Source organism: Schistocerca nitens, chromosome 4, assembly GCF_023898315.1.
Source record: "Schistocerca nitens isolate TAMUIC-IGC-003100 chromosome 4, iqSchNite1.1, whole genome shotgun sequence".
Classification (NCBI taxonomy): domain Eukaryota; kingdom Metazoa; phylum Arthropoda; class Insecta; order Orthoptera; family Acrididae; genus Schistocerca; species Schistocerca nitens.
Window position 1 is genome coordinate 220,064,736 of NC_064617.1, and position 72,089 is coordinate 220,136,824.

The following is a 72,089-nucleotide window of genomic DNA, read 5'->3' on the forward strand; positions in this document are numbered from 1 at the left end:
TAAGGACATCAAAAACATCCATGCCCGAGGCAAGATTCGAACCTGCGACCGTAGCGGTCTTGCGGTTCCAGACTGCAGCGCCTTTAACCGCACGGCCACTTCGGCCAGCAACACAAAGTGTGCACCAGTTGTATAATTAGTGGTGCTAAACGCTAACAAATATAGACTGCCTTCGTCAGTTGAAAATTGTAGTGAATTAAATACTGTGGTTGCACAAAAATAGGAAACGCTGTGAGAAATGGTTGAAATGGCTCTGAGCACTATGGGACTTAACATCTGAAGTCAGTTCCCTAGAACTTAGAACTACTTAAACCTAACTAACCTAAGGCCATTACACGCATCTCTGCCCGAGGCAGGATTCGAACCTGCGACCGTAGTGGTTGCGCGGTTCCAGACTGTAGCGCCTAGAACCGCTCGGCCACTTCGGCCGGCTGTGAGAAATGTAAATACATAAAACTGCAACCACTCACTTTTTTGAATAATTATTTATTTTTAAATGAACCGGTTTTCGAACCTTTTCAGGTACATCTTGAGATAGTTTCTGGAAGTTACATCATTATTTCTAGCGTAATGGGAATAATCGAAAGAAATATCATGCTAGAAATAGTGATGTAACTTCCAGAAACCATCTGAAGATGAAACTGAAGAGGTTCGAAAACCTGTTAATGGAATAATAAATGATTGTTCAAAAAAGTGACTTGTAGCAGTTTTATGTACTTACATTCAATTAACAGTCACGGGTTCTAAAATATACGCAATGGATAAGCCTTAACTGTGCGAAATGCACGCTTATACATAAAACCAGATGCTAGCCAAACGGCCGGTCGTTGTGGCCGGGCGGTTCTAGGCGCTTCAGTCCGGAACCGCGCTGCTGCTACGGGCGTAGGTTCGAATCCTGCCTCGGGCATGGATGTGTATAATGTCGTTACGTTAGTTAGGTTTAAGTAGTTCTAAGTCTTGGGGACTGATGACCTCGGATGTTAAGCCCCACAGTGCTTAGAGCCATTTGAACCATTTATTTTGAGCTAGACAAACCTACAACTTGACCTGTTGCATCTGACCGCGAACGGCACCTGCGTAATGTGCTCAATACATCGCATGCCTCAGTCGTGGTGAGAACAGTGTTGTGTTTAGTTGTAAGTTCATTATATCGTACCTAAGGGAATTCGAACGTGGGCGAATTGTTGGTGCTCATATGATGTGTGCTTTCGTAATCAAGGTAGTCGAATTATCTAGTGTTTCAAGAGGTTTATCCCGTACACAGACAAAGCTGGAAAACGTCATCCGCTAAGTGAAAACGCGGACGGCTGTGTGTGTTGAGTGATGGCGACAGACAGTCATTGAAGAGCATTGTGCCGAAAAATTAGAGTACGCTGCAGAAGTTACTATAGAACTGAATGTCTCACTCTCGGAAACTGTAAATATCAAAACAACAAGGAGGGAGTCCATTAGCTGGGAATTCCAAAACCACTAATCAGTAATTAAATGCTTGTAATAGGGAGAATGGTGCCGCAGCCTGGACTATGGAGCAATGGAAGAAAGTAATTTGGTGGGATGAGTCCTGTTTCCAGCTTCTAGCCGAGTTTGTGTCCAGGAGGAATCGTGGTGAGGGTTCGGTGATGCTATTGCAGCGATCACCGTATTAGGCATTGTAATGTTTTTTGTTAATCAAATATTTTTGGTTTTTCCATATTTTTTGTTTAACCCCTGCAACAGGCTGGAGGAAGACTAGGGATATCCTCACAGTACCACGCACAGTATAGCACTTTGTTTTTATACCAACCTTCGGGTTGTGAACAACTTTTTAATTGTAACTTAGGCAATATTCATATATATCCTTTTTTTAAGCAAACTTAAAACAAGGCAGACACAGAAAAGATAAAAAATATGCAGAAATATATAATAAGTAGCGCGAAATATTAACAGATACAATCTGTAAAGTTTTTTTAATTACCGCTACCTGTCACAAACATCGTTAACTATCGTATTACTTATTTATTTAGCGACATGTTTCGAGGGTTAAACCTTATCTGCAGGCTAAATGGCATTACAAAAACAACTTTACAATAAGGTCATACTGATGTTACATAGTCTTTTCGTAAATGCTGTGGTCATCTTTGTTCTTCTGGCGTGGCAGTCTCGTTGTGATTCGCTGAGGTGTTTCCGTTTCCGTGGCTCTCTTGGTCACTGTTCACAAATTGTCACTAACATAGCAGTAACTTGGAAACACGATCACAAACAGTTCTGTAGAGCAGTGACCAAGAGAGCCAGGGAAATGGAAACACCGCAACGCTTCACAACGAGACAACCACGCCAGGAGAGCAAAGATGATCACAGCATTTACGAAAAGACTATGTAACATCAGTATGACTTTATTGTAAAGTTGTTTTTGTAATGCCACTTAGCCTGAAGATTAGGTTTAACCCTCGAAACATGTTGCTAAGTAAATAAGTAATACAATAGTTCATGAAGTTTGTGACTGGTAGCGGTAATTAAAAAAAATAAAAACCTTCACATCTTTCTTGAGATTGTCACGGTCGAAAAATAGTCAAAATGGCTACAAATACAAACTGTGTTCCTCAGGAGAAAAACAGCGTACTAAATAATTCTACGGATAATCCCTACTTTTCGGCATTATAAGTTATAGTTTGGAAACATATTCTTAGTTTGGCATTTGTTCTTTTCAGTTGTTTCATGTAAATACAAGTAAATAACCATAAAACAGTCCTTTGGCTTGCCGTCCAATGTTATTCGAAATCTTATCTCCTCAAACGTGGTAGGAGCAATGATACTCCATTGCCGTCTTTCTCGGCGTATTCCAATGATGAATTCTTATCGGCTGGTAACCCGAGAAGAATTCATCAATGATATTCCATTTCGATAGGTTCCACTATAAATTGAAAATCATAATAATTTTACATTCCACACGCTCTGCTACTTTCTTTAAAAGAAATCTTATTGCTGATGACATTACAAAGAGAATGATCAGCGAGACGTCGTCAAAATTTCCTAATTATAATGATCATGGAGCGGAAAAATTCGGATTGTTTCAAAAATACTTGGGTTTGTTTGCCACCTGGTAGATTTTGTGAAAGTAGTACAAAATATTGGGAATCACTTAGTGTCAATACTAGTGCTTTTCTAAGTAAACGTCTTTTTTTAAAAAAGTTAGAAAAATGGGAAATTCGCTCGCTCTTTCTTTTTAAGTACCGTCATCGTCTGTTCGAATACGAGCTGTTGAGAGGATATTGTATGGAATGGAAGTGACAATCTAAACGCGCAGCGGCGTGGAGTGGTGAAAGTCGAAGGTATATAGCGTGGCTATTTTTAACTACTTAACAGCTGTGTCCTACATACTTTTCACATTCGCACTCTCATGCCGTCAGTTTAGCGCTGCAGCCGAATGTGTGTAAATATTATTGCTTCACAAAGAGTTGTAGAAAGATAAGCCTTAAGCTTTGGAGTGGCTATGCCATACTACCATACTGGTCTGGCACGCACTACACACGCTTCTCAATCACCTGGATTTGATATCTGCTAACTAACTTATTAGGTGTGTTGAGAATATTTTCACTCGCCACGTACCTACCCAGATCTAAAATGCATTCAATATAGACAGGTAAAAAGACTATTTATGAGTAATACAAGGATCAAGTATTTCTCAGAGTGTTGGCGAAATTATTTCACCTGACCCGACCGAGAATGTACGATACAATATAAGCTAATAGCTAGAGAAACTCTTGATGCAAATTAGCTTTCAGTGTTGGCTGTTTTTACATCCATTTTATTTTTATTTTATATGCTAGGACGCTTTTGGATGTGTAGTCATTTTCAAGAAAGTACATACATATCAAAAACACATAACTGGAATACAAAGTACAAAACAATCAGGATTATAGTCATCAGAATAAAAAGATCAAATATAAAATTAAACTGTTAATCACATATGTGTTGGGTTACAAACATTAATGGAAAGTGCGTCATTGAACTTAAGTACGATAAATTAAATGAAAATTAAACACTATGTAAGTGCAGATAGAAACGGCAAGTAGGCATTAGTTGAAAACGTCAGACAATGGCTCAAATGGTTCAAATGGCTCTGAGTACTATGGGACTTAACATCTGAGCCATCAGTCCCCTAGACCTTAGTACTACTTAAACCTAACTAACCTAAGGACATCACACACATCCATGCCCGAGGCAGGATTCGAACCTGCGACCGTATCGGTCGCGCGGTTCCAGACTGAAGCGCCTAGAACCGCTCGGCCACAGCGTCCGGCCCGTCAGACAATAAAAGTCTTACCACAGTACTGGACTTGAGAGATGTAGTCATGATATATGGTTCTGTACAAACAGCCACACACAGCCATTCCATTTACTAGTGTCAGGGAGCACTGACTGACAACGTCACCTGTGTGGACAGGTACACTCCCTGTGTGGCCTACGATATATAAGGGGGACCCGCCAAAGCTCGCTGTCTGATACAGGTGAAACTTCGAAGGTTGGAAGAAGGTTGAAAATAAAGGGGACACTTATTTTGACTTAGTTTGCCAACAGTAAATAGTTCTAGAGAAAATGACGGTCAAAGTTTCGACGCCACTTCATCAGTCCGCTCGTACAGTGCTTCACTAAGTGAGTTGTTAGATAGGTGGCTAAAAGCAGTTTCGAGTTTTTGGGCCCCATGTTCAAATTCAATCTTACACCATTTCTCTTCTGTTGTCCGGAAGCATGTGATGCCAATATTTTTTGTGAAATCGTGAAATACAATGGAATTGGCAACAAAAAACTAGACTTTCAAATGTTATTAAAAATAATTTTCATCGGCACAATTGACACGGATTAATGCTTTCCAGAAAGTTGTTACCAACATTTTTTGTTTGTCTCCAAGTAGTCAGTGGCAATTCGGTTCTCTAGTTCCACACGACGTAAACCAATTGATGGAATGGCAGCAGAATGTGTAAGCAAGAGCCACAAAATCTGGAAAGCTCACAAAAGAAACCTGTCTTCAGTTTTTGGACAATATTTTGGGACCTTACGTAAAAACAGAGTCGTTTCTCTACATTATGAGATCGTAGTGTGGGTAAAGCGATCCCTCCATACACAAAGGGCTGCTTCTCGATGAAAAGTTATATGTGAACTCTGCGATGTATACTTTAACCGACAGATGAAGAATTGCATTCGCCGATTACAGAAGGACCCTAATTTCATCGTACAGAAAAGTGAAATCGAAAGGACAAGCGATGCAATTAAAATACTCGCCTTGATTCGTAATCAGTTGCAGGCTCCATCTTTGGAGAAAATACTTTGATATGCGTTATTTGGCGTGAAATTATCGCCCGATCGTCAGCTGTTTAGCTACGTTAAATAGGGTGTTTTCTAATTATATTAACACTAAAAAATGTGATTGTGGCGTTTGTATCTTCGCACGTTGTTGGTGGTACTCCGAATTTTTATATTTGGAATATTTTTGTAATAGACGTCATCCTTGGGAAATCACTGGTTCTCTTGTAGCGTAGAAGCGACAATCAAAACAAAATTGAAATGCTACAATTTACACGTTTTTAATTTTACAATCACTGTTAATTATATAAAATTTATCATTATGCAACCTATTTCTAATGAAATTTGATATACCTCTTCCTTTTGCCGGCCGAAGTGGCCGTGCGGTTAAAGGCGCTGCAGTCTGGAACCGCAAGACCGCTACGGTCGCAGGTTCGAATCCTGCCTCGGGCATGGATATTTGTGACGTCCTTAGGTTAGTTAGGTTTAACTAGTTCTAAGTTCTAGGGGACTAATGACCTCAGCAGTTGAGTCCCATAGTGCTCAGAGCCATTTGAACCATTTGAACTTCCTTTTGTCAATAATTCCAGTGCATTTCACGATGTAACAAAAATATTGATATCATATATTTCCACAACAAAAGTAAAAAAAGTAAGATTGTACTTGAACACGAGACGCAAAGATTCAAAGTTGTGCTTTTAGCCACTGTTCTACTACCTCATTGAGCGGACTGTTGATGTGGCGTCGGAACCTAGACCATTTTCTCGGAAACTATTGACTGTTGGCACCTAAACCAAAATAAGTGTTTCCTTTGTTTTCACTCTTCTTTCACCCTGCCAAGTGGCGAGAGCGACGTATGGCTGGTTCCCCTTTTAAGACATTAACATGAATGTGAGGAAGCGAGGGAAAGACTATTTTCTTTTTATTCCGTGTACAAGCACTGTAACTGACGCTACAGAGATAAAAATGGTTACAATGATATTATTTTTGTAACAGTTGTTACATATAGTTTAGAATAATAAAGGAACGCGACACAATAAACATTATAGAATCAAAATAAGCTTCATACTCTCAGTCACTATTATTCTACTTTACTTCGACGCAATACAGAAGGTATGCCAAATATTTAGACCTGCTCCATTGACATAAGGTATAACCCGAATAAAATAATAATTGCAGTCTTTTTTACCGATCTCCCAACTCGGACGATACAATAGCTGAAAGATTCAAAGAAAACTTACGTTTTATTTCAAACACTTACCCGACTCATAGAATCATAGTTGGTGGTGACTTTAATTTACACTCGATATGTTGGCCAAAGTACATGTTTAAATCCGGAGTTACGCATAAAACATTATCCGAAATCGTGCTAAACGCATTGTCAGAAAATTATTTCGAGCAGTTAGTTCGTGAGCCCACGAGGATGCGGAACGGTTGTGAAAACACATTTGACCTGTTAGTAACAAAAAATCCTGAACTAATAAGGAGCATCAAAAGGGATACAGGGATTAGTGAACACAGGGTTGTCGTAGCGAGATTGAATATTGTGACCCCCAAATCCTTTAAAAATAAATAAATAATATACCTATCCAAAAAAACAGATAAAAATTCACTTGACGCCTTCCTGGGAGACAATCCCTACTCCTTCCAAATCAACAATTCAAGTGTAGACCAGATGTGGCTTGAATTCAAAGAAACAGTATCGACAGCAATTGAGAGATTTATACCAAATAAATTAACAAACGACGAAGCTGATCCGCCTTGGTACACAAAACGGGTGAAAACACTGTTGCAGAAACAAGGAGAAAAGCATGGAAAATTTAAACGAACGCAAAATATTCAAGATTGGCGATCTTTACAGAAGCTCGAAATTTAGAGCGGACTTTAATGCGAGATGCCTGTAATAGTTTCCATAACGAAACTTTTGTCTCGAGACTTGGCAGAAAAACCAAAGAGATTCTGGTCGTATGTGAAGTATGTTAGCGGCAGGAAATAATCAATGCCTTCTCTGCGCGATAGCAATGGAAATACTATCGACGACAGTACTGCGAAAGCAGATTAATTAAACACAGCCTTTCTTAATTCCTTCATCAAAGAAGACGAAGTAAATATTCCACAGTTCGAGTCAGGTACAGCTGCGGACATGAATAACTTAGAAGTAGATGTCCTCGAAGTAGTGAAGTAACTTAAATCACTTAATAACAGCAAGTCTTCCGGCCCTTACTGTATACCAATCAAGTTCGTTTCAGAGTATGCTGATGCATTAGCTCCATACTTAACAATCATATACAACCGTTCTCTCGACGAAAGATCCATATACAAAAACTGGAAAGTTGCACAGGTCAGTATTCTAGAAAGATAGTAGGAGCAATCCACTAAATCATTAACGTCGATATGCAGCAGGATTCTGGAACATGTATTGTCTTCGAACATCATGAATTAAATCGAAGAGAACAGTCTACTGACACACAGACAACACGGATTTAGAAAAAAAATCGTTCTTGTGAAACACAACTAGCTCTTTACAAAGACCTAGTGTTGAATGCAATGGACAAGGAATTTCAAATTAATTCTGTATTTCCAGGTATCCAGAAGGCTATTGATACAGTACCACACAAACGGCTTGGGATGAAATTGTGTGCTTGTGGAATATCGTCTCAGATATGTGACTGGATTCGGCATTTCCTGTCAGAGAGCTCACATTAACCGACGGAAAGTCAAAGAGTAAAATAGAAATGATTTTGGCGTGCCCCAAGATAGAAATTAGGGCCTCTTCAGTTCGTTATCTATATATACGGTTTGGGACAATCTGAGCAGCCGTCTTAGGTTGTTTTGCAGATGATGCTGTCGTTTATCGTCTAGTAAACTCATCAGAAGGGCAAAACAAACTGCAAAACGATTTAGAAAAGATATCTGAATCGCGCAAACATTGGCAATTGACCCTAAATAATGGAGAGTACGCGGTCATCCATATGGGGTCAAAAGGAATCCGTTAAACTTCGGTTACACGATAAATCAGTCTAATTTAAAGGTCGAAAATACAACTAAATGTTTAGGAATTACAATTACGAACAATTTAAACTGGAAAGAGCACATAGAAAATGTTGGGGGGAAGGTGGACCAGAGACTGCGTTTTATTGGCAGAACATTTGGAAGATGTAACCGATGTACTAAAGAGACTGCCAACACTACGCTTGTCCTTCCTGTTTTGGAGTACTGCTGCGCAGTGTGGGATCCTTACCATATAAGATTGAAGGAGTACATCGAGAAAGTTCAAAGAAGAGCAGCATATTTTGTATTATTACGAAACAGGGGAGGCAGTGTTATGGACATGATACAGGATTTGGGATGCACACCATTAAAACAAAGGCTGTAAGTAGGCTGTTTATGTTTTCTTATTGGCAACGTTACGTAGCGCTCTGTATGAAAATTACTGGCTGTGCTGTGTGCAGTCTGTGGCTAGTTTGCATTGTTGTCTGCCATTGTAGTGTTGGGCAGCTGGATGTTAACAGCGCGTAGCGTAGCGCAGTTGGAGGTGAGCCGCCAGCAGTGGTGGATGTGGGGAGAGAGATGGCGGAGTTTTGAAATTTGTAATACTGGATATCATGAAGTGCTATATATATTATGACTATTAAGGTAAATACATTGTTTGTTCTCTATCAAAATCTTTCATTTGCTAACTATGCCTATCAGTAGTTAGTGCCTTCAGTAGTTTGAATCTTTTATTTAGCTGGCAGTAGTGGCGCTCGCTGTATTGCAGTAGTTCGAGTAACGAAGATTTTTGGTGAGGTAAGTGATTTGTGAAAGGTATAGGTTAATGTTAGTCAGGGCCATTCTTTTGTAGGGATTTTTGAAAGTCAGATTGCGTTGCGCTAAAAATATTGTGTGTCAGTTTAAGCATAGTCTTGTATAATTGTTCAAAGGGGACGTTTCAAGGCGTTTTTCGTTGCGACTTAATATTCTAATGAAATTTTAATCACCAACTTTCTCCTCCGAATGCGAAAATATGTTCTTTGCCCCCACCTAAATAGGGAGAAACTATCGTCATACTAAAACACGCCAAATCAGAGCTCGCAGGGAAAGATATATGTGTTGTTTTTCTCCGCACGCTGTTAGAGAGTGGAATAGTAGAGAATTATTGTGAAGGTGGTTCGATGAACCCACTCCGAGTCACTTAAGTATTATTATCCATGTAGATGTAGATGTAGAGAAAGTGTAACGGTCAGGAAACAGAGACCACTTAACCAGATCACCAACTTATTTGTGGTGTGTAGATACTGAACAGTACCTTACCGTTACAGTTCTGCACAACCAATGTTTATATTAATCAAATGTAAAAATTTGTGGCGGTATATCTGTAAATACTATAAATAAAAGTCCCCATCACATCTTTTTATCTATATTTGAAGGCTAATCTCGGGAACTACTGTAGGGATTTTATTAAAAGCCAGACTTATTCACCAGGAATATTTATGTTTATAATTTATAATTATAGTGATGATGAGATGTAGTATGTGTATTGTTAGCTGTTCCGTATTTAAAAGTCGTCTGGAGTTGCATCTCGTGGCAATGATGGAAGATACGAGCTGATCAGCTACAGAGGAGACGCTTTCTAGCAGGAAAGGGAGAAACGTAAACAGCCATCGCAGCTCCAGAGAGCAGCGAGGCTTGACCAGGATCTATATATGTCTTCTACACATACTCCACCTCAGAAAATAATGACACTCCCAGAAGACATGATGAGATGTCAATGTAACTTCATACAAGCACAAACTATCGGCGGGTATGTAAATGATTGGAGTTGCAATTCCCTGTGACAGGTAGAACCTCATGAAAGTGTACAACTATTACTCGTGTTTAGTGTTGTTGCAAGGACTCGTAAGGTAAATAATGTGCGTGCAGAGCGTCAGACGTTGAGTGATCACTGTGAAGGATATGGAGATGCCCGATAATCGTATGAGACAGCGTTATCAGCATATTAAATATATATCTGACTGATGCTAAATGTTATTATTTTTACATTAAGAAAAGTATTATCTTCTCAATAACCTTCCAATCAAGAGCTACCCCCTAAATTTTTATTCATGAAATAGTGAATTTACTCATGGCAGTTTTGTTGCCTATGTCTCTGTTCACTTTCAGAACTCAAATTAATAATCAGGTTAACTAATTTAACAAGATTGAACCTTAAACTGCGGGTGTACCCAAGAACCACCACAATAAAATAAAAACAGTGAACATTTTGAGGGAGTATGTATGAGAAAAGTGGCGTATTTAATTTATAAAATAATGAAAAATTTTATTAATCCTACAACTAGCTACACAAACACAAATCAGAAAAGGAATGGTGTCGGATTGGCAAAGCATACACTAGTGTGGAAGCCATACAAATTCTCCACTGAACTAATCCCTTTTACAACACAAACTGATTTTGTTTACGTAACTCCACTGTGAGCTCCAGCTCTATTCAAATGGAATCAACTATGACTAAGTAGACCACAAATTCTGGGTTACCCGAAAACAGGGAGTTGTCTCGTTTAACAGCGCTACGCCAGTGCAGCAGTATTTTACCCTTTCACCTTCATTCAGGCGGCAGTAGAAAACGGTGCACTGTGGACGAGTAGCAGTGCGCTGCAGCAGCTGTAATGTTCTGACGCGCCCACGAAAATTTGCAAACTACCCGTACAAGCACTGTGATTATCAGAACTCGGGAAATTTCCGAATCGGAGCCCTGAAATCCTATCATATTTCAGTGTGAGGTGCGCCCATTCGCTGGTCTGGCCAACCAATTTGACTCACAGGCAAGATGTTGCATGCTGGAATTTCAACCACTAGACGGACGACTCAGGACGAATAAGTACACCCTCGCGCCACACCAAGTGTGCGAGGTGACACGCAGTTACACTGCCGGTACAGTTGGAAACTGGCTCGTAGTCCACCACAAGTATCAGACCACAAGTCTCACCCTGACGTTCTCCACCAGGGAAGGACCAGAAGACGAAGAAGGCAAAGAAACACAATCACTTTCCATCAAGCCTCGGTATGTGATCAGAATTAGCAAAAACGAAACTGCCCCCACATTGCACAAGCCGATCGAACTATCGTGTACTCATTAAATCTCCCCTCTTGACTGTTCTGTCGGCCTGGTAGGCAATCCAGACACGGTACCGGGGCTTCCGCGCTGGGGAACAAGCATGCACTTTGCATTTCCTGAGAGGAGCCAACCAGCGACTCCAGATCTCTATTGTCTGAAAAAATAAGATTTTAGACTGGGGGGCGTCGTTCTCACGGTAAGCATGACCATGTTTTGGCAAAAATCATCTACATAAGACTACTGTTCCTCATTTACAGAGAGATCTAATCTTTCCGGGCCGACCGTTTTCAGTTTCTGAAAGAAGTCTGGTAAGCTTCCCAGACAGTCGTGCTCACGAAATATATGTTTTTGCTGCTTGATAAAAGAACCTGGCGATTACTGTTGTCAGAGGGGCTACAGCTTTGCCTCCATTAAACCCGTGCAACAGCCGCTCTGTACACATCGTCTCACATTCTAATGTGAAATGCTCGGAGTTTTATGACCTTCCGACCGTTTTCAGAAAGGCTCAGTTTACAGCAGTCTTTCTTAAATGGCTTCCTCCACCCACTTTCCGCCAACTGCCCACCTTGGTGATGGACAGCCAACTGGCCCAGGTAAAATGTTTCGTGAACCGCCGCCCTTCTCTCTGACCCTAAGCAGAAGGAGAAGAGGGCTACATCCAGAAGTCTTTCTGTAGGTTCGATCCACTGAGCATTGCTTACCAGAATCACTCAGACAGTCAGATCACTGCATTCAGCATTTATGGCCCTGAATTCCTCTCTCTCCCTGTTGTCAATTGCCTCCACTACAGCCACTTGGGTACAAGTTCTCCACAGGTTACAAATGTAGTTATAAGAGCACTCTGCCCACAATTTACCAATGTAAAAAGTCATAAACCACACATACTAAATGTAGTCCTGGGGAACACCGAGACCAGGACCTAAAACATGAATGTTAATATGACTGTCAGAGTGGTGTGCCACCTCTCAGCAGTCTGAAAGGGACCTGACTGTGGATCTCGATTTAGCCAACTGCTCCAGTTGTGCAATATCCAGATTTGGGTTCAAAATGGTTCAAATGGCTCTGACCACTATGGGGCTTAACATCTGAGGTCATCAGTCCCCTAGAACTTAAGAACTACTTAAACCTAACTAACCTAAGGACATCACACACACCCATACCCGAGGCAGGATTCGAACCTGCGACCGTAGCGGTCGCGCGGCTCCAGACTGAAGCGCCTAGAACCTAATGGCCACCACGGCCGGCCCAGATTTCTGTGGCATTCGGATGTGACAGTGGCCTGAGAGTGGACTTCTTAAGAACATCGAGGGCAGGCATACTCGTCATTAGGTTCTGGTCTACTACGTCTGAGCATCTTGCGGGAGGATCATCATATTGTGAACTATGCACATTGTAATCCCTTCACATCTTTGCCCGGCATCCAAGAAAAAGTAGTCGTCTCCCTATAATAATCTGTTATCATGCACCGTTGTCAGAGACCAGCAGCAGCCAGACTAAGGAATTACCTTCCATTGCCTAGGTTCACTTGACACCACCACACAGTCAGCAGCATTTGCAGAGGCGCCATGACCAGGAAGCATGGACGCTGATCAATACCATCACACTGTGTGCAGCAGTGGTAAGCAGTTCTGCACTACGCCGGATGACTATCGTCGGCGAGTACTGTGGCGACCTGGGTAGAAGTCCCATTCTATGTATCTTCTAGTGAGGCACAAAGAAATTACTCCTGGCGTCTTGGCTTGGGGAACCAATTGGTAAGACTTCAGGTTGTGATGGCACAATGGTACATCACGGACATCATATGTCTTCATGTCTTACTTCTCATACTATAGTATCATTGTGCCATTTTCAGTACGACATAGCTTGATCACCTATTGAGAAACACACTTGGCCAGCAGCATCTACACATCTATCCAGCTCAGACGACAGTTCTGTCCCAGTGACAGTATCAAGATATAAAGGACTAGCAACAACTGTTGTGAGCTGGCTTATCTCATGGGAGGATACAGCTGCTTTATGACACCCTTCCCAACCAAATTAGTGCATACATCCAGACAAGAGGAGGTACAATGCCATAGTGATAAGTGGACTGATTTTAGCATTTTCTTTGTAAATTTGACTCGATTTTGCAATGACTAAAATAACATCACGTATCCTCTCAACCTATGAAATTTAGTTCCTGCTTCCATATTGGGTGTTCAGTTTTTTAGCCAGACAGTCTGTTATAAATTAAAATCCAGTGCTGCGTTTTTTTTGTCTGTAAGTGAAGGCTAACATCATTAACTACAATACGGAATTTAATGTTGTGTTCACTAATAGGTAGAATGATTTTTGAGCAATATTTGTGTATATCATTTGTTACCAATGCTCCAGACAAGTAAATGTTTTGCGCTTTTTGTGCGAAGGCGGGACGGAACGACTTCAGTTTGCCTTTCCCATGTGAAGTGGATTTAAATGATATTAGAATTAAGGGGGTGAGAACTGGTTCAAATCGCAGCTCCCTTTCACTCCCGCATGGTTTAAATGGCGAGACGATATCTTTTGATACAGAACAGATAAAAAATCTGATCTTTTATTAAATATTCTGAGTATTTGAATACCTTTGAACGTTTTGAAATTTTAGCATTGTTCACGAAAGTTCTGTAATCAGAAATGTCATGTTTGTAGAATGACTTCGAATGTTTTTGAGTAATCTCGCACAGTAATGCCACGTTGCACTATTGTTGGTCTTCTAAGTGGGGTAAGTTCGGCTCAGTTAAGTTAGCTATCAACACCATCACAAGCAATAGTAAGTAAGTCTCAAGTGGAAGCACAAATTGCAAATCGAATGTGTCTAAGGTGAAGTTATGCTAGAGTACTTGACGGATATATACGGGGAGGGCGTTCAAACCCCAATGCAAAATGGTTCAAATGGCTCTGAGCACTATGCGACTTAACTTCTGAGGTCATCAGTCGCCTAGAACTTAGAACTAATTTAACCTAACTAACCTAAGGACATCACACACATCCATGCCCGAGGCAGGATTCGAACATACGACCGTAGCGGTCGCTCGGTTCCAGGCTGTAGCGCCTAGAACCCCCAATGCATACGACATTAAATTTTGCCTGTTGAACACTTAAAATGACTGTTAGACTGCAAAGTTTGGCAGCAGCGAAAGAAGTGACATGATGTCTATAAGTTCTCGATGGGAAGTTGAGCTCCGGCTCCCTACTTGTTCTCGGCACATGTAAGTCCACTACGTGTCAACTGTCTTTTGTTCACGAGTTCTGCCAGCTTCAGTGAGCTAGCTGCTGCAGCACATTAGTAGCGCGGGGAACTCGTGTAGTGTGTGTCAACTGAAAAATAATAGTAGCGTAATGAGTGTTGAGTGTTTCTGAACATGGACAACACCATTATGTGCTTTCACATAAACTTATTGCTTCCGTATGTAATTCATACCATAGGTGCTGATTATCTGCGTGCACGCATGCTTAAATTGGCTTAATTGTATAGCAGACAGATAACATTCCGCTTCCTCAACGTGGCGATAAAGTTCTCCTTCCAGATTTCTCCGCGACTCGCACTCCAGTGAGGTCGAAGCTTATCTTAGCACCGACAACTTCTGTCGACTTATATCGATATCTACGATGTGATACTATGGTGTCTGAGATCATCAAAACTTGAAATAAAGTAAACATGGCTTAAACAACATAGAGATAAAAAAAGATTGCAGGCATTTAATGCTTTAGACTTTAGAGTGTCTCAGAGTTTCATTCGTAGTGATGTAACAAGAAAATACGTAATACATAAATTGGACTTCGTTCCAACGGCATAGCAACAACCGGTGGCTGTGTTGCAGGGTCACTGACCAATCACTGGGCGTGTCTTCTTGGTTCACTGTGTAAAAAAATATAGCAATTGTAAGAAAGCAGTAAAATATTTTTACAAGTCCGTTAAAGATCAGTGTTATGAAAATTGCATTAGGTCTATTATTATCTACAAAAAGAAACCTGAGAAATCTATTGACAACTTATTGATATAGAGAAACTGAGGAAATGAGTAGAAAATAGAAAGAATGTAACACCCATAACTAAACTGTGATAGGCAAGGATATGTTTTAAGGGGAAGGAAGGATAATGGAATAATTCAATGTGAATAACTACCGGATCATAATGCGGGAAACGTTCAGGCTACATTTAGAAATCGTGCCAATCAGATTCAGAAAGTAAGGGAAAAAGTAATAAGTACATACCAAATGAAATCATTGACTCATGTAATGTAATAATTCTGGAAACACTTGTCGAAAAAGTACATGAATCCAAGTATTTTTCTGTAATATTTCATTAGAATGCTGATATCGGATAGAACAAGCTTCATTGTATGTTCGGTATGTTGACTTCGAATTACCATTGCCAATGACAGACTTCCTACAATTCATTCCGTGAGCAGATTTATATTCAAGAAAGGTAGTAGCAGTAATCCACTAAATTACAGGCCCATATCGTTAATGTCGATATGCATCAGGATTTTAGAACATATATTCTGTTCAAACATTATGAATTACCTCGAAGAAAACGGACTATTGACACACAGTCAACATGGGTTTAGAAAACTTCGTTGCTGTGAAACATAACTAGTTCTTTATTCACATGAAGTGGTGACTGCTATTGACAAGGGATTTCAGATCGATTCCGTATTTCTGGATTTCCGGAAGGCATTTGACACTTTACCACGCAAGCGGATTGTAGTGAAATTGCGTGCTTATGGAATATCGACTCAGTTATGTGACTGGATTTGTGATTTCCTGTCAGAGAGGTCACAGTTCGTAGTAATTGACGGAAAGTCGTCAACTAAAACAGAAGTGATCTCCGGCGTTCCCCAAGGTAGTGTTATAGACCCTTTGCTGTTCCTAATCTATATTAACGATTTGGGAGACAATCTGAGCAGCCGCCTTAGGTTATTTGCAAATGACGCTGTCGTTGATCGACTAATAAAGTCATCAGAAGATAAAAACAAATTGCAAAACGATTTAGGAAAGATATCTGAATGGTGCGAAAATTGGCAGTTGACCCTAAATAACGAAAAGTGTCAGGTTATCCACATGAGTGCTAAAAGGAATTTGTTAAACTTCGATTACACGATAAATCAGTCTAATCTAAAAGCCGTAAATTCAACTAAATTCCTAGGCATTACGAACAACTTAAATTGGAAGGAACACTTAGAAAATGTTGTGGCGAAGGTTAACCAAAGACGGGGTTTTATTGGCAGGACACTTAGAAAATGTAACAGACCTGCTAAGGAGACTGCCTACACTACGCTTGTCCGTCCTCTTTTAGAATACTGCTGCGCGGTGTGGGATCCTTACCAGATAGGACTGACGGTGTACATCGACAAAGTTCAAAGAAGGGCAGCACGTTTTGTATTATCGCGAAATATGGGAGAGAGTGTAACAGAAATGATACAGGATTTGGGCTGGACATCATTAAAAGAAAGGCGTTTCTCGTTGCGATGGAATATTCTCTCGAAATTCCAACCACCAAATTTCTCCTCAGTATGTGCAAAAAATTTTATTGACAGCAACCTACATAGGGAGAAACGATCACCACGATAAAATAAGGGAAATCAGAGCTCATACGGAAAGATATAGGTGTTCGTTCTTTCCGCGCACTATACGAGATTGTAATAATAGAGAATTGTGAAGGTGGTTCTATGAAACCTCTGCCAGGCACTTAAATGTGATTTGCAGAGTATCCATGTATATGTAGATGTATCTGGAAAAGTTTGGGTCTTCTGTGAAAAACTCCAAGAAGTTGGAATAGTTGCTCGGATTGATGTCTCTAGAATTGTTTGTGCTACACTTCAAGATGAGAACAGACAACGTGCATTTGACAGCAAAAAAAGTGGGTCACTGCCGAATACAACCAACATAACGTAGCTGTGTTGCAGGTCCTCTAAACACCAAAACCCCGTGGGGTACAGTCGTTTGACTACACACAATGGGTACCGCACGAGACTACTAAGAGACCAAAGGTCTTTATGGCAGTCAGTCCAAGCGTCAACTAATATCGTCATACAAAACATATTAGGAAACACGTTCTTAGCGATGAGACACCCCATAACACTCATAAACTAACCTTAATTACAACAAGTGACATTCCAACAGTTCTGAGAAAACGGATTATTTTACATATATCGTACAGTAAGCCTTAGTCAAAATTAAATACTTGAGACAATATTTGGAGTTACAAAACTGTACAGCAATTGGAAAAACGTTTTTCGCTCTCTAAAAGGTTTTCCATCCAAATGCTGAAGGTCGCTCAACGGCGAGTGGCTCTGGGAACTGGATATTGGACGAACCAGTAGAAAAACGCGATTAACAGCAACAAGCACTCTAAGGAAATCTCAACATTAACAGCGAATCACCAGTAATATCATTGTTCTCGTAACACATCAACGGCAACGTGTACACAAATTGAACTTTAAATGACATGACCAACGTCGTCGTTCTGGACCTGGATTCAAACCCAGCACCTACAGCCATTGATAACTAAGCTAAGCTTTGTTTGTGTCTTATTGAGACCGGATCACTAGGCATAAAGAGACGTGAAGTATAGACGTCTGCACCAGTATCAGTTATCAATTCAGATCCTGAAAATAAATGACGAAAATGTTTGTACTGAACTGGGAATCCTGACATAACAGTTACCGTCCTGAGAACTACACCCAACGACGTTTAATATGGTGTCATTCACAAGGAACAAGATATGCTCATGTTTAAAATTGAAATGCCATCATATAAAGCTTGTGACAGGGATGCAAACCCAGCACCTAATCGGATTGTTAACGAAATACAGTCATGCTCAAAAGTATCCTAACGACCTGAATTGCATTTCACCTGATTCCCATGCGACCTACATAACGCAGCTGTCTAGCAGGTCCTCTAATCACTCCTTGGTACAGTCGTTTGACTATTGAAAATGGTTCCAACAAATCACCACTAGAAAACACTGCTCTGTATCGCAATAACTAAAGTTGTAAAGTAATACCACGATACTACAAATATAAGGGAACATCTCATCACAGATAAGACTGTCCTTAAGGCTTGTAGGCTCACATTTGTTGCAATAAATGACATACCTGAAATGTTAACACACTCATTATTACGTCAGACAGGTAATGCACATAGTAAGTTCGTCGTATTCATGATTTCCTCTTCAAAGTAACATACCATACTTGTTCTTTAACACAAAAGTTATCAAAAAAATTTCCGTTTTTCACGAGCAGCTAGTTGAGAATATGTATGAACTTCAAATAAGACGACGAACCGACTCGTTCTGCATATGGATTCAAACCCAGGTCATGCAAACTAAGATTTCGTGACTGACGGAAATTAACAGTCATTCCTGACTAGGCATGAAGAGAGTGATATACCTCGATTTTAGACAATATCAGTTAACAAATATCCACTTTAAATTACATAACGTAATCATTTTTAACGGTCGCGAATTCCTACCCAGCATCTATTGTCCCTGTTAACGAACTACGAGAGATGTTAAATACGGCTCCTTCAGAAGTAACTTACTTGAAATGCAGTGAGGTAAAGCGTTGTGTTGGACAGGGATTCGAACCCAGAACCTAATCGGATTGTTATCGAAGCACAATCAACTTTGACATATCGGATTTTCTCGGCAGTAGCTAGATGTATTAACTGAAATGACGAGACGAAACATTAATTTTTTCCTTGCCAGGACTCCAACCCGGCACATATTGCTGTTATATTCTAGAGAAAAGGAACGTTAAGTATGGGTTTGTTACACCAGCAGCGACATGTGAGCATGATTGAACTAGAAATAATATGACAAAGAGTTCAGTGCTGACTAGGAATCGAACCCCACACATATCGTTGTTGACTACACACAAAGAGACATCAGCTACCGAGTTTTTCTCCACCAGCAGCTCGGAATAACATCCTCGAACTTACAGTGATCTCGCAAATAGTTCAGTGTCTCACTGGGAGTCAAAAACGTCAGATATCGTTAGTGTTGACAACGAATGAAAATGCATTAAAAATAAAAATTATTATCCACCAGCAGATGGGTGTTCTCATGCTAGAGCTTGATAATACATAGTGTAAAGTTTAGTGCTGTCCCAGGATTCCAACCCTTTCATGCGCAATATGTGGAGATGTTGAGAAATCTGCAGTTTTGAACAAACAACAAGTTGTAGTCGAGCTGTATTGTCACGAAGGGATCAAATTCCGCGTTACGGGTGGTCTGAGTCGCATTCCCAGTTCAGAACCAATTTTATCGGCATACAGAAGCTCAAATAAAAGACGGAATAAATGTCCTGTGACCATACACAGGGTTTGTTTCGTCACTAGAAATAAATAACTATTGTAAGAAAGGTTGCTACTGATAGAGTTTCTACATGTCGCCACTCCTTACTTTATTGGGGTTCCACCTAACGTCTGCTTGGTAGAGAAGGAATATCATGTTTAATGTGATTTTCAGATCACAATGCCACTATACCTTCTTCACATGGCGTACCCGGAAGAGAATAGAATCTGCCTCTCCCTATAAAAAAAAAAATCGGCAGAAGTTGGAATCGAACCGAGACCATCATCATATGAAACTATCATCAGTCCAACATACCACCAAACCCTCTTCTCTCTCATTTCTCTATCAAAACACCGTTGCGGCACACAAGATGAGAATTCTGACACACAGGCTCCCTGTAGTGGTTTGCAGAATGTTCAGTACATTCATTTACTTGGTTGACCGAATCGTCATGAACTAGCTGCCTTGGCTACCCAGTGCATACATTCGATTCTATTTTGTAATCACCGAAATAAAATATTGTAACTGCCACCTACACAGAACTGCCAACAGTGGAGGATGTAGAAATTTAAATAGGAAGTGTTCCTTTCCATTTGAGCTACTCTATTGCGCTATCTGTTTGTTGAAACCATCGTGCAGTGCAGAAGAAATGCTGTAACTGTCTGTCTCTCAGAAGTCTAGATCCGGCCACATGCATTATCTCATAGCACTGTGGAATGCCGAATTTCTGGAGGAACTGTTGTTCACTTCCAGAGGTGCTTTGCTTACGTCACAGCTAGTAGCGTAACGGTAAGCGTCGCGCACTGTTGATAAGATGTCGCGTGTTGTATTACGTTCGCTACTTCATTTTTTTGAAACGCAATTCTGATGTCTGATGAAGTTATCAATTTAATGGAACTTTGAACATAATTCTCTTCACTTCTCATCCGAAAATAGTCGCATGTGGAAAAAAGGCTAACTTCCGCGTCATTTTGTTCTTTTCAGGTTTAATAGACGGCCAGGCAGCAGATGCGCTCGAAGCTTTCGTATTATGTATGGGGAGAGCGCATCGTGCCAAAAAAGTCAGAAAAGTATTTTCTACATTAGCTGTCGTCTGGTAGTGGCATTTTATTCTTCTACAAACCGTTTTTGACAACTTTAACTCAGAACAAGTTTTCTACATGCATGTAATCAATAAACTACATGTGCATTGTCAGACTGTTATAGATAACTTCAGAGAATTCGCATATATCGTTGATGATTAATTTCTCTCTCATGTTTAGTATTATTGTAACAACACTAAAAGAAACCTTACGAAAACTGTGCACTGTATTGTAAGAAATGAAATAAAACTACCCACGATAACCTTACGACGAAAGTCTGTTTTAACAAAACTGAGTATCTGTGCAGAAGCGTGCCTCTATTTGCACGAATTAATAAAACACTACTCACTTAGATTTAGATTGGGTCTGTGTTTAAATGGTACGCTGTGTCATAATCAACAGATATGCAAACGTGGCATTTCATAAATACTGTTATGTATTCCTAGAAACTCAAAATTTGCTTGTCAGCAGCGGAAAGAGGCGTTACGTGTTGTGCAGCATTGTAAGTTTTTCACCATTGTACTATGAGCTGAAAGTATTTTCTTACGATTTGCTTATCGATGTTTGATCTGACTGCTTGCAGCTCTTACACAGAAGGGATAAAAACGTTACATTTTGCGAGGCTGGAACCGCGAACCGTAACTTTTGCGTTTCTACAGCTCAGCACGTCAACGCAGAGCTAGCGGACAGATATGGTTTCCGCCTTCCTCTTAAGAGGCCAATAGTGGCTAGAACTTGTAAGCCGCTATTTACAGGACGAGATTCGTTGCGATTGCCACGTTCAATGACTTTGCTGGGCTGAAAACCGTAAATTTACAATCTTCTGTTACACCTCAAGCGATAACAACTCAGGTTATTCAATGGAAATTACACGAGAAATCAAGTGAACTTTGAGGCTTAATTCCGTGCACACCAGGAAGTAACTCGTCGATCACAGAGTTGCCAAATATACCTTGCGTTGTTGCCAAATCTCAGTTGCATTACCAGCAGGAAGAAGACGAACCGATGGGATCCTACAGCGGGCCGGGAAGTGACCATAGCTGGCGCCTCAAAGACGCGGCTGCTACGGCCTGGAATACGTAATGCGTCTGATTCGCATTTCTGTAACTAGGTTTAGAGACTGGAGCTTAGTTCCTAATAATACTCAGAACTGACTGCTACTAAGCATCATAAATCAGTAACTCTCATAGTTGTTTTTATATTTCTTTCGTAACTGTACTCAAAACTAAGAAACTCATCCACGGACGTTTTCGTGCCTCGCCGATAGTCGAGCACAACAAACAAATAAAACTAAAAAGAGAAAGTGTGTGTGTGTGTGTGTGTGTGTGTGTGTGTGTGTGAGGGAGAGAGAGAGAGAGAGAGGGTAAAAAATTGTTGTAATGAAATTGAATACTGGTATGAAAAGAAATCTTTCATTAAAATGACTCGTTCCACATCGTTACGAAATGTCGTATTCATGATCTATGGAACAAGTATTAATCTAATCTAATCTAATCATATCATATTGCTGACTATCCACGAAGAGTCATAAGTACCGAAATTTTCGCCTATATCAGTAACCAAATCTAAACTTGAAAATAAAAGACGACAGTTTTTGTAATAAACCGGGACTCCTATCAAGACCCTTTTATCCCTGTTAACAAACCATGAAAGATGTCTGATATACCTCAATTCAGAAGTAACGAAGTGTGTATGAATTTAAAGATGAAGCGCATGCTGTGAAGTTCTGCGTCGGAAATACGAACCCAAGACGTAATCGGATTGTTAACTAAGTAAAATCAAATGTTACGTATCGGTTTTTGTTGCCAGCTGCTAGGTGCTTAATCTAAAATAAGGACACAAATTTTTGTGCCTGAGGGACAATCGAACCGCACTCCTATCGTTCTTCTTTATTGTCCACGAATATTGCTTAAGTATCAATTGCTTACTCACCAACAGTACGATGTGTGCGTGTTTGTCCAGAAATTGTTGGCAACATGAACAGACATTAAAAATGCACGTTAATTTTCACTAGCAGGCCGGTGTGCACGTGATAGGGCTTGAAATGAAATTATGAATATTTTTGTACTGGACTAGGATTCGGACCTACATATTTACCTTTGGCGGAGACCTAGAGAAGACTGCAGTCTTGGGAAAAGGAATGAAATGATTGAACTATACTATTCCGAGAGATTCAGATCCTCGAAAGGGGAGATACGAATTCGAATCACAGTCCAGCACCAAATTTTTAACGTCTCTAGTTCAATCAAGTACAAGTAAAATAAGAGCCCTGTTCCTTTAGACGGCTATCAGTACATCAAATAAAATAAAATGTTCTAATGTAAGTAAGTTTACTGGTGACAGTATTTCTGTTTACCCTGACCTCTACCTATGTCATTTTTCAACGTAAACCGTCTCTGCCCAGTTTGGAATGAAGGAACTTGATTTTTAATGCGGATTCTGGATTATAACAGCTTTCTCTTGAGGTTACCAGAGGTAAAGTAAATCTGTTTGTGTCTCTTAAAAGTAAATGCCTGAACCCACGCATTGCACTTGTGATAGTTCGTTCCACCAGACCATTGTGGCCACATTTCCCAGCCCCAGGAGTGTGCTGTAATGAATGATGTGCTTAGCTTACTAAACTAGTCACGGTGAAAAAAACACGCGAGTCTATTAAATGGTTAAGTAGAAGCAAGCTTCTGACGTGGAGATTATGCTATTCTCATGTCAGCAGGATGTAAAGACTCTTCTAGGCGTCATAGCCTCGATTTGAAGCCATTTTGAAACTTTCATTAATTCAGGAAATTTCTTAGTTCGAGAAAATCCACTGTGAAGTGTGAAGTTACCGGATAATTCGATTATCACTGTCATTATTACTATCATTTTCATACCGCTGCTGGAACACATGTGCTTGACGATCATTTAAGTCCTTTTAGTCATTATAGAAGTAGTTGCCCAAGAACAAGTTCTTTCCCTGTCTACGGAATCCTTTTCATGTTAATATCAAACATCAGCAATTACTGGTAGATAACATTAAAACTAAAGTAATTGATGAAGACGTTACTTGATAACGAAAACGCGCTACCTTTCTTCATTTACTTGCGCCTAGAAATGGATGTCGAATACTGACAAACCAAAAGCCAAGGGATCTTACTGCCTTCCAATATAAGTCGCTGTCGGTTCTTCCATATGATTTGGTCGACGTGACCTGTTTCAAGTTGTGTATGACACAGAATGTTTTAGAAAATCAATTGTTTTCCTTTGCAATAAACAGAAAGATTTTCCTTCTAAGCTATCCAAGTCCAAAATTTTTTCAATATTAGTTCAGATTTAATATTCGCCTACATAATGTAAGGAAAGTATTTCACAGCTGCAAAACCCGCATCCTACTCACTGTCCTTACACTTAGTCGCTGGCCATAAATTCTAGCTCAAAGTGACGCCAGTTTAAGTAACCTAATGTAGCGAAGACTGTTTGCCAGTGCTGTTTCTCACCGTAAAATATGCAATTCACGCATTGGGCTCCATAAGTACACTGTAACAGTAATTTCTGTGTATATGCAATGCATACGGATTGTAGAATTTAGTGGTGCTCTCTCTTCCACTTCTGTGTACAATACGCCTGACCTAAACGGGCCCATTATCATTATAGGCCCTGAGCGGTGCAACATCATATTGACAACAGTAATGTGCTTATACTGACAACCTCATTGTTTCTTTTACCCGATTTTGTAATCATTTAAGAAAAACAACATGACCTTCGAGTGGGAGACATTTCGTCCCCCTTTTACTTCTGTGAAATTTGTGAGTAAGCTTTTTGCCTTCGAACCAGCGAAATGCGGCAGAGTACGGCTGGTAAACGATTTACAAACCACGATTTAGTGCCGTTAACACGATATCTTTAAACATTGGCATAGCTGAAGGAATTTAGTTTCTTCTTAAATCGTCTTATGCAGCAACGTTCACAGATATCTCAAATAGGAAAAGCTCTTTATCCAGGTACGAAGGTTGTAAAACAAACTTCCCACAGTTTGTGTCAGGTTGATCTTTTCGTCTGATAGCACTGCGTAAGTATTTTGTGTAAGAAGTATTAAAGTAGTGTTCCTGTAGCTGTGGGAATTATTGGTAGAAAACGAGTTTCTCAATGGGTACAGTACCGATAAATATTCAAAATGATTATCAACCTAATTCTGCGTTCATCCACAAACAGAGGCGTATTTGTAATATTGAAGATAGACTAGGTATCCTTGTCTTTTTTGACTGGGCATTGGAAGGCGTTTACACACACGTATACGAGGGTAATCCCAAAGGTAAGGTCTCCTAAGGGACACGCAACTGCCAACGCAGGCACAAAAGAGAGATCCTTAATTTTAATGGCAAGCAGAAACAACAGTGTTGGCTGCATGGTGGCAAGGCGATAAAAAGGAAGACTATGGAGACGAAGGTCTTAGATTCGATCCCTCACCAGTCCCACGATTTTAATGTGACGTTTTACACATATTTCCCCTGGGGCAGTGTTTGTTGATGTGAAAAATGCCGAGTTGCACTGTGGTCCGAAAGCCACGTAAAACTGTAGGTTCCCCTATTAACTGCCTGGGTAAGTCAACTCAGAGGTCGGATGAAAGCAACAGCATACCACCTCCAACAAGACGGTGCCTATTAAAGCACTGTGGTGTTCAAACCACTCTTGCGACTGATGACTGCTTTACTTTCTATGGGTTCCGAAACTAATGATCTTCGGGTTATTAACATTTTTGTGTTTTCATGCTGTAGTTTTGATACCATTAAACGTAAGTAACCGGCCGAGCACTGTCACCGTTCGAGTTGTCAAGGTGGTAGACGACGATGCTGTTGACCCCAGTTACAATTTTGGTCATGGCTATGTTTCAGTCGAATACCTCTATGGGCCTTTCTGCGTATTTCAAGATATACTTTTATACACTTGGTACGCTTCCAAATAGGTATCTGATAGAGTTGTATTTAGCAACATGAATCAGATATGTTTTCCGTGCAATATATCGGACAACACGTCAGTGCAGCGAGATTTCGTTTATGTGTTGCGCATGGTGCAAGAAATATTTGTGTTTTGCTTGCTTTTGTGATAGGTTTCACCCCACTGAATGCGAGCAAGCTCACGAATAGACTGTCAATAACTGGAATTACGCAATAACACACTTAAAAGTTGTATTTTTGCATTATGTATCCCGATGAAAATAACTGTAAACAGGTTATATGCCTACTTGCTTATTATCGCGCTTCTCGATGCTTTCCTCAAAAAATTAAAATAAAAATAAAAAGGGAGAGAGACAGAGAGAGAAAACGGAAATGTATTTCAAATATCAGCTCATTGACGCCATGTTCGTCTCGTGATGTAAAGCAAGGATAGTTGATAGGTAATATCTTGTTGTACTAGCGATATGTATGGCTACGGGGTTCTTTGTTTTCTCTCTGCAAACAACTAGAACAGAATTCAGTAACAAAGTGGTAAGAACACCTACTCAGTGCGCCAACTAAACACTCATCCTTTCTTGGTTATTTCGTTAATCGTCTGTAATGCAGTAAACATCCTTGATTATTGATTTGTAATTACTAGCATTGTTATAGTTATTCGTCACCCCACAATGGCTTTCCTATCACTCATTGCCGCCGATGCACGTAACGAATGGATCAGGATGAATGGAATGTGGGATGTTTCGTCACGGAGAATATACGCATTTATCTCGGCGTCTTGTGTCAGGGTAATATGAAAATCTCAATAAGAAAAGACGACAATAACACCCAACTATTTCTGTCCACTTAACACCATGACGACAGACACATTGGCGTCTCACTGTATTTTGATTGATCATACAATGTAAACTTTCACGGCCGGTATTGTCTTCACTTAAAACTTCCGGGCTGATGGGCCGTGGTCGAAGAATAAAACTGTCTCCTGACGTTTCGTCTCCGACTGCGGGAGACATCCTCGGAGGTAAAGCGGCGAACTGCCAAATGAAAGGGGAATATCAAGTGAATGAATTTAGCGAGTCAGTTCAGTACCATACGCGGAAGTGATTGCACTGTCACAGTGTTGCCAAATGTTTGTGACGATGTTGCCAATTCTCAGCTGTGCTAGGAACAGCTCTGTAGCGTTATAGGAGGAGAATCCTGTGCTCGTGTCATAGGAGGATACGGAGAGGAGGCGCGGGGTTTGGTTAATATGCAGCGTTTTCTCCTACCAGCTGTGTCAAACATTCAGGTGTGTAATCTTCCATCACGATTACAGTTTCCCACAAAATATATACGTATAAAACACTTTCCTTGTTAGTTTGTTACAAAAGATTATTTCAGTACAATAAGAAGTCTTTGGAAATCAACTTTGCCAACCAGTCACGAAAAGTAAGGTAACAAACACTTTGCACCTCGAAATCGATTGCATCTATGTGCAGTCTTGTGATCATACAAGTAGAATTTCATGAATTGCACGAGAATGTAGAAAAATGTTGGTGCGAATGGAAGCTGTAAAAAACACAGTTACCTAATTATTCTGTACCATGTAATAATCAATTCATTTGATAATTCAGAAGAGAAGAAACTAAAAATTATGCCCATTAAGACAGAAACTAAAGTGCAGATGCGGGCACTGTGCAGATCTGCACTTTTTCATCTTCAGATCTATACAACTAATGTATGCTAACCAGCGTATTCATTGCTTTCGTAATGTTTCCATCTTGTTTGGTCTTCTTATGATGAACTGGATCCACACCCATGAGTCTGATTTTTTCTTTGTATCCTTCCATCTACTATCTTTGTGTGTTATTGTTCGGTGTTCAAAAAGCAAAATATTTTGCCTGCTCCCACGAGGTATTAAAATGAGGTCGCAAAAAGGCTAAAGAATTATAATCAAAATACACTTAAAACTTCCGGGCTGATAGGCCGTGGTCGAAGTATAAAACTGTCTCCTAACGTTTCGTCTCCGACTGCGGGAGACATCCTCGGAGGTAAAGCGGCGAACTGAGACAGAAATTTAAGTTTTTTGGTTAAAGAAATGCTATTCTTCACATAAGTGACAACTTTTAATATCTTTCACGATGCGTTATGAGGATGAGCGACCAATACCATGACGAGAGTGGGGTGGTGACAGCAGTGTGTCCGTAGACCCGTGGTACCGCCCGTGTCTCGTGTCCCAAGGGTTAAGAAAGTCGTCAGTTCTAGCCTCAGTAGGGGCGGCGAGTGCGAGCTTTTATGCGTATTATTTCATGGATCTGCGAATTCCCAGAAAAAATTCTGTAACAAAATCAGAAGAAAACCTTTACACATCAAATCCTCTTGGCAGCTCGACACAGTAAGTTGTGTTAATGGTCGTAGATCTCGGCTTTCTGACTGCAAGCTGCTATACCACACAAGCGTCTCTGAAGAAATTCGAATTGACCGTCAACGTTACGAAATTCAATAATGTTCTTCGCTTAAGACCCCCATGATAGGATGATAAGTATGAAGGAAATAAATTGATTAGCAAATCGCAAGAAAATACTTTCAGCTCAAAGTCCAATGGTGAAAAACTTACAATGCTGCACAACAGGTAACGCCTCTTTCCGCTGCTGACAAGCAAATCTTGGGTTTCTAGGAATACGTAACTTTATTTATGAAATGCCACGTTTGCATACGTGTTAAGTATGACACAGCATACCATTTAAACACAGACCCAATCGAAATCTAAGTGAGTAGTGTTTTATTAATTCATGCAAATAGAGGCACGCTTCTGTACAGATACTCAGTTTTGTTAAAACAGACTTTCGTCGTAAGGTTATCGTGGGTAGTTTTATTTCATTTCTTACAATACAGTGCACAGTTTTCGTAAGGTTTCTTTTAGTGTTGTTAAAACAATTCTAAACATGAGAGAGAAATTAATCATCAACAATATATGCGAATTCTCTGATGTTATCTATATCAGTCTGACAATGCACATGCAGTTTATTGATTACATGCATGTAGAAAACTTGTTCTGAGTTAAAGTTGTCAAAAACGGTTCGTAGAAGAATAAAATGCCACTACCAGACGACAGCTAATGTAGAAAATACTTTTCTGATTCTTTGGCACGATGCGCTCTCCCCGTACATAATACGAAAGCTTCGAGCGCAACTGCTGCCTGGCCGTCTAGCTGCTCGTGAATAACGTAAATTTTTAATGACATTTTGTATTAAATAACAAGTATGGTATGTTACTTCCAAGAGTAAATCATGAATACGACAAACTTACTACGTGCATTACCTATCTGACGTAATAATCAGAGTGCTAACATTTCAGGTATGTCATTTATTGCAATAAATGTGAGCTTACAAGCCTTAAGGACAGTCTTATCTGTGATGAGGTGTTCCCTGATATTTGTAGTATTGTGGTATTACTTTACATCTTGAGTTATTGCGATACAGAGCAGTGTTTTCTAGTGGTGATTTGTTGGAACCATTTTCAATAGTCAAACGACTGTACCAAAGAGCTATTAGAGGACCTGCTAGACAGCTGCGTTATGTAGGTCTCATGGGAATCAGGTGAAATGCGATTCTGGTCGTTCGGATATTTTTGTGCACGACTGTACATAAAATCAGACGTTAAATATCCAATTTTTTTCACCAATTGCGAAATGCTGGTACCTTAATTGACGATTGAATTGTTTTTGCCTGACTGGGATTCGAACCCAGCATCTAGCTCCGTCGTTTTCTAGCCAGGAACAGACGATAAATAGCTATTGTTGGTTCACCAGTAGCGAGATGGGCGCATGTTTAGCTAGACATCAGGCGACGAAAAGTTCTGTGCTGAATGGAATTCAAACCCCGCACACGTGCTCATGAAGAAACTTTAACTATCAAATTGTTTTCCAATAATAGCTAGGAATGGCATGTTTGTACTTTCAATGATGTGATGGAAAATACTCTGCTGGCTAGAAGTTGAATCCACAACATGTCGTCGTTGGTGATCACAACGAACACAACGTCAAACCCAAATCCGTTTTCACCAGTAGGATGGAGAGGAATGTTTAAACGTGGAAAGATGTAAGGAAAAGTTTGATCTTGTAATGTTGTGATAAAAAGCTCATCATGTGGCTGTGAGTTGAAACGAACACGTTACAGCTGACAACGCACGAAGAGACGTTGAAAATGCAACTATTTTTCACCACTAGTTCGGAGTGCACATGCTAGGGCTTGAAATGAAATAATGAATATTTTGTGCTGATCAGGATTCGAAACCAGATAGGTGCCTTTCGAGGACGCGTAGAAGAGTTTGCAATCTTCGGGAACACAGCGAAATCGAATTCTAGTCCCAGTCCAGCACCACAATTTTCCACGTCTCAGTTTCAAATAAAGTAAGAGCCTTGTGAACTTAGGTGGCCATTGGTTCATTAAATGAAATACGTTTTCTAGTTTACGAGGTCTTGATGGTGACAGAGTCTTTGCCTTACGGGGTTTCTCCATCTGTCACAGCTAAAACGAATGCGACTCTGCCACAGTAGGCAGCGAAGGGATGTTACCTTTACTGCGCATATTGAACTACGGAGCTTACTGGCGTTCTGCAGTTGGCGTTACTAGGGGTGAAGGAGAGCTACTTGTGTGTGTTAAAAATCTACGCCTGACGTGAGACGTGAACCTACACGTTTTACACATCAATACAAGATTAATCCACCAGACCACAGAACCCCCCGCCAAGCACATAATTATGAATTGCAGAGTATTCATTTAGATGTAGATGCAGATGTCAAGGGACGCGTAACAGGAAGGAGGGCGCGATCTGGGAATGGATAGAAGTACAGAAGTGCAAAATATAAGCGTGAAATGCTTGCAAAGTATTGCTTACTTAGATGTGTGCCACAGTTCGTTTTATCTTAGGACCGAGAGGTAAGGAAGGACTGTTCTCAGAACGAAGAATGGGTTATAGAGAAGGGGAGATCAAAGAATACGGTTTCATAGGTGGTGAGAGGGATGATAGAGAGTAAAGACAGCAGCAATTAAAAGAGAAAATGTAGCGTCATTGGAAACCGCTGGATTTGTTTACAAAGTTTTGGGGGAGTGTAATAGAAGGGCACTTGCGGCGATAGTGTCAGAGAGAGAGAGTGTGAGAGAGAATAGAAGAGATATTAACAACGAGTAAACATAAATGTTCATATATGTGTGAAATCTCATGGGACGTAACTGCTAAGGTCATTAGTCCCTAATCTTACACACTACTTAACCTAAATTATCCTAAGGACAAAGATACACACCCATGCCCGAGGGAGGTCTCGAACCTCCGCCGGGACCAGCCTCACAGTCCATGACTGCAGCGCCCTAGACCGCTCGGCTAATCCCGCGCGGCGAGTAAACATAATATGAAATCGTTGGCGTATTGTGTGGAGGACGGAGGGAGTATTCATGGATGGAGGGGAAGAAAGAGACGTATTTGAAATAACAAAAACTACTGTGACAGAGTCCATCTACGCTGATTAGTTTGTAAGTATGTAGATATGGTATAAATGAAATCAAAATAGAATACTTAACAAACTGTATATTCAAAAGAAACCCACTTGAATTAAAAGGGCAACTCAAAGGAAAGCTAACTCATATTATATCTATTCTGTTGCCACGCGATCTTCCACTGGCTCCCAATGAGGAAAAATGACGAAAAAGAAGACATAACAAAACATTTTAAGAACTCTAATATTTTATCCAGAATTCTTCATTATTTTGTACTTCTATCACGCGTCTTGGTATAGCATGTACACTCCTGGAAATTGAAATAAGAACACCGTAAATTCATTGTCCCAGGAAGGGGAAACTTTATTGACACATTCCTGGGGTAAGATACATCACATGATCACACTGACAGAACCACAGGCACATAGACACAGGCAACAGAGCATGCACAATGTCGGCACTAGTACAGTGTATATCCACCTTTCGCAGCAATGCAGGCTGCTATTCTCCCATGGAGACGATCGTAGAGATGCTGGATGTAGTCCTGTGGAACGGCTTGCCATGCCATTTCCACCTGGCGCCTCAGTTGGACCAGCGTTCGTGCTGGACGTGCAGACCGCGTGAGACGACGCTTCATCCAGTCCCAAACATGCTCAATGGGGGACAGATCCGGAGATCTTGCTGGCCATGGTAGTTGACTTACACCTTCTAGAGCACGTTGGGTGGCACGGGATACATGCGGACGTGCATTGTCCTGTTGGAACAGCAAGTTCCCTTGCCGGTCTAGGAATGGTAGAACGATGGGTTCGATGACGGTTTGGATGTACCGTGCACTATTCAGTGTCCCCTCGACGATCACCAGTGGTGTACGGCCAGTGTAGGAGATCGCTCCCCACACCATGATGCCGGGTGTTGGCCCTGTGTGCCTCGGTCGTATGCAGTCCTGATTGTGGCGCTCACCTGCACGGCGCCAAACACGCATACGACCATCATTGGCACCAAGGCAGAAGCGACTCTCATCGCTGAAGACGACACGTCTCCATTCGTCCCTCCATTCACGCCTGTCGCGACACCACTGGAGGCGGGCTGCACGATGTTGGGGCGTGAGCGGAAGACGGCCTAACGGTGTGCGGGACCGTAGCCCAGCTTCATGGAGACGGTTGCGAATGGTCCTCGCCGATACCCCAGGAGCAACAGTGTCCCTAATTTGCTGGGAAGTGGCGGTGCGGTCCCCTACGGCACTGCGTAGGATCCTACGGTCTTGGCGTGCATCCGTGCGTCGCTGCGGTCCGGTCCCAGGTCGACGGGCACGTGCACCTTCCGCCGACCACTGGCGACAACATCGATGTACTGTGGAGACCTCACGCCCCACGTGTTGAGCAATTCGGCGGTACGTCCACCCGGCCTCCCGCATGCCCACTATACGCCCTCGCTCAAAGTCCGTCAACTGCACATACGGTTCACGTCCACGCTGTCGCGGCATGCTATCAGTGTTAAAGACTGCGATGGAGCTCCGTATGCCACGGCAAACTGGCTGACACTGACGGCGGCGGTGCATAAATGCTGCGCAGCTAGCGCCATTCGACGGCCAACACCGCGGTTCCTGGTGTGTCCGCTGTGCCGTGCGTGTGTCCGGAGCAAGTATGGTGGGTCTGACACACCGGTGTCAATGTGTTATTTTTTCTATTTCCAGGAGTGTATAAGCCGTCGGACGTAACAGCTTGAAGAAGCAACTTCCTCCCAGGCTTCCAGGACGCAGTCCCAAAGAGCGTCCGCAGTAGTTGGTTGGTTTCGTGGCCAGATCTCTGTTAATGTTCTGGCGACCTCAGCCCACATGTTTTCCATGGAGTTCATATCAGCCGCCCGTGGCGGCCAGTCCATGACGCTGACGCCAATTGTGGAGAGCCGCTGCTGAACAAATGCAGACTTGTGAATGGGAGAATGGTCCTCTTCCAATGTGACGTCCTCTTCTGCGTACAGCATTCGCACTGACGGAAGCATCACATTTTCCAATATGTGGGCATACTGCGCGCTGTCCAGAGTTCCTTCTATCGTGTGAAGAATTCCCGCCCCTCTCGCAGAATTCCAACCCCAGCAGGTAACAGATAGCCCGGCCACTTCTTCTCGTCGTGGTTACATATTCGCGTCGATGGCGAGTCCCTTGCGGCCTGTAAACGATTCGTGGACCGTCGTTATTGGTGGAAAACACCTTCTCATCAGTGGAAATGACGTTGTCCCACGACGCCCTCAGATGGAACTCCGCAAATGTTAGCCGGTATAAAACGTTGTCTTCGCTGAGCTCTTGTTTCACGGCGGATCGTCGTGCATGCAGTCCAGCGTCCCTCAGCCTTCGGCGAATCGTGTCACTGGAGCCGGGGAAGTTGGTCTCCCGTCGCAAATGCTTCCCGTTCAGAAAGGGATTTTCTCTGCTCCTAGACACTAGGTCCCTGTCTTCCTGCTGTGAGATCACTCTCTTCCTGCCTGAGCCAGGAGCCCTGTTGGTGGTGCCTCTTTCAAGGCGGTTCGTCCACCATCTCGTTGCAGTGGTATGTGGTACGCCATACCGTCTGCCAGCTTCTCTGATGGAACATCCTCCTTCCTCAATGAGAGCGACGACTCTACCTCGAAACCGAGCGAGGTGGCGCAGTGGTTAGCACACTGGATTCGCATTCGGGAGGACGACGGTTCAATCCCGTCTCCGGCCATCCTGAATAAGGTTTTCCGTTATTTCCCTAAATCGTTTCAGGGAAATGCCGGGATGGTTCCTTTGAAAGAGCACGGCCGATTTCCTTCCCAATCCTTCCCTAACCCGAGCTTGCGCTCCGTCTCTATGACGTCGTTGTCGCCGGGACGTTAAACACTAACCACCACCACCACCGACTCTTCCTCGGCCGGCCGGAGTGGCCGAGCGGTTCTAGGCGCTTCAGTCTGGAACCGCGTTCTAAGTTCTAGGGGACTGATTACCTCAGATGTTAAGTCCCCTAGTGCTCAGAGTCATTTGAACCATTTTTTGACTCTACCTCGAATAGACCTCTCCCAGTGAGCCATTACGGCAGACAGCCTGATGTGTATTTCTGCTTGCCGCTCTTATACTGATTCCAGGAGAGGAGGTAAACATATTTACGACAAACGGAGCGGCAGAGGCAGAGGCATGCGGCGCTGCCGTGCTGGCTCGTCCGTGGTTGTTGGCCCACCAGAGCCACCGCTAGCTCGCTCACTTGCGTCTCGCCTCGGCCAGCCTGGCTGGCCCGTAGTTCGCGAGCCGCGGCTAGTACAGACCTGGGCCGCAAGGCCACGATCACCCCTTGAAGGATGAAAAGTTACACCTAACCTACCCAAGTCTGTAGTACAAACTAACGCAGCTACAGCTATTATGCTATAACATGTGCAGGCACACCTACAGTTGACGATTTATTCAAATATTTGACGAACAATACTTTCAAAAATACACTCCTGGAAATTGAAATAAGAACACCGTGAATTCATTGTCCCAGGAAGGGGAAACTTAATTGACACATTCCTGGGGTCAGATACATCACATGATCACACTGACAGAACCACAGGCACATAGGCACAGGCAACAGAGCATGCACAATGTCGGCACTAGTACAGTGTATATCCACCTTTCGCAGCAATGCAGGCTGCTATTCTCCCATGGAGACGATCGTAGAGATGCTGGATGTAGTCCTGTGGAACGGCTTGCCATGCCATTTCCACCTGGCGCCTCAGTTGGACCAGCGTTCGTGCTGGACGTGCAGACCGCGTGAGACGACGCTTCATCCAGTCCCAAACATGCTCAGTGGGGGACAGATCCGGAGATCTTGCTGGCCAGGGTAGTTGACTTACACCTTGTAGAGCACGTTGGGTGGCACGGGATACATGCGGATGTGCATTGTCCTGTTGGAACAGCAAGTTCCCTTGCCGGTCTAGGAATGGTAGACCGATGGGTTCGATGACGGTTTGGATGTACCGTGCACTGTTCAGTGTCCCCTCGACGATCACCAGTGGTGTACGGCCAGTGTAGGAGATCGCTCCCCACACCATGATGCCGGGTGTTGGCCCTGTGTGCCTCGGTCGTATGCAGTCCTGATTGTGGCGCTCACCTGCACGGCGCCAAACACGCATACGACCATCATTGGCACCAAGGCAGAAGCGACTCTCATCGCTGAAGACGACACGTCTCCATTCGTCCCTCCATTCACGCCTGTCGCGACACCACTGGAGGCGGGCTGCACGATGTTGGGGCGTGAGCGGAAGACGGCCTAACGGTGTGCGGGACCGTAGCCCAGCTTCATGGAGACGGTTGCGAATGGTCCTCGCCGATACCCCAGGAGCAACAGTGTCCCTAATTTGCTGGGGAGTGGCGGTGCGGTCCCCTACGGCACTGCGTAGTATCCTACGGTCTTGGCGTGCATCCGTGCGTCGCTGCGGTCCGGTCCCAGGTCGACGGGCACGTGCACCTTCCGCCGACCACTGGCGACAACATCGATGTACTGTGGAGACCTCACGCCCCACGTGTTGAGCAATTCGGCGGTACGTCCACCCGGCCTCCCGCATGCCCACTATACGCCCTCGCTCAAAGTCCGTCATCTGCACATACGGTTCACGTCCACGCTGTCGCGGCATGCTACCAGTGTTAAAGACTGCGATGGAGCTCCGTATGCCACGGCAAACTGGCTGACACTGACGGCGGCGGTGCACAAATGCTGCGCAGCTAGCGCCATTCGACGGCCAACACCGCGGTTCCTGGTGTGTCCGCTGTGCCGTGCGTGTGATCATTGCTTGTACAGCCCTCTCGCAGTGTCCGGAGCAAGTATGGTGGGTCTGACACACCGGTGTCAATGTGTTCTTTTTTCCATTTCCAGGAGTGTATATACGAGGTATGTCCACAAAGTAAGTTCCGTTTAGTTGTGTAAAGGAAAAGTGTACAGATACAGAAAAAAATATTTATTGTACAAAAATCTACAACTGTTAAACTACTTTTCTACATAGGTTTCGAAATTTTGTAGGCACTTGTTATAGCGTGGCATAAGTATTTGTACGCATTCTTCATAGAAGGTTGCCGCCTGTGTATTCAACCATGTGGTAACATGTTCTTTCAGCTCGTCATCATCGTTGAAGTGTTGACCACCAAGGACAGATTTTAGGTGTAAAAAGATATGAAAATCGCTAGGAGCGAGGTCCGGGCTGCACGGAGGATGATCAAACGCGTCCCAATGAAATTCCCGTAAGAGTTGTTTGGTCACATTCGTCGTGTGAAGTCGGGAATCATCGTGGGAAAGAAAACACCTTTTGACAGTAATCCTCGTCGCTTGTTTTGCATTGCGCGGCGCAGTTTCTTTATGGTCTCGCAGTAACCACGTGCATTGACTGTTTGGTCTCGTGGTAAGAAATCAGTCATCAAAATGCCTTTTCTGTCCCAAAAGACGGTGCACATGACTTCTCGAGGTGTCAAGATTTGCTTAGGCTTAACCTTCTTTTGGGATTAAGTGTGCCTGCATTCCATTGATTGTCGTTTTGTTTCAGGGATGTCGTGCGATACCCAAGTTTCATCCCCCCTGACTATCCGAGAAAGAAAACCACCGCCTTTTTCATTGTAGTATGTCAAAAACTGAAGTGCACTGCCCATCCGTTGGTTTTTGTGTTGTTCAGTAAGAATTTTGGGTAATCAACGTGAGCAAAGTTTTCGAAATTTGTTTTTCAGTAACAATTTCATGAATTATGATCGTGAGATCTGCGGAACTTCCATAGCAAGGACACTAAGGCTAAACTTACGGTTGTTCTTAATCTTCTCTTCATTTGTGTGAACCAGTTCATCAGTAACCACAGACGGGCGTCCACTCCGTTCTTCATCGTGCACTTGAACACGTCCTTCACTGAACAGTCTGACCCATCTACTAACTATTGAATCACTCATAGCATTTGTCCGTAAACCTCGCAGATTTGCCGAAGAATTTCCTTATGTTTAACTTTCTTTGCATTTATAAAACGAATCACAGATCTGATTTCACACGCGGCGGCATTTTCAATTACGGTTGACGTTATAAAGAAGCACTACAAAGCACACGTCGGCTGCAGCGATCTGAAAATGCCGTACATGTCTTGTCCTTGAGTCAGAGTAACTGCCGCACATGCTCAGAACTGCAATAGTAGCGCTGCCGCTAATAGAAATAGAAACGGAACATACTTTGTGGATGACCCTCGTATCAAGATATTAACGTATGTGGATGCCAATGCAACCCTACCTACGTACTGGCCACGAAAATAACGGACTGCATGGGTCTTGTGGTATACACAGATAGCTGCACCTCTGAAGGACACTCGATAAGTAACGCAACAAGATAGCTGGTTTTATTCATGATTCCAGTACACCACATTATTACCCAGTCTCCTGGCTACAAAATCCTTTTGTCTGCAAGATCTCAGTTCATTACGATGGCCTTACGCCACGTCGCCGCGAGGGCCTGTATGCCTGCATGGTACCAGTCTTCTGATCGATGCTGGAGCCGCCGTCTTGCTGCATCAGTAGCCTCCCATCGCCCACGTACTGCACCTTTCTTTGCTCTTTATGGCCTTCTGTTAGGCACCGATGAACCCAACAGGCACACGCCTTTGAGTATCCCTACTTCACTACTGGCCATTAAAATTGCTACACCAAGAAGAAATTCAGATGATAAACGCATTTCATTGGACAAATATATTATACTATAACTGACATGTGATTACATTTTCACGCAGTTTGGGTGCATAGATCCTGAGAAATCAGTACCCATAACAACCACCTCTGGCCGTAATAACGGCCTTGATACGCCTGGTTATTGAGTTAAACAGAGCTTGGATGGCGTGTACAGGTACAGCTGCCCATGAGCTACAACACGATACCGCAGTTCCTCAAGAGTAGTGACTGACGTATTTTGACGAGCCAGTTGCTCGGCCACCATTGACCAGACTTTTCAATTGGTGAGAGATATGGAGAATGTACTGGGCAGGGCAGCAGTCGAACATTTTCTGTATCCAGAAAGGCCCGTACAGGACCAGCAACATGCGATCGTGCATTATCCTGCTGAAATGTAGGGTTTCGCATGCATCGAATGAAGGGTAGAGCCACGGGTCGTAACACATCTGAAATGTAAAGTCCACTGTTCAAAGTGCCGTCAATGCGAACAAGAGGTGACCGAGACGTGTAACCAATGGCAACCCATACCATCACGTCGGGTGATACGCCAGTACGGCGATGACGAATACACGCTTCCAATGTGCGTTCACCGCGATGTCGCCAAACACGGATGCGACCATCATGATGCTGTAAACAGAACCTGGATTCATCCGAAAAAATGACGTTTTGCCATTGGTGCACCCAGGTTCGTCGTTGAGTACACCATCGCAGGCACTCCTGTCTGTTATGCAGCGTCAAGGGTAACCGCAGCCACGGTCTCCGAGCTGATAGTCCATGCTGCTGCAAACATCGGCGAACTGTTCGTTCAGATGGTTGTTGTCTTGCAAACGTCCCCGTCTGTTGACTCAGGGATCCAGACATGGCTGTACGATCCGTTACAGCCATGCGGATAAGATGCCTGTCATCTCGACTGCTAGTGATACGAAGCCGTTGGGATCCAGCACGGCGTTCCGTATTACCCACCTGAACCCACCGATTCCATATTCTGCTAACAGTCATTGGATCTCGACCAACGCGAGCAGCAGTGCCCCGATACGATAAACCTCTATAGCGATAGGCTACAATCCGACTTTTATCAAAGTCGGAAACGGTACGCATTTCTCCTGCTTACACGAGGCATCACAACAACGTTTCACCAGGCAACGCCGGTCAACTGCTGTTTGTGTATGAGAAATCGGTTGGAAACTTTCTTGATGTCAGCACGTTGTAGGTGTCGCCACCGTCACCAACCTTGTGTGAATGCTCTGAAAAGTTAATCATTTGCATATCACAGCATCTTCTTCCTGTCGGTTAAATTTCGCGTCTGTAGCACGTCATCTTCGTGGCGTATCTTACGTCTGTGTCATCGCTATCAACAGAGATTTCCAGTTGTGCAGCCAGTTGCTTAACTGTTGCGATGATGACAGACGCCTCATCTAGCGACTCTCTGTATTTTGTTCAATACCAGGTCTCTGTAGACATTTTTGCAAGTCCCTGTGAATATGTGAGATGTTCTGGTTTCTCGCCAGAAGAGACTCTGCTTGTGCAGTTTATTGAACGAGGTGCACCCGTGGTCTAGGAGGGCCACCACGGTAGCTCAGTGTCTTCGGTCAGAGGGATAACTGCCCTCTGTAATAAAAGACTGAGTGAATGGACCAAAGATGACCTTGAACAAGTGTCAGGGGCGTCCCGAGCAAATACAACGACCAGTAACGAACAAAACGAGACTAAAAAGATAGGGGTAGCGTCTATGATTAGTAATCAAAATGTCCTCGGTCCCGGGTTTGAAACCCGCCACCGATTAAATTTTGAATAAAAATCGTTAGCAATGGCGGCCGAAGACCTCTGGCATAGAAAGACACCCTCCTTCTGCCAACGGCCTGTCAGAAAGGACGGAGGAGCGGAAAGAGGTTCAGGGCATTCTCTTGTCCTTGGGGTGGGAAATTGCCAATAAAGGTGGAGAAACCAGCAATGATTAACGGTTTGAGGATGCAGAAGGCAATGGAAACCACTGTATTAAAGATACATAACGTACATCCACAGGACATTTGGCCTGTTATTGAAAAAGTGACTTGATGATCTCTCCATTGTCAAAAGATACCGGCCTAGTCCCCCATTTGGATGCTCGGGAGAGGATTGCGTAAGGGAGGGGATCATGAGAAAAAGATTGAATAACCAACGAAAGAATAACGTTCTACGTGTCTGGGCGTGGAATGTCAGAAGCTTGAACGTGGTAAGGAAGCTAGAAAATCTGAAAAGGGAATTGCAAAGGTTCAGTGCAGAAGTAGTAGGTGTCAATGAAGTGAAGTGGAAAGAAGACATGGATTTCTGGCCAGATGAGTATAGGGTAATATCAACAGCACCAGAAAATGGTATAATGCGAGTAGGATTTGTTATGAGCAGGAAGGTAGGGCAGAGAGTCTATTACTGTGAACAGTTCAGTGATTTAGTTGTCCTTATCAGAATCTACAGCAAATCAACACCAACAACGATAGTTGAGGTATACATGCCAAAGTTGCAAGCTGAAGATGAAACAATAGAAAAAGTATATGAGGGTACTGAAAGGGTAATACAGTAAGTAAAGGGAGATGAACATCTAATAGTCATGGGGGCTGGAATTCAATTGTAGGGGAAGGAGTAGAAGATACGTTACTGGAGAACACAGGTTTGGGACAAGGAATGAGAGAGGAGAAAGACTAATTGGGTTTTGTAATTAATTTCCCCTAGTAATGGCGAATAATGACAGAAGGAGATATACTTGGAAAAGGCCGGGTGTTACGGGAAGACTTCAGTTTGATTACGTTATAGTCAGACAGACATTCCGAAATCAGGAGCGAATATAGACTCACAATGTAGTAGCGATGAAGAGTAGGCTGAAGTCTAAAAGATTAGATGGAACCGCGCGACCGCTCCGGTCGCAGGTTCGAATCCTGCCTCGGGCATGAATGTGTGTGATGTCCTTAGTTTAGTTAGGTTTAGGTAGTTCTAAGTTCAAGGTGACTCAGATGTTAAGTCCCATAGTGGTCAGAGCCATTTGAACCATTTTTGATTAGTCAAAAAGAATCAATACGCAAAGAAGTGGGATGCGGAGGTGCTGAAGAATGACGAGATACGCTTGAAGTTTTCTGAGGCTGTAGATACAGCAATTAGGAATAACTCAGCAGGCAGTATAGGTGAAGAGGAATGGACATCTCTAGAAAGGGCAATCACAGAAGTTGGCAAGAAAAACATAGGTACATAGAAGGTAACTGAGAAGAAACCATGGGTAACAGATTAAATACTTCAGTTGATCGACGAAAGAAGGAAGTACAAAAATGTTCAGAGAAATTCACGAATACAGAAATACAAATCGCTGATGAATGAAAAATGGGAAGAAATCGAAAAAGAAATAATTGTCGGAAGGACTGACTCAGCATATAGGAAAATCAAAAGACAACCTTCTGCGAAATTAAAAGCAAGTCTGGTAACATTAAGAGTGCAACGGGAATTCCACTATTAAATGCAGACGAGAGAGCGGATAGGTGGAAAGAGTACATAGAAGGCCTCCTTGTGTGGGAAGATTTGTCTCATGTGATAGAAAAAGAAAAAGGAGTCGATTTAGAAGAGATACGGGATCCGGTATTAGAATCAGAATTTGAGAGAGCTTTGGGGGAGTTAAGATCGAATAAGGCAAAAGATTACATCCCATCAGAATTTTTAAAATCATCGGTGGAAGTGACAACAAAACGACTGTTCCCTTTGGTGTGTAGAATGTATGAGTCTGGCAACATACCATCAGACTTTCGGAAAAATATCATCCATACAATTGCGATGACAACAAGAACTGATTAGTACGATAATTATCGTACAGTCAGCTTAACAGCTCATGAATCTAAATTGCTGACAAGAATAACATACGAGGTTTGTCCGGAAAATACGTATAAAAGTTGAATAATATCTTTATGTTACAAGTTGCAGTCACCGCCAGGTGGGACTACTGCTGTAATCAATCCCATCAACGCTCAGTTCGTGTCAGAGCACTCTGTGTGAAGGTGGGAGTGTGCGGCAGCTTGTTGACAGTTACCGTTTTTCACCTGCCGTCGGTATGGAGCTCTCTCTGATTGAGGAACAGCGCGTCAACATCAAGTTTCTTGCAAAGCTAGGCAAGAATGGCCGTGAGATTTTTGAATGTTTGAAACAGGTTTACGAATTCTCTGAAGGAACCAATCGTTCACGAAATCCTGACACAAAAACTTGAAATGAAGAAACTGTGTGCGAAAATCGTACCGAAGCTCTTGACGCCAGAACAGAAAGCAAAGAGGGTTGAGTGCTGTGAGGATTGGTTGTAAGCAGAGGAACGAAGGGACTTTCTCAACCGAGTCATCACTGGAGACGAGTCCTGGTTTTACGAATTCGATGTGGAGCTCAAATCTCAAAGCAAGGAATGAAAACTAGCAGGAGAACCGAGAACAAAAATGTCGCGAAAATCGAGGTCCAATGTGAAGACAATGTTGATTGTTTCCTTTGATTCTAGGGCATTTTTCACAAGGAATTTGTCCCTCCCGACCAGAGAGTGAACGGAAATTTTTACGTTGAAGTTCTGACACGTCTCAGAGCTCGTGTGGCCCGAGTTCGACCGGAGTTGGCAAAAGGGGGCAGGTGGATCCTTCATCACGACAATGCGCCCACTCACACGTCGCTCGTTGTGCGCGAGTTTTTGGCCCGAAGCTCAATCACCGTGACAGACCACCCGCCTTATTCACCCGATTTAGCCCCGTTTGACTTCTTCATGTTCCTGAAATGCAAAATGGTGCTTCGGGGGCGGCACTTGGGAGATGTGGAAGCTATCAAGGCGCAAGCGACACGGCAACTGAACAACATCACAACTGAAGATTTTCAGCAATGTTATCAACAGTGAAAACGGCGTTGGCAGAAGTGTATCGCGTCTCAGGGCGCGTACTTTGAAGGAGACCATATTGTAATATCTGAATAATTCTAAAATAAAGTTATTATTCAACTTTTATACGTATTTTCCGGACAAACCTCGTACATTGGAATTGAAAATAAAATTGAGGATGTGTTAGACGACGATCAGTTTGGCTTTGTAAAGGCACCAGAGAGGCAATTCTGAAGTTGCGATTGATACTGGAAGCAAGACTAAAAAACAATCAAGACACGTTCATAGGATTTGTTGACCTGGAAAAAGCGTTCGACAATGTCAAATGGCGCAAGATATTAAAAATTCTGAGAAGTATAGGGGTAAGGTATAGGGAGAGATGGGTAATATATAATATTTACATTAGTCAAGAGTGAGTAATAAGAGTGGACGACCAAGAACGAAGTGGTCGGATTACAAAGGATACAAGACAGGGATATATTCTTTAGCCCCTACTGATCAATCCGCACATCGATGAAGCATTAATGGAAATTAAAGAATGGTTTAGGAGTGGAATTAAAATTGAAGGTGAAAGAATATCAGTGATACGATTCGCTGAGGACATTACCCTGCTGAGTGAAAATGAGGAAGAATTACACGATCTGCGGAATGGAATGTACAATCTAATGGGTACAGAATATGGACTGAGAGTGAATCGAAGAAAGACGAAAGTAACGAGAAGTTGCAGAAATCAGTATAGGGAGAAACTTACCATGAAGATATATGGTCACCAAGTAATGAAGTTAAGGAAATCTACTACCTAGGCAGCAAAATAACGAATGACGGACGGAGTAAGGAGCACAAAAAAGGAGACTAGCACTAGCAAAGAGGGCATTCCTGGCCAAGAGAAGCCTACTAGTCTCAAAAATAGATCTTAATTCGAGGGACAAATTTCTGAGAATGTGCATCTGTAGTACAGCATTGTATGGTAGTGAAACATGGAGTCTGGGAAACCCAGAACAGAATAAAATCGTACCATTTGAGATATGGTGCTACACACGAATGTCAGCGGGGGTTAAAAGTAGTAGAGGAGGTCAGAGGTTGGAATACATCCAGCAAAATAATTGAGGACGTAGGTTTGCACACGAGAGGAATTCGTGGCGGGCCGAATCAAACCAGTCATAAGACTGATGACTAAAAAAAAATTATCAAACGCCTTTCGTATATCTCGATTCTTACAAAGCGCAATGTATCTGCTACTACCTTGATCAGGCGGCCATTAACTTGAAATTCCGGAGGTGGTATCGCCTACTTGTGAGTGACAACGGATGTCTTGCTCCTAAGCCTACTTTATGCCTATGTTGCTGCACTGTTAATTATAACGTGTGGTACCAGCACGCCAGGATGAAGTTTTACCTTACTCTCTCCCACCAGCGTTCCACTTCCAGCCATCTAGGTTCGGAATTCTGTGCTGAACAGATAGATAATTCCCTCTGTACACGACAATAGCACGCTGATCTTCTCCAATGTGAACTTAATACTTTTCTGAGAAGAATCTAACTATTGCAGCAACTTTGTGTAAATGGCCGTCACTTCAGATGAGGAATGTATTCTAGATAAGTGTCGCGTCACTACATATATTATCTAGTGCCAGCAAGCATCTGTCTTCGTCTTACGGTTTTTTGTTTAACTAATTTATCGTACTGTACTTATTGTTTAAGTGCGTGTTGCGGTGTACAATGAGGTGACAAAAGTCATGGGACAGCGATATGCACATATACAGATGGCGGCAGTATCGTGGACACAAGGTATAAAAGGACAGTGCATTGGCGGAGCTGTCGCTTGTGATCAGCTGACTCGTGAAAAAAGATTTCCAACGTGACCATGGCCGCACGACGGGAATTAAAAGACTTCGATTGTGGAATGGCAGCTGGAGCTAGATGCATGGAATATTCCATTTTGGAAATCGTTAGGGAATTCAATATTTCGAAATCCAAAGTGCAAGACTGTGCAGAGAATATAAAATTTCAGGCATTACCTCTCACCACAGGCAACGCAGGGGCCGACTGCCTTCACTTAACGTGTGAGAGCAGTGTTGTTTGCGCAGAATTTTCAGTGCTAACAGACAAGCAACGCCGGCCGCGGTGGCCGAGCGGTTCTAGGCGCTTCAGTCCGGAACCGCGCTACTGCTACGGTCGCAGGTTCGAATCCTGCGTCTGGCATGGATGTGTGTGATGTCCTTAGGTTAGTTAGGTTTAAGTAGTTCAAAGTTCTAGGGGACTGATGACCTCAGATGTTGTCCCATAGCGCTCACAAGGGAACCTCCCCATCGCACCCCCCTCAGATTTAGTTATAAGTTGGCACAGTGGATAGGCCTTGAAAAACTGAACACAGATCAATCGAGAAAACAGGAAGAAGTTGTGTGGAACTATGAAAAAATAAGCAAAATATACAAACTGGGTAGTCAATGGGCAACATATGCAACATCAAGGACAATGTGAGCTCTAGAGCGCCGTGGTCCGTGGTTAGCGTGAGCGGCTCCGGAACGAGAGGTCCTTGGTTCAAGTCGTCCATCGACTGAACAGATTAATTTTTTATTTTCAGACAATTATTATCTGTCCGTCCGTCCGTCCGTCCGTCCGATGCGAGGTAGCTGCGCCGTAGTATGGGGACGCCACACCTAAACAAACATCGAAACACACGACGCCAGTCGACTACAACGCACGGAAGAGAGAGTATTCCTGCTAACGAGGCTCCCTGGCTGGCAGTTGACTGTTCACTACTTTGGACGAGAGTGCATTAAATACGTGAGATGTATTGCGTGGCAATATGAATCCAGCAAATATAGCTCGCGACTTCAATAACAATCGCACGGTTTTGCGGTGCGGTCGCAAAACACAGACACTAAACTTATTACAGTGAACAGAGACGTCAATGAACGAACGGACAGATCATAACTTTGCGAAAATAAAGAAAGTAAAATTTTCACACGAGGGAAGACCTGAACCAAGGACCTCTCGCTCCACAGCGGCTCACGCTAACCACGGGGCCACGGCTCTCCTAAGCTCATACGGTCCTTGATGTTGCATATCTTACACATGGACTACTCAGTTTGTATATTTTGCTTACTTTTTTCATAGTTCCAAACAACTTCTTCTTGTTTTATCGATTGATCTGTGTTCAGTTTTTCAAGGCCTATCCACTGTGCCAACTTATAACTAAATCTGAGGGGGGTGCGATGAGGAGGTTCCCTTGTCAGAGCCATTTTTTGAACACAAGCAACACTGCGTGAAACAACGCAGATATCAGTGTGGGACGTACGACGAACTTATCCGTTAGAACAGTGCGGCGAAATCTGGGTTTAATGGGCTATGGTGGCAGATGACCGATGCGAGTGGCTTTGCTAACAGCACCACATTGTCTGCAGCGCCTCTCCTGGGCTCCTGACCACATCTGTTGAACGCTAGACTACTGGAAAACCGTCGTCAAATGAGTCAATTGGTTCAAATGGCTCTGAGCACTGTGGGACTTAACATCTGAGGTCATCATTCCCCTAGACTTAAAACTACTTAAACGTAACTAGCTTAAGGACATCACTCACATCCATGCCGAGGCAGGATTCGAACATGCGACCGTAGCAGCAGCGCGGTTCCGGACTGAAGCGCTTAGAACCGCTCTGCCACAGCAGCCGGTTCAAATGAGTCCCGATTTCAGTTGGTAAGAGCCGATGGAAGGGTCCGAGTGTGGCATAGACCCCATGAGACCATGGACCCAGGTTGTCAATAAGGCGCTGTGCAAACTGGTGGTGGCTCCACAATGGTGCGGGCTGTGTTTCTGGGGAGTGGACTGAGTCCTTTGCTTTGTTCGGACACGCGAAGACCATTTGTAGCCATCCATTTGTAGCCATCCATCAATTAACGATGGAATTTCTATGGATGAAAATGGGCCGTATCACTTGGCCACAACTGTTCGCATTTAGTTTGAAGAATATTCTGGACAACTATATGAATGTTCTTTCGGACATGTCCGATAAAAGTGACGGCGTGCATTCATATAACTCATTGTCCCATCTCGGCATTGGATACATTTTCAATGCGGATCCACGGACACGTCTGACCTCATGTGGGAATCTCAGAGAGCAAACATGAGCTGCGCGTGATTAGCCGAGCGGTCTAAGGCGCTGCAGTCATGGACTGTGCGGCTGATCCTGGCGGAGGTTCGAGTCCTCCCTCGGGCATGTGTGTGTGTGTTTGACCTTAGGATAAATTAGGTGAAGTAGTGTGTAAGCTTAGGGACTGATGACCTTAGCAGTTAAGTCCCATAAGATTTCACACTCATTTGAACATTTTGAGCAAACATGAAGGAAATGGACAGGGACTGTGGATAGGTGGCGCTCGATGGGAATGTGGTTCGACCGTGAGGCGTACTGAGGTAACCCGTGCAGTTGAGTTAACACTGTGTCCCAGATGGCGCAGCGATTAACACACCTACCTAGTAAGCAGAAGATTCCGGGTTCGAATACCAGTCCAGTATACATGTTCACTGGTCGCCGCTGATTCCGCGTTAAGTCCTCATGCAGCTGACAGCAGTGATCCCCTCACATTCCTTTCGTTTCTTCCCCTGTCCACTTTCAACTTACATATTCTGGACAGTATTCGAGCGAATTATTTGGCCACCCAGACCAGCCGACATGAATCAAATGGCTCTGAGCACTATGGGACTCAACTGCTGAGGTCATTAGTCCCCTAGAACTTAGAACTAGTTAAACCTAACTAACCTAAGGACATCACAAACATCCATGCCCGAGGCAGGATTCGAACCTGCGACCGTAGCGGTCTTGCGGTTCCAGACTGCAGCGCCTTTAACCGCACGGCCACTTCGGCCGGCGACATGAATCCCAGTGAGTATTTATGGGACGTTATCGAGAAGTCAATCCGCGCACAAAATCCTGCACCGCCAACACTTTCGCAGTTATGGACGGCTGTAGAGGCAACATGGCTCACTATTTCTGCAGAGGACTTCAGACGACTTGTTCAATCTATGCCACGCCGAGTTGCTGCACTTTTTTTTTTTGGTCATCAGTGTACTGACTGGTTTGATGCGGCCCGCCACGAATTCCTTTCCTGTGCTAACCTCTTCATCTCAGAGTAGCACTTGCAACCTACGTCCTCAATTATTTGCTTGACGTATTCCAATCTCTGTCTTCCTCTACAGTTTTTGCCCTCTACAGCTTCCTCTAGTACCATGGAAGTCATTCCCTCATGTCTTAATAGATGTCCTATCATCCTGTCCCTTCTCCTTATCAGTGTTTTACACATATTCCTTTCCTCTCCGATTCTGCGTAGAACCTCCTCATTCCTTACCTTATCAGTCCACCTAATTTTCAACATTCGTCTATAGCACAACATCTCAAATGCTTAGATTCTCTTCTCTTCCGGTTTTCCCACAGTCCATGTTTCACTACCATACAATGCTGTACTCCAGACGTACATCCTCAGAAATTTCTTCCTCAAATTAAGGCCGATATTTGATATTAGTAGACTTCTCTTGGCCAGAAATGCCTCTTTTGCCATAGCGAGCCTACTTTTGATGTCCTCCTTGCTCCGTCCGTCATTGGTTATTTTACTGCCTAGGTAGCAGAATTCCTTAACTTCATTGACTTCGTGACCATCAATCCTGATATTAATTTTCTCGCTGTTCTGATTTCTACTACTTCTCATTACCTTCGTCTTTCTCCGATTTACTCTCAAACCATACTGTGTACTCATTAGACTGTTCATTCCATTCTGCAGATCATTTAATTCCTCTTCACTTCCACTAAGGATAGCAATGTCATCAGCGAATCGTGTCATTGATATCCTTTCACCTTGTATTTTAATTCCACTCCTGAACCTTTCTTTTATTTCCATCATTGCTTCCTCGATGTGCAGATTGAAGATTAGGGGCGAAAGGCTACAGCCTTGTCTTACACCCTTCTTAATACGAGCACTTCGTTCTTGATCGCCCACTCTTATTATTCCCTCTTGGTTGTTGTACATATTGTATATGACCCGTCTCTCCCTATAGCTTACCCCTACTTTTTTCAGAATCTCGAACAGCTTGCACCATTTTATATTGTCGAACGCTTTTTCCAGGTCGACAAATCCTTTGAATGTGTGTTGATTTTTCTTTAGCCTTGCTTCCATTATTAGCCGTAACGTCAGAATTGCCTCTCTCGTCCTTTACTTTTGCTAAAGCCAAACTGATCGTCACCTAGCGCATGATCAATTTTCTTTTCCATTCTTCTGTATATTATTCTTGTAAGCAGCTTCGATGCATGAGCTGTTAAGCTGATTGTGTGATAATTCTCGCAATTGTCAGCTTGCTGCACTATGCCAGGAAAAAGAAGGTCCGACACGATGTTAGGAGGTATCCCATGACTTTTGTCACCTCAGTGGATTTGTATTAAAAATCGCACTGTGCTACTCGTTACTCATTTAAAATCGCGTGGTTACTTACATATCTCAGAATGGGGACACGGGGGTATCTGCAACAGCAAAAGTTATAGGGAACAGCAGGAGAAGGTTTGGTGTGCTTACGAAGAACATCATTTTAATTCGTGTTGAGGCATTTGTTTAGCATTTATAGCAATGGAAGATGGTCATACAATGTTGTGCTTACAGAGAAGGTCTTGCATGAGGCGTCAGTCATCAGGTATCAGTCATCAGGTGTCAGTCATTAGGTGTCAGTCATCAGGTATCAGCCGTCAGGTGTTAGCCTTTACGTGCTAAGCATTAGACGTTAGGCTTTATGTGTATTACGCTTAGCGTAGGCACTGAGGGCTGTCTGGGACAGCTATTGCGTGAAAATATACGTGGTCTGCTGTGGCGTGAGCGTAGGCACTACTCTGGTTGTTCCCACAAAATACCATCACATGGTTCACTATAAATAATTTTGTTAACGGAAATTTGAATTTATTTCTTCACTTTCTACTTTCCACCTCCTCACTTAAAGGCTCCGGGTAAGTATTTAACATCTGTTTTCTGTGGTCCTCTTGAACAAGAGGACAAATTATTCTGGAGACATCGTCAATACAACGATCAAAGAGCCAGCAGCCGTTTCCTACTTACATCCAGGGTCCGTTGGGAGCCTCAGTGTATGGTAAAATTCCAATCATTCAGTACGTAAGTTGATGTGCACCCAGGGTCCATAAAGTGAAGTCGCTTCCTGCGGGTTATGTGTCCAGCAGACGTGGCACAGCTGTGGTTGCTAACCAGGAGACCCGTCGGCTTGCTGGTTGCTCCAGCAGATCCCAACAGGCACAGTGGCATCCTTGATGAAACCGAGAAGAGCCTTACGCATTCAGCCTTTCTCTCAGATTTCACCAGGAGGTCGCAGCTGGCATGATATTGCCGTGCGGAGTTGACGATTCTCCGATTCCACAGCAGCTGCATGTGGTGTGGCATTGTGCGTTGTGATTCCACTTTGTGACAATCGCAGAGCAATGGATATCAACGTCGCAGTCATGGGAACGAATGACGGCTTCTGGTCACAAACTATGTGTGCAATTTACACAGAAATACAGCATACTTGTTTGCGTGTCAACATTGTTTTTGTCATGACCGTTCTCGGTCACATCGAGATCAGTGATTTCCACAGAAATACACGTATTATTCTGCATTCTGTAGAAAAGAGATTAATAATTGTCAAGCTGATCACCTCAGTGTTGTTCTCGTGCATGCATGTTATAAATTGTAGAGCAACCCACAGCGTGATTATTAAGCAAGCGTATAAACTTAGGAGCATGTCAACATGATTACATCGGTTGTGGGGCTGGCTTTCTGAAACCGTCTGCAATGCTAGCTGCATTACTGGTAGTGTTTGGCTCCCTTTTATAAAGGGGAGAAAGCTTATTATTACGCCTTACTGGGGAGGCTGGTATTATCAAACTGTTCGATAGTAAAAAGTTTCCGTCCCATTGGCAACTGCACATGGAAAATGTTCATCATCTTTTATCGATAACGGAAATGTAACGCTCCAAATTCCTTTCTGGAACAATGCCTCAATAAAGTTCTGCTGGAAAGATTTCTGGACCACTGTGGCATATATACAGCATGCAGGAGAGTAGATTAACATAGTTCGAAGATTTGTCTCTTGCAACTAAGCAGCGACTTGATGAACTAAGTGAAGTGGTAATAGTGGTGAAACTGTATGTTTTCATTGTGATGGTGGTGCTTTGAAGTTGTTGTTGTTGTTGTTGTGGTCATCAGTCCAGAGACCGGTTTGATGCAGTTCTCCATGCTACTCTATCCTCTGCAAGGTTCTTCATTTCCCATTACCTACTACAACCTACATCCTTCTGAATGTGCTTAGTGTATTCATCTCTAGGTATAACACTACGATTTTTGCCCTCCACGCTGCCCTACAGTACTAAATTGGTGATTCCTTGATTCCTCAGAACATGTCCTACCAACCGATCCCTTCTTCTAGTCAAGTTATGCCACAACTTTCTCTTCTCCCTAATTCTATTCCATACCTCCTCATTAGTTATGTGATCTACCCATCTAATCTTCAGCATTCTTCTGTAGCACCACATTTCGAAAACTTCTATTCTCTTCTTGTCTGAACTATTAATCGTCCACGTTTCACTTCCATACATGGCTAACTACATACAAATACTTTCAGAAACGCCTTCCTGACACTTAAATCTACACTCGATGTTAACAAACTTCTCTTCTTCAGAAACTCTTTCCTTGCCATTGCCAGTCTACATTTTATATCCTCTCTACTTCGACCATCATCAGTTATTTTGCCGGCCTTAGTGGCCGAGCGGTTCTAGGCCCGACAGTCTGGAACCGCGCAACAACTACGGTCGCAGGTTCGATTCCTGCCTCGGGCACTGATGTGTGTGATGTCCTTAGGTTAGTTAGGTTTAAGTAGTTCTAAGTTCTAGGGGACTGATGACCTCAGAAGTTAAGTCCCATAGTGCTCAGAGCCATTTGAACCGTATGTTACTTTGCTCCCCAAACAACAAAACTCATCTACTACTTTAAGTGTCTCATTGCCTAATCTAATTCCCTCAGCATCACCCGATTTCAGTCGAATATATTCCATTATCCTCGTTTTGCTTTTGTTGATGTTCATCTTATATCCTCCTTTCAAGACACTATCCATTCCGTTCAACTGGTCTTCCAGGTCCATTGCTCTCTCTGCCAGAATTACAATGTCATCGGCGAACCTCAAAGTTTTTATTTCTTCTCCATGGATTTTAATTGCTACACCGATTTTTTCTTTTGTTTCCTTTACTGCTGGCGCAGTACACAGATCGAATAACATTGGGGATAGGCAACGACCCTGTCTCACTCGCTTCTCAACCACTGCTTCCCTTTCATGCCCCTCGACTCTTATAACTGCGATCTGGTTTATGTACAAATTGTACATAGCCTTTCGCTTCCTGTATTTTACCCCTGCCACCTTCAGAATTTGAAAGAGAGTATTCCAGTCATCACTGTCAAAAGCTTTCTCTGAATCTACAAATACTAGAAACGTAGGTTTGTCTTTCCTTAATCTATCTTCTAAGATAAGTCGTGGGGTCAGTAGTGCCTCACGTGTTCCAACATGTCTACGGAATACAAAAAATGGTTCAAATGGCTCTGAGCACTATGGGACTTATCTTCTGAGGTCATCTGTCCCCTAGAACTTAGAACTACTTAAACCTAGCTAACCTAAGGACATCACACACATCCATGCCCGAGGCAGGATTCGAACCTGCGACCGTGGCGGTCGCGCGGTTCCAGACTGTAGGACGGAATCCAATCTGACCTTCCCCGCGGTCGGCTTCTACCTGTTTTTCCATTCGTCTGTAAAGAATTCGAGTTAGAATTTTACAGCCGTGACTGATTAAACTAATAGTTCGGTAATTTTCACATCTGTCAACACCTGCTTTCTTTGGGATTGGAATTATTATATTATAGTCTGTGGGTATTTCGCATGTCTCATACATATTGCACACCAGATGGTTTTGTCAGGGGTGGCTTTCAATATTTCTAATGGAATGTTGTCTACTCCTGGGGCCTTGCTTCGACTTAAGTCTTTCAGTGCTCTCTCAAACTCTTCACGCAGTATCATATCTCCCATTTCATTTTCATCTACATCCTCTTTCATTTCCATAATATTGTCCTCAAGTACATCGCCCTCGTATAGATCCTCTATATACTCCTTCCACCTTTCTCTTCTTTTCTTAGAGCTGGGTTTCCATCTGAGCTCTTGATATTCATACAAGTGGTTCTCTTTTCTCCAAAGGCCTCTTTAATTTTCTTGTACGTAGTATCTATCTTACCACTATTGAGATATGTCTCTACATCCTTACATTTGTCCTCTAGCCATCCCTGCTTCGCCATTTTACTTCCTGTCGATGTCTTTTTTGATACGTTTGTATTCCTTTTTGTCTGCTTCATTTACTGCATTTTTATATTTTCTCTTTTCATCAATTAAATTCAACATTCCTTCTGTTACCCAAGGATTTCTACTAGCCCTCGTCTTTTTATCTATTTGGTCCTCTGCTGCCTTCACTATTTCATCCCTCAAAGTTACCCATTCTTCTTCTACTATATTTCTTTCCCTAAGGCTCTCCCTGAAACTCTCAACCTCTGGTTCTGTCAGTTTATCCAGGTCCCATCTACTTAAATTCCCACCTTTTTGCAGTTTCTTCCGTTTTAATCTACAGTTCATAACCGATAGATTGTGGTCAGAGTCCACATCTTCCCCCGGAAATGTCTTAAAATTTAAAACCTGGTTCCTAAATCTCTGTCTTACCATTATATAATCTATCTGAAACCTTCCAATATCTCCAGGTCTCTTCCATATACAACCTTCTTTCATGATTCTTGAATCTTTGAAGTACGGCCATGAAAAAATGAACACCGCACCCACGCCGGCTATGCATTAGATCAAGGGGGCATATGATAACATGCATGAAAACTGCACACCATTGGCTGAAAAACATGGGCCTTGGGGCAGGGGGTGCTTCATGCTGACAACACAGATGCAAATTGCCACTGCGCTGGGGGGCGGGGGGGGGGTGGAGGGGGAGGGGTGATTGCGGCGGGGGTTGTTGTGGCAGTCTCTCTCCTTCCCTCCCATCCCGTACCCTCCTCCTTGGTCTTGTTATGTGCTTCCCAGTGTAGTCTTGAAGATAAGGAAATGCTGATCGTGCTGTCAGCGAAATATAATTACTGTAATTGTCTCAGTTGTAATATGACACCACAGATATGAAAGTGACGATGATGATGACAGCACTTTTCTGCCCAGTACTGGCAGTGCCCTGCTATTCATCATTAAATCGTGTGTCGGGTTTATACCTGGTCATGGGTACGTCTTACAGTCCTTCCTCTCATCGCTATTACTAACTGAGATTTGCTGCAGAAGTCAATCTTTCTTCTTTCTCATCCCTAGTATCGAGACCATAGTCTCCCGTAACTCTTGTCTGCTATTCCTTCCTCTGCTACCGCATTCCAGCCAGCCATGATTACTAAGTTTTCATCTAGTTTTACGAAGTGAATTAGGTGTTCAAGATCCTCACATACTTGCTCTATCTCTTCATCTTCTGCGTGTGACGTCGAAATGTATACATGAACTATTTTTGTTGGCGTTGGTTTGCTGTCAATTGTGATTTGAACAATGAACGAAAAGTTCAATTTTTCTTTTTTGTTCAGAGTGAATAAGCACTTGCTTTATATCCAGAAAGTATAGTTAACTAACATTGGCACTATTCGTTTAATCTTGAATGTGTTCGGAATAGATGACTTGCTTATGGACCAGGACCCTTACCATTCAGCGACGATGCATCGCGAGAATTTTCTGGCCGTTAAGTTTTTTTCCATTCTTTTACAAAGCAGTTGCTGCCTCTATTCCGTTCCATGTCTAAGTAGTGTATTGAAATAGGTTCTTCCACGTCACCTGCTGGTTGACTCCTTACAAGGGTACCTTCAATTTTCGGTCGTAATTCACATGAAAGTTTTGCCTTAATTTTTCTCAACATCGGTAGTAAGTTTAGCTGAACTGTTATTTTACTAAGGAGATCCTGCAGACAACTCTGATAGAATTGTGAGGTTCATCGGAACAAATGGGCTTCCTCGGCACTATTGATGATTAATAGATTTAGAATTCCAACGTGCTTTTCGTGTGGCACCGCTTTTTGAGTACCTTTTCTCACTTGATAAAAGATCTTGTTTGAATACACGATTCTCTAAACGGCTAGTGTTAATATTTCAAATGCGTTTCTTATGGCGAAAACTATCCGAGAATATCACGGATATTATCTGAGCTAGGATGACATGTATTTACTTTCGAGTATGCTCCATCCGTTAGTGTAAAATCAAAAGTACTCTGTTCTGTCGCCGGCCGCGGTGGTCTCGCGGTTCTAGGCGCTCAGTCCGGAACCGCGCGACTGCTACTGTCGCAGGTTCGAATCCTGCCTCGGGCATGGATGTGTGTGATGTCCTTAGGTTAGTTAGGTTTCATTAGTTCTAAGTTCTCGGGGACTGACGACCTGAGATGTTAAGTCCCATAGTGCTCAGAGCCATTTGAACCATTTTTTTTCTGTTCTGTCGGGGTTCGAAATTTGCCAGGTATCTTCAAGGTAGTAACCGGGAACCAGTGCTTTAAGTTGTTTATGCTTGTTTGGATGCTGATCATCACCACTAATTACACAGTTAAAATCACCACCAACGACAGATTTATTATCATTTCTGTGAGGTAACTGGAAAAGTTTTTGACCAAACAAACGGCTTCTATTGACTCTGTTTTCACTACCGGATGGAGCGTAAACTTTCACAAGGATTACATCATGAATGGAATAAGCGAATCCACGTTCATTTGGTAAAAATTCCGTGTTCTTTATTTCAATTTCGCTATGTGCTATAATGGCGGGACGATGTTTAGTATCTTGATCGATGTCAGTAATTACTGTAAAGACGACAATCTGATTAACTGCTTCCCTTGTGACTTCTTGTACTAAATCTCTATCATATTTAATCTGTCTTCAGAAGTTGTGAAGGGCAATTGTTTTAGCAAAATTCGATATCTGAATTATGTTAAGACAAAATATTCCAGAGGCCACGATTTTGTGCCTCTAATTGTTAGGTGGTTATGGGGGCATGTGATCGTCCACTTCGTCTGTCCACTCCATTGGTTTTACACTACCCTCGTCACTGGAACTGTATGACTGTATCATGTCGAGATCAGATGCTTCTACAGGTTTCTTAGCGTAAACCTATTTGAAGGTCTCGAGGCGGAAGCATAAATAGGTTCGTGATTATGAACAGCATCTTTATGTCGACTGCTCTGAACTTTAAGAAGCCTAGCGTGAGAAGGTCTCGGTGGTGGAGCCCTCAGTTGATATTGCTGTGTATCGTACTACTGCGCACACAGCAGTCACACACATTTCTTCCCTGCCACTTTTGTACAAGCAACAAAGCCCGTTCAGAGCGATCTTGCACATTCTAAATTGCTTGCTGAATATGTACATTACCACATGCCAAACGACAATGAAAGTTTCAACAGCCGAATAGGGCAGCAGTCTTTCACAGTAGGATAGTTTTGAAAACAGGCGTGGTGCATTCAGTACTATCTTTCAGCCATTACGTGAACAATAGGATTAAAATAAGTTATTATATAGGTGTCAAAACAGGGAGTATCATTGTAATATCCTAGATCGTCACTGATCTTCCAGCAAGAGGCCAAAATAGAAAACTCCATTGTACTACAAACAAGTCCCGACTAAGGAAAAGGCCGTTGAAAGAATGTGCAGAGGGCAGAGAATAATCTAGCCAGCAAGAATATGTGGCTGGAATGCACTGAAAGAGCCGTATGATGTGAAAATATTGCAGTGAACTTTTCTGTCCTATTTTTCAACATACATCATGGATTCAGCTATATTCGCCAAACTTCTCTCAAGCGAACATTATGGTGGCATTCTTGTATCGTGCCAAATAATTGCTAGAAATGTGATAATGCGATATGCCACTGTTGGAGTCAATTCCTAAAGAAAATAATGATTGAATGAAATATGTTTTTGTTATGCCCTCAGGTGTACTCCAAACCGCAAAATACAGGGTGTAGCATACTTCTAGGAATTCCTATAGAATGAGAGTTGGCAATACTCTCTTATGATTTAAAGGTTGGCTACAGCACGCGTACACAAGCTCTGGGATCTAAGATATTGCTGTCGCGCTTCGCAGCACTCAGATTAACTAGTGGCAATTTTGAAGCCAGTGTAGGAGCCCTCCTGCTGTGGTGCACACGTGTGTTGGGCGAGGGATCGTCGCCGAGCTGCCATACTGCCGTGTCCGCCAGCAACGACACAGGATTTGGTATTTAGTTGATATTTTTTTTATAATTTGCAGCGCGCTTATTAATTTAAAGAAAAGGGTTTGTGTATGTGCGTAGCATCAGACGGTAATTTTGATAATCATAGGACTTGAATTCTTAAGGGAAACCATTGTTAGGCGAATAGATTAAGCATTGATTTTTGTCATTGATTTCTTTTGTAATTGTCAGGGAATTGTTTCACTATGTATTTAATTGAGAAGTATTTCAGTCTGTCTCAAGAGTTTAATTAATTTGTAATATTACTCTAATGCCACTGCAGGCAGATTTACATACGAAGCGATTGTTCAAAGAGCTTCTAGCGTTTTGTTAATTGAATGAGAATGAATCGCTTTCAGAATATAGTTTTTTTAAAAAGGAATTACTCGTTTGGGTTATCATTTATCGGGTTTAGATTTGACCAAACCCTTTATCTTGAATTATATGCAGTTGTAGTAAGCAGCAGCAGCAGCAGCAGCAACAGCAGGAGCCGCCATACAGAACATGCATTGCACTCAGCATGAATAGTAGGTTTTTTTATGTTTTTGTTAAATAATGGAATGCAGCAGATCAAGCAGTAGCAGCAGAAAGACCAAGTAAGTTATTTGTTGCGCACAGGACCAATTAAAAAAAATAGAGTTTAGGCGATCTCTGTAATAGTAAAGTTAACAAGAGTACAAGCACGAGATTTTCAGTAGAAAACACGAGATAAGAAGAAAGAGCTCGCGACTTTCAAGAAGACTGTCACAGTTTGAGCGATATTACACGCGTAATCCCTCGAGTAATGGTACTGAAAAATAAATGTGCTTTTAAAATTCATCTGTTAGACAAATTAAACTGGTTGCCCTGAACAAAAGGAAGTAATCATAGAAACGACAAGCTCTTGAAAGAAGAAGAAGAAGAAGAAGAAGAAGAAGAAGAAGAAGCAGAACAATTAAACTATCATAGAGAAATAAAGATTTATTATAATAATGCTATACCTGCCATTCAGCGCAACTTCATAATGTACAGCCCCTATAAAAGCTAAACCCACACATTTCACTTCGACTAGGCACTAATTAAGTGAAAAAGTGTAACGAAGGGAGATTTTGCTGTAGTGTGGTCAAATGAAAATGAGATGCTACTGTGAGGTTAGTATTTTAACGTAAATAAACTGTCTGACAAGAAAAGTGAATCACTCAGAAGGGGAGAAGAAAGCGAAATGAAACTTCACAGGGTGAAAGTGTATGTGATTTTATTTCAGTGATTACAAATTAGAATGAAATTTACAAAGAACCTGGCAGTATGGGCCCACGTATCAGTATTACTTTGTGCCCTCTCTGGCCTGGACGCGTGCAGTCGTTACGTTGGTAAGGTTGTAATAATGCCGTTGCATCTCTTCCTGAAACAAGCCGACCCACAACTGTTGTAATTTGTCCGTGGCATGTTACTGGCACTGGGACGAAGTCGAAGTCCAAGCTGGTGCCACATGTGTTCGATCAGGACATTTCTGGGAATATTGCTGACCACAGAAGTACTTCACCATCACGCAGAAAGTTCATACAGACATAAGCCATGTGTGAACGAGAACCGTCCTGTTGGAAAATGCCACCACGATACTGTCACTTGACGGGTGACACATGAGAACGCAGGATTTCTGTGACGTATCGTTCCTCAATCTTTACCAGCCTTGAGCTTAAGTCGTACATCTTAGTTCCCCACATCACAATGCCAAGAGTAACACCACTATGCGTCTCCGAAACACTGGAAGAATGGTGCCTGAACACAATGAGATGCATTCCATCAGGAGTCCATGCTTGCCCGTCATGGCGCCACTTCAGACAAAGCCGTACTACTAACGGCTGCATACGCACCGAACGGCAATGCCCTAGTACGGTTGCTGTCAGTGTCCATCCAGTGGTGCGGGGTGAGACAGAACGTTGGAGGGAGTCCATTACTTGATCTAGGACGGCAGGCGCAGATGTAATGGTCACGACGGGCTCGGTGCACGGTTCGGGGATCCACCCTTATGGTGGTTAGACTTCGTCGACAAGAACCTTGACAATGAGTATGCTGCCCTTACGTTCCCATGAAGTTCAACAACCGGTCACTGTCACATCCGCAAAAATCTACATACTGTACGATCAGACAAACCGGGCAAATAAAGACCGACAATGGGGTCCCTTCCAAACTCTGTCAGTTGCTGGTAATGCTGCCTCAGAGGAGCATGTGCCATCACCGTATCCTTCACAGTGATCACGCAATATCTGACGCCATGCTCGATCTTATATACCCCACCAAGCCAGGTTCAAATGGTTCAAATGGCTCTAAGCACTATGGGAGTTAACATCTGAGGTCATCAGTCCCCTAGACTTACAACTTGTAACCTCCCCACAGAAATTTTCAAATTAAGAATATGAACCATGTGTAAACTCCCCACGGAAATCACAATTAAATGAATTTTAAATATTGTAACCTCTGAACAAAATTGGCTCCAATTTATAATCTCTGTGCAGAAATGCATTCACATTTAATGTTCCCACAAAATTCTTTTCTCATTTAATGTTAAGTTCGAAACAGAAAAATTCCTAAACACCAAAATAATAAAAAAATTCAGTAACCTGGTAAATTTTGTGACGACAGCAGCACTGCGCCTCGGCCCTGTATTCTGAATAAAAAAGCAAAAATTCTTGGCTCAATAAAAACTGCGAATATATCTGCTCTTATATAAAAAATTTTCGGCACAGCTCCGTGCAATGCTGGCCTATGCTTTGTGATTCATGAAAGGAAAGATAATCCATTGAATAAAATCTTTAAATTGAAATGAATGCTTTTTTTAAAAAAATTACTTTATATTATAAAAATTATTATTGGGGCATTTTTTAAAAGAAATTCATGACAGATAACATACATTACTAGATAAGCGCAAGGCTGCTTCTTTACCTTCTACAATAATACTCACAGGTCCCGACCAGAGCAGACTGCACACAAGCGCGGACACGCGCCGACTACTGCCGACTACTGAAGACTACCACACACTAGCGCAAACTCCTGCAGACTACTGAAGACTAATGCCGACTAGCGACAAGCAACAACTAACTACATACTGCTCTCTGGTCAGAGACTCCTAAGTCTTGCCTGTTGCAGGCAGCGAATACATCGCATACCTCTTACATAACCCTCCACTGGGGGGGGGGGGGGGGGGGGGGGGCAAAAATTTGGCAGCGATGGTGAGTCAATTGGACTTGCCATGAGCAACAAATTTTTCCTAATTAACTAAGTTTACAATCACAGAATGTATACATATATATATAAGTGCAGAATATGAAATAAAATATAGTGCACATACACTGAGTACAGAACATATCAAGCAATGACAAAATGTATACACAATGAGTACAAAACATATTAACAAATGGCAAAAGTGCACACGGACTGTAGTACAGAACATATCAGGAAATCACAAAATGTATAGGCAATGAGTACAAATCATATTAACAAATGACATAAAGTGCACACGCACTGTAGTTCAGAATATATCAGCAAATCACAAAATGTATACGCAATGGATACAAATCATATTAACAAATGACATAAGTGCACACGCACTGTAGTTTTTTTTTTACTATTTTACAAGAACTAGGATAGGAAAGGGAAGGATTGCATCATGGTTGTAGCTCATTAGGTTACACGCAGCTGCACTGAAAGTCCATATCTTTCTACAGAAGCACAACACCAAGTGAGACAATCTGAAGTTCTTTTCCCTGAAGTATTAATCAGTGTAGCCAAGACAGTGAAATGTCGTAGTAATATTCCATGTTATCATTTTGGTAGTACATTAGGTACACCAAACAGTGGGACCATAATAATATCTCCATCGCTCAAGGTGGTGGACACCATGTTGTGTCAACACCACGTTCTTGTAAGGTACACCAACGTAGAATTAGTGCAAAAACCAAATATAGTGCTCCATGAGCATGAGGATAGACAGGACAAACGGATATTGCAGTAATTTCTGGTAATTAGGTCAGAAGGTGAAGGACATTAAGTCTTATGCCAGTCATCATTGATAATTATTCTAGTCTAACAACTAATTTGAGTAATTCGTGGCACTCATCGCCCAGTTATTGAACATCTCTGTACCATGTATGAAGTATTACAGAATAATGTTCATAAGTTAACTGTTTACAGAGAACATTGGCACTCATTGACCAGTTACAAACCATCAGAAGACATCATTCAAAACAGTAGTTAATGAGTGTAGCACCAAGCTACTGGTATTCATATATATATAGCATGTAAGTGACATAATATAAATTTAAAATATAAGAAACAGTGGCATTCATTGGTCAGCAAGTATTGAATATTACAAAACATTTTTGATCATTCAAGTGACATATGACGTATTTAAAAATAATTATTGGCACTCATTGGCCAGTTACAAAACATCAGAAGTCATCAGTCAAAACAGGAGCTAATGAGTGTAGCATCAAGCTACTGGTATTCATATATATGGCATGTAAGTGACATAATATAAATTTAAAATATAAGAAACAGTGGCATTCGTTGGTCTGCAAGTACTGAATATTACAAAACATTTTTCATCATTCAAGTGACATATGACATATTTAAAAATAATTATTGGCACTCATTGATCAGTTACAAATCATCAGAAGTCATCCGTCAAAAGAGGAGTTAATGAGTGTAGAGCATGCATGCATTATTGCAAAATATCATTCACTATTACTCAGAACTCATCATTTAAGTCACATGAGACATAATTAAAATCTAACACTCTGTAACTATTACTCAAAGTCTGTGATTAGAAAACATCATTCAGTATTACTCATAACTCTTTTAAATTGGTAGCATTATTTGGGATTGGTAATACAATTTTTTTTTTGTGCTAGCAATGCATTGCGTTGGGATAATTAATTGCTGGGGGCATAACAATATTTGCATTTGACTTATTGCTGCAAATGAAGATGTGTAACATCATTTGTCATGAGTCAGCTGTAGCAAGGTTATGAAACAAATAGAGTATATGTGATCACATTCATGAATAACACAGGTTTAATGACAAACTGCTTATAGCACATTAATTTCATGAATAGCTTCTCCTGGAAAAATACAAAATGGATTATTAAGCTGAAAGAAGAAACGCATATTATGCTGAAAAGTAGTGAACTTCGAATTAACAGGTAATGAAATGTGTATTAAATATATATGTTCTCTAGCTGTCCTTTCCAAAACCTTCAGTCATCCTACCATGCGACATAAGACATACTGTCAAAACGAACTGCAACAAATACTTAAATAACTACATAGCATAAATACATAAACTTCAACATTATCCTCATCTGCAAAGAAAAACTTCATTATCCATATCATCATAACTCCATTATTATCATCACCTGTAAAGAAAAACTTCATTATCCATATTAGCATATTCTGCATCACTATTCATCCTCATTCATTATCATCTGCAAAAAAGTCTCTTCATTATACAACTATTCATAGAATAAAGTTCCTTATTTCTAGCATATTTCATCACTAAAACTAAGATGTGTAGTTCTGTCTGACAGCCTGCATCAATCGCCTCGTATTCTGAAAGAAAAAATTAGTTAAGACTGCTATCATACGATGTGTACAGTAAATTCTTGTTAATGCTTGTTAATTCTGATCCATTTACTCTTCATGACGAGGTATTGAATCTTCTTTCGTCCATTCCGAAGGTGAAATTCCCATTTCTGTTTAATTTATTTCTTTTACACGTTATTTCTTTCTGAAAATGATGAACAATGATTAATGTCTTGCATTTGAATCATATACCCATTAAACAAAAGCTGGTTTCTAGTGATATAATTGAGCATACAGCATAGCATGACAGAAAACGTAATATGTCAAAAAACATAGACAGTCTTCAGATGCAAAAATGTACACAGAGTATCACAATGTAACAGCAAAAAAAAAAAAAAAAAAAAAAAAAGTAAAAATAGTCACGATGTTGAGATATCATAAGACAAAATGTCAAAGTCAACTGGTGTTTGTTATATCTTAAATATTTCATAGTGCATACAAACAAAACAGGAAAACAATCATACATACATAAAAAATGGAAAATGTGCACAGTCTGATGTGTAACGACAAGAAAAGCGACCTGCTAACCTTACCTTGCCGGGCACTTGCCAAGAAAAAATACGACAATCATCAATAAATGTTCATGTGAATATAATTGCATAAGTGGTCATAAAAAAATCAGGAAATGGCATTACAGTGTGATAAATCATAAAGTATGTTCATTCAATAAAGGGTTTGATGTTGGAGATATGGTGATTCCCTTTGGTTTTTCTGGTTCTCAAAGTTTCGACGTGTCCTACATTGGAGTGAGGAATGCTGCGAATTCGATATGGACCTGCATATAGAAGCTCAAATTTACCACATCTACTTTTTCCTGTATTAGATAAGTAATGTGTGCGTACTTATATCTTCTGTCCAATGTGAAAGTCACGGCGTGTACAAACCTGTTTTTGCTGTCTTCTCCGGCGCTCTGCGGCACGTTTGATGTTGTTCAGCGCAATGTCAATTATTTCATGGTGTCGTAGTCGACGAGATGTAGGAAAGGTTACTAATTCTTTAATTTTGTTAGGTGGTTCAACATTTTTCAGTATAACAGTCGAAGATAGGATAGTAGATTCGTTTGGTATGGAATTAATTACATTCTGGAATGAGAGTATGTGTGTGTCCCAATCAATGTTTTTTATGGCAGTATATTCTACACAGTTTACCAATTTCTTTCATTAAATGTTTACAAGGGTTCGAAGAAGCATGGTACCTGGATATATAGATCGGAGAAATGTTTCTAGCTTGTAACATACGTGTCCATATAGCAGATCGAAACTGTGGTCCATTGTCGGAAATTACTTTCAACACATGCCCTACATGAAATAGAAAATGTTTTACAAATGCTTTCGAAACAGTTTTAGCAGTAGCTTTGCGTAACGGAGTGAAGGTAACAAATTTTGAAGTGAGTTCAACAGCGACAAAGATGTAGCAAAAACCTCTATTAGTTCTGGGAATCGGACCAAAAATGTCTACAGCAACCATGTTTCTCAATTTAACAGATACAATGGGATGTAATGGAGGAATATGTGAAGTCGTATTTGAATTAGCTGTCTGGCAGATTTTACATGACGCTAAAACTCGTCGAATACGTTTCTCCATGTTGGTAAAATAACAATTCTGTCTCAGTATAAGAAAACATTTCTGGCTCCGTAATGTGCGTAACTTAAATGAGTATACCAGATTAATTTGTTAACAAGTTCGTCAGGAATGCATAATAACCAATTGTTGCTGTGAGGGTGAGAGCGGCGAAACAGAATGTTATTGCGTACAGTGTAATGGTTTCTAATGGTAACATTATTCCTATCTTGCCAAAGGTGTTTAATTTCCTTCCATACGTTGACTTTACACTGCTCTTGTGCTATGTCTTGTAATGACGACGAAATGAAATTTTCAAATGCAACTTGTTGAATGTACATGACGCTGAAATTTGCTTTGCAGAAGTTGGTTGCGATATCTTCCTGATTGTTGCTGAGAGAACGGGATAGTGCGTCTGCTACAATATTTTGTGCAACGGGAATATGAACAATTGTAAAATTAAATTCCTGCAAATAAAGTTTCCATCTGCTTAATCTGTCGTGTGTAAATTTAGCGGAAAGTAAAAACTGTATCGCTCTATGATCTGTGTAAACGGTCGTATGTCTTCCATAAAGAAAATGCCGAAATCTCGTAAATGCCCAAACAATACATAGTGTTTCAAGTTCTGTAACAGAATAATTGCGTTAAGCAGGTGACAGAATGCGACTCGCAAAGGCAATGTTTTTAATTACTGTAGTGCCATCTTCTTCAATTTCCTGAAAAATGTGTACGCCTAAAGCGGTGTTAGAACTGTCGGTTGCAATGGAAAAATTTCTAGTAAGATCTGGATGTGATAAAAGTGATGCATTCAACAAAGCTTGTTTCAGGATCACAAATTCAGAATGTGCTTGCTTATCCCAAGACCAAATAGTGTTTTTACCTGTTAATTGACATAATCTAGGGGTGTCTAAAGCAGAGTAATTAATAAATTTGCGAAAAAAGTTAATTAAACCCAAAAAGCTGCGTAGTTGTTTCTTCGTCGTAGGAACAGTAATGTCACGTAAAGCTTGAAGTTTTTCCGGATCAGGCGCAATGCCTTCTGCTGAATTTACATGTCCAAGAAATTTTATAAAAGTTTTGCCGAAGTGCGATTTACTGAGATTAACTGTAAGTCCTTGTGCACGAAAAGTTCGTAACAGTTGTTCAAGAATCAGATTGTGTTCAGACCAGTTAGCTTCTGCAATAAGAATGTCGTCTACATACGTTGTAATTCTGTCTTTAAGTTCTGTCGGAAGTATTGTATTCAAACCGCGAATAAATGCTGCTGAAGAAATAGTTAAACCGAACGGTAATTTACAAAATTGATAACAGTCACCAAAACAGAGAAAAGCCGTGTACTTTCTGCAGTCCGGATGGAGTTGAATTTGCCAAAATCCCGATTTCAAATGTAATGTGGAATAAATAGCAGTACCATGAAATTTCTGTAGAAGTTCTTCTAGTGTCTGTGGGCGATCCGTTTCATTAATAATAATGTCGTTGATGTGACGCGAATCAAGTACGAGGCGAAGTGAACCATCCTTTTTCTTAACAATATGGAGCGGGTTTTATGTACGATCTAACTGCCGGTTCAATAATTCCTTGGTCAAGCGTAGCTTGCAATTCTTTCTTAACTTGTTCTCTGTGAATATACGGAATGGGATAATGTTTGGCTTTAAATGTATCGTGCTGTTTAACTTGAAATTCATACATAAAACCGGACATAATTCCAGGAACGTTGTCAAAAACTGGAGCTTGCCGTAAAAGAATTTTGCGTAGTTGTGTGCGTTCGTCGTCTGTATTTGCACTGCCCTGTTTAACTTTATCAGAAATCGTCTGTATAACGTCATAGTCGGCTTCGTCTGGAGTATTATAGTTGTGTACGTACGTATCAATTAACAACGTGGAATGACAGTCTATGTTACGTGATGCGGAAATGACCTCTGTACGATTAGTTGTTTGTTCTTCTGCAGATAAAGAGTGCTGAAATTCTAAAGCCAGTTGTACATTTTTATCCTTTAACATTAAATAGGAATTTTGAAAGTCAATAATTGCATCGTGTTGTACCAGAAAATTCGTACCTAAAATAACGTCTGTCGTCCATAAGGGAACAATCCGAAAATTTGAGTGAAATGTATGACCTGCAATACAAAATGATAAATGTGTCTGTAATTTAACATCTACTCCTTTACCAGATACTGCGCCTTTTACTTTAGTTTTGCCTAATGGTAACGTAGGATAGCTATTCTCTTTGTTACATTCGTTGAAAGTTTCCTCATTTATAACTGACATAGGAGATCCAGAATGAATTACTGCTGAAAATTTGGATGATCCAATTTTTACTTCGATGACAGGGTGCGAAATAGTTTTTTGAATAACTGTTCTTTCCTGCAAAAGAGTGTCTCGGATGTCGTCAAAAGTAATAACATTTTCGTGAACATGATTCTCTGTGTCAAAAGTATTGCTTGAAGATGCAACCTGTACTGTATTTAGTAAAATTCTATCTGATGTGCTATTATTTTCGGGAGGATGCTGTGGCATTTCAACTATTTGTACTGTTCTGTTATTTCTCCTGACGTATTGCGTTCGGGATGATACCTACTGTCTGGTTCATTCATGATAATATGTTGTTGCGGATGATTTTGCTGCTGATAAGACCGACTGTTATTAAATGTACGCTGAAAATTGTGCTCATTACTTTTACGTCTGTCATGATAGTCATTTCTATACGGTGCATTGCGATAGGAATTGAAATAATGTGTTTTCTGCACGTACTGATTCCCTTGTTGCTGTGCGTTACTATTTGTTGGAGCTGACGCCATACGTGTAGGCGGCGAAACATTAAAGCTTGGTTAACCTTGTACATTACATTGTTGGTTAGGTATGCTAACCGGTTGGTTTTCATGCTGTTGTTGTGAAAAACCTCTATTGTTACCAAAATGCGTTCGCTGTTGCTGATAATCTTGACGATACTGATAATTAAAATTTTGTCTGTTATTAAAATTCTGGTGGTTGTCGTTCCTGAAGCGTCTATTAGCTTTGCTATTGAAATTGCGTGGCTGATCGTAATTGCTGTATGTTTGTTGACCTTGGTTATTATATGAAAAATTTTTGTTTATAAAGGAATAATCCGATTGCTGCATTTCCAAAAGCTGTAACAGATCTCTGAATGCCGAAATATTGTCTTTCTGCTGACCCGTTAAAAGTGACACCCTTAATGATCGTGGTAATTTAGAAATACATAATTGAATAAGTGCAGATTCACTGTATGGTTCACTTAAGTACTGGTTTTGTTGGATCATGTGTTCAAAAAATTGCGTGACAGTGGAAAAATTTGAGTTTTGATAATTCGGTAAACTAATTAATTGATCCTTAATTCCGCGCTGTGTCGTCTTCGACCAATACACTGACAGCAAAGCATTCTGAAATTCTTCTACCGAATAACATTGTCTCGCAATCGGTCTCATACGAGTTGCCGGTTCGCCTTCCAAAAAACTACAAATAAATTCAAGTTTATGTGTTACGGGCCAAGCCGGTGGAAAAGCAAAGCTAAATTGTTGTATCCAATCCAATGGGTGAATCTGTGTTCTGTCATTTTTAAATACTTTAAATTTTCTCACTGATAGAAAATGTTTGTAATCAAAATTATCGTCTCTGTACGTCTGAACAGGTTCAGGATTGTATGAAAATCTATTTGTCTGTGATTGTTCGGAATCTAAGTCACGTACTCTCTATAAATTACCTAAATTATACTGGCTGTGTGAGTGTGACAAATGTTCGGAATGTGCCGTATGCTGTGACGTGTTATTGACTGAAACATTTTTCATCTCTGTAACTTCTTGCTGTAAAGTTGACAATTTTCTACGTAATGTATTATTGGACGAATCTATCTCACTGATTGTCTGCTGTAACTTTTGGAATTCGGGCGTTTGATTGAACGAAATCGGTGAAGTATCATCTGATTTGCTGTCATTATTACTTTCAATAACGTCAATACGACTGGCCAATTCATCACATTTTTCAGTCAATATTTTTACCTGATCATCGTTTTTAGTGTCACAAGCATTAATTTTTTTTTGTATTTCACGTGTGGTTCGTTCAATTTTTTAACGTCTGCTTTGATGACATCGGAATCCTGTATTAGTTCTAATTGTTCAAGTCTGTCGGTTACTGTCTGAAAGTCTACTGTGTGTGTATCTGTTTTTGATTTAAGATCGGAAATTTCATCACGCAATTCGGTGTTCAATTGTTTGATAGTATTAATTTCGTCTGATACTGTAGCAATATTGTTGTCTACGTATGTTTTTGCTTTCGTAAACAATTTACGTTTATCTTCCTGTCTCTGTGCGGTAATTGTTTTCATGACTTGTCGCTTTACTTTATTCTGTTCCTGTATGAATTTACGGTAACGCGTTTCACTGTTTTGTAGGTGGTGATTAAAACGTTCGTCAATTTGACTGTTCTGTTGGTCAAATTTCGCGTCTACTTTTGCATCCAGTGTGCGCGAAAGTTCTGCTGACATTAATTTAAACTCGTCGCGTAACTGTGTTGCGTTTTCAGAGCATTGTTTAGCGACTGCACTAATTTCGTCTCTAAGTGATTCTGTTGTAGCTGTTTGCGTATTCCTTAATTCTTGAGCAACAGATCTAATTTCTTCACTACTTTTCCTAGCACAAGCCTTAATTTCCTCACGTAATTGTTCTTTAGTATCATGACATTGCACGGCAACGGCTGTAATCTGTTCACTAAGCTGTTTGGAATTGTTATCTAGTTTTTCATTAAGTTGTTGTTTGAGATTTTCATTATTTTCATTAAGTTGTTGTTTGAGATTTTCACTAAGTTGTTTGTGATTGTTGTCTTGTCTTTCATTCGACTGTTTAAGACTTTCACTAAGTTGTTTATTCTGTTCACTAAGTTGTTTGAAATTTTCATTATGGTTGTCTTGTTTTTCATTCTGTTGTAGCAATATTGCCATAATTTGATCCAACCCAATATTACCTACTCTATTCTCTGTGCTGTTTGATGGCGTACCTGCAATTGTCACGTTTTGTGTAACCATTTGGTCATTCTGTGATTCTCGAAAAGGTTTCCCAATCGGATGTGCACTGTTAGTCACTACCTCGGAATCAAATAAATCTGTCGTATTTTGAGTACGCTGTTCATTTTCGTTAGAAACATTCATCTGTTCACAATTCAAATTTTGCAAATCGGGCGTGTCGAACTGGGCACCGTTCATTGTAACAGAACGTCCCGCGTCATCAATTGTCGTTAAATTAACAGAGGACACAATTGAATTTGTTTGCTCATCATTAGCATTAAAATCATTACTAGTGGTCGGTAGGCACTGATTGTCTGTAAATTGAGGACTATCATTAAGACACTGAGTGTCGCAAGTATTATCGGTCAAATTATTAGAGTCGGCTATTTCACTCATTACACATCGCGATGTACTGTTAAGCACTGAAACAAGGACAATGCAAAATGCAACAAACACAATTACAACAAAGAGCAACAAATTGCCGATCATCTGTGAAAGAAAGAGTGACAAATTAGTAAATGCGTTGCGCCAGATGCAGACTACATTTGAGTAAATAAGAGCAGATATACGACTACTTATCAGAAGATTCACAAAGAAATACGATCCTGGCCGGATGTCGCCAAGTGTAACCTCCCCACAGAAATTTTTAAATTAAGAATATGAACCATGTGTAAACTCCCCACGGAAATAATAATTAAATGAATTTTAAATATTGTAACCTCTGAACAAAATTGGCTCCCATTTATAATCTCTGTGCAGAAATGCATTCACATTTAATGTTCCCACAAAATTCTTTTCTCATTTAATGTTAAGTTCGAAACAGAAAAATTCCTAGACACCAAAATAATAAGAAAATTCAGTAAACTGGTAAATTTTATGACGACAGCAGCGCTGCGCCTCGGCCCTGTATTCTGAATAAAAAAGCAAAAATTCTTAGCGCAGTAAAAACTGCGAATATATCTGTTCTTATGTAAAAAATTTTCGGCACAGCTCCGTGCAATGCTGGCCTATGCTTTGTGATTCATGAAAGGAAAGATAATCCATTGAATAAAATCTTTAAATTGAAACGAATGCTTTTTTTTAAAAAAAAAAGTTACTTTATATTATAAAAATTATTATTGGGGCATTTTTTAAAAGAAATTCATGACAGTTAACATACATTACTAGATATGCGCAAGGCTGCTTCTTTACCTTCTACAATAATACTCATCCTCCAGAGTCCCGACCAGAGCAGACTGCACACAAGCGCGGACACGCGCCGACTACTGCCGACTACTGAAGACTACCACACACTAGCGCAGACTCCTGCAGACTACTGAAGACTAATGCCGACTAGCGACAAGCAACAACTAACTACATACTGCTCTCTGGTCAGAGACTCTCCTAAGTCTTGCCTGTTGCAGGCAGCGCATACATCGCATACCTCTTACAAACTACTTAAAGCTAACTAACCTAAAGCCATCATACACATCCATGCCCGAGGCAGGATTCGAACCTGTGACCGTAGCAGCAGCGCGGTACCGAACTGAAGCGGCTAGAACCGCTTGGCCACAGCAGCCGGCACCAATCCAGGAACAACACTAAACAGCAACAGGAATAACGCACCCGGTAGGCGTTCTATAAAATTTAAATATCTGCAGATTGTGTGTACGTATAAGAACTTACCTAGAAATCCCACCACGTCTTCAGTATTTTAATCAAGCAGTGTATGTTTTTTTCCTGGCTGAAAGGAGACGTTATTCTGGCGTACATGTTCTGGTGCCTGTTTTCTTAGTAGTCGTCGAAGCGAACGGCGCTGCCCAGAGGAGCGTTGGCTCGAGTCCCACTTGTTATGTGGACAGAATATTAATCATCCCTCCAGACTCTGGGGGGATAGACTTGCCTCATGTACCCTATGATGTTGGCACAGTACTTCTTTCCATCCAGTGTCTTTTGTGCTTCGCAAACTGCTGGAGTGCTATCTTACATCTATGTGTAGCGTTAAGTCTCCTCTGCAAACTTCTCCATTCAGTTTCAGGTAGATAGGACCGAAAAAAGTGTTGCTGCTTGTCTGTACTCCGAAAGAAATATTATTGGCCACTTAGGTGTACAATGCGCTAATCATGATATATTCTTATTCTGTACATCTCTGTAAAAGAAGTAACTAGTTGGTTATAAAATCTTATACAAAGAAAACAAATCCCACCCTTACTAGCAACTGAAGAGAGTGTACTGAACTACATAAGATGTACAATTAAAGAAGCCACTGTTACTATGACGACCCTCCAATCGTGTGACATTCCACGGTGGCATAGGATAGAATTTTAGTGAAGTATGATGCCATTGTGACAGCATTAGCGCTCACTGCAGTTCACATGAACTTCGGAGCTGTGACCTTTTATTCGCACGTGACGACATCATGCTATCTGAAGCGTCATCGAGGCGATGACGATGTCTCAGGGCTTTACGCTTTTGCACCATTACAGAGGAGGGCTGTACGCACCTTTGAGCCAAATTTTAAACTTAAGCGTCGCAATATGTGGGAATCAGGGGATATCGAAAAAGTCATCCTTTGATTTTCTTGCACAGTATACGAGTGCCTTGCGGAAAGTAAGGAAAGATTGGTTGCGAAATTGAAACCACAGTGAAAATCAAATGAAGCGTTGGACAAATGTGTTAAGCAATGTCTCTAGTATGCTCGTACATCCATGTTTCTCTTCCCAGTTCAGCCGGCCAGTGTGGCCGAACGGTTCTAGACGCTTAAGTCTGTAAACGCGCGACCGCTACGGTCGCAGGTTCGAATCCTGCCTCGGTCATGGATGTGTGTGATGTCCTTAGGTTAGTTAGGTTTAAATAGTTCTAAGTTCTAGGGGACTGATGACCCCAG